The sequence below is a fragment of the Sorex fumeus genome, unplaced genomic scaffold (assembly GCF_029834395.1).
Source record: "Sorex fumeus unplaced genomic scaffold, SorFum_2.1 ptg000012l, whole genome shotgun sequence".
NCBI lineage: Eukaryota > Metazoa > Chordata > Mammalia > Eulipotyphla > Soricidae > Sorex > Sorex fumeus.
This window is the reverse complement of record NW_026606069.1, coordinates 518,340-589,688: the sequence shown is the minus strand read 5'-3', so window position 1 is coordinate 589,688 and position 71,349 is coordinate 518,340. Positions and strand designations below refer to the sequence as shown.

General features: G+C 45.2%; 4 protein-coding genes across 4 annotated transcripts; 1 reads left to right on the top strand and 3 right to left on the bottom strand.

Annotated features, from left to right (window-relative positions):
* Positions 1-12,969: 12,969 nt before the first annotated feature.
* LOC130020452 (tripartite motif-containing protein 75-like) lies at positions 12,970-14,376 on the bottom strand. Its single transcript, XM_056111065.1, has one exon. It carries the CDS (start codon positions 14,374-14,376, stop codon positions 12,970-12,972), a length of 1,407 nt encoding a protein of 468 aa, XP_055967040.1.
* Positions 14,377-26,302: 11,926 nt separating this feature from the next.
* Positions 26,303-38,555, bottom strand: LOC130020451 (exosome component 10-like). Its single transcript, XM_056111064.1, is given in 4 exon segments — positions 26,303-28,068; positions 28,071-28,568; positions 28,571-29,044; positions 38,543-38,555. Coding segments are annotated over 4 exon segments (2,751 nt in total).
* A 5,285-nt stretch (positions 38,556-43,840) lies between these two features.
* LOC130020450 (tripartite motif-containing protein 60-like) lies at positions 43,841-63,164 on the bottom strand. Its single transcript, XM_056111063.1, has 4 exons — positions 63,081-63,164; positions 62,824-62,985; positions 47,340-47,445; positions 43,841-45,297 (listed from the first exon to the last, which is right to left on the bottom strand). Exons 1-4 carry the CDS (start codon positions 63,162-63,164, stop codon positions 43,841-43,843), a joined length of 1,809 nt encoding a protein of 602 aa, XP_055967038.1.
* Positions 63,165-65,066: 1,902 nt separating this feature from the next.
* LOC130020449 (tripartite motif-containing protein 75-like) lies at positions 65,067-66,465 on the top strand. Its single transcript, XM_056111062.1, has 2 exons — positions 65,067-65,525; positions 65,629-66,465. Exons 1-2 carry the CDS (start codon positions 65,067-65,069, stop codon positions 66,463-66,465), a joined length of 1,296 nt encoding a protein of 431 aa, XP_055967037.1.
* The last annotated feature ends 4,884 nt before the right edge of the window (positions 66,466-71,349 follow it).

The window sequence follows — 71,349 nt, the reverse complement described above, 5'->3', positions numbered from 1 at the left end:
TCAGATTCTGTAAGCTACCCATCCCGTGTCTTGCATGAACTGGGAAGCACCCCTCACCCCACAAGCCACAGTCAGTCCCTATTCTCCTCTCCAGTTGTTCTAGACAAGCCCGCAAACCAGAGTCTCCTATCTGCAGCTCCTCTGGTCTTCAGGAGGGCAAGAAATGTGACAGGGAAGAGGCCAAGTTCATAGGAGCCAAAAGCAGGAGAAGCCCCCTACCCCACTTACTTATGGGATATTTAAGGTGTAGCAGGTGTTGATAATCATTCAACAGCCCCAGAAGAAAGATATGGCCCCAGAATCGGAAATCTAGTCTCAAGATGAATGGCCAGTCCTAGGTTTTACTGCCATGAGGAGGAAAATATGAAATGGGGCAAAATAAAGAGAGGTTCTCTATCTCTATCATGGCACTAGTCCTTGTATTACACGCTCTCCCCTGGGTTCTTTCTGTGTGACCTGTTGTGTGTTTTTTTAAAAGACTTTATTATTTTTGAAAGACTGCTGCATCTGACCTACAGTTTTCCTTTGGGTGGTAAACAGGGGTCAAGGAATCACTTCATTATTTTGCTTCAGTTAAGCAACTATAACATATTAACACTAATGCTTTCTCAGTAAGTTTGAACACAAAAATGGATGCTATCACACCCACCCAAAATCTTTGATATCCAAGCAACCAAACCATACACAGATAAATAAAGATTTTTGTCCTTCAATGGAGGGAGGGAAATGTACCTGCCACAGAAGCAGGCTGGGGATGGGAGGAAAATCAGAGAGATTGGTGGAAGTTAGCGAGCACTGGTGAAGGAATTGTTGGAACAATGTATGCCTGAAACTCAATCACAAATGGCTGTCGTTTTGTAAGTTTTGGTAATTCAATTTTAAAAAAAGAAAAGAAAAAATATTTTTTACTTTCCCTCACTGCACCCCAATCCTCCAAAAAAGATAGGTGACTTCATCATCATTGATGCTTCAAAATAATTTGGGCATAGATTCCCCCTGACTGGCTTGACGAAAGCTGGCACCATGCAGAAAGGCTGAGCTGTGGAGGACCAGCACTGGGACCTTGAAGGCATATGTGTGTCCAGGCAGTTGGCACTTTCAACTGTGCTGATTGTGTTTCTTTGGCCAACTTCTATCAATGCTGGTTTAGGCCCATCTGATTTCTATAACACAAGTACTCATGACAGTGATTCTTGTTTAAGAATAAAGGTCTCCTTTGAAGTCTTTCTTCAAGTGTTTCTCTCATGGTCTTCTACACACCTGTTTGTACTCCACACCAGATTTAGAGGTCTCAAGGCATTGTGCTCTTTTCTCTGACTGTGTCATCATCTTCCGCTCAACCATGACTAAAGATGAGATCTCAGGATATTAAAATCCCGAAGGTTTGAGTTAGTGCCTATTAAAATCTTGAGGTAGAGACTCGAGAGATAGTGCAATGGGTAATGGCATTTGTGTTGAGAACAGCTGACCTTGATTTAATCCCTGGAACCCCCTATGGTCCCCTGAGACCCATCTGGAGTAATCCCTGAACATAGAACCAGGAATAAATCCTGAGCACTTCCGGTGAGGCCCAGAAACTAAACAACGCAGAGGCACCAGATTCAAAGTGTCTGGGCAAGCAACTGCCCATCAGTGCTGACCAGGGCTGCATGCACCACCATACAATCTGCCTGCTGGGCCCTCCGTGAGTCACATCTCTCTGTGCCCTGCCACAGAATGGGGGTAGTAGAGCAGGGTGTCCCAGGCACTGACCAGTTGCACAAGCCAATGCCCAGTGATGACTTCAGACATGGCCTGCGTCGAGAGCTGGAACCACGACTGCATGAAGTTCTTAGACAAATGACCATGTTTCCAGCTCTTCTTCAAAGCAGGTGAGCCACCGAGTTCCACGAGTGTAGGAAAAGGGCAAACTCAGACATCAATATGGACATTTGCCCTACTTCAGGATGAAAGGACAAACTGGGATCTATCTCTGCAGAAAATAGTTTTGACTGGATACATGCTCACAAGTTTTGCCCACATGAGACCTGAGTTTGATCCCTGGCATTGCATGGTATCCTGAGCGTTGCCTGGTGTGACCTCTCTCAACAGGGATGGATTAACAAATGAACCCAAAACCTAGCACTCATGATTCTTTTGTCATTCTGGAGGTCAGAAGTTTAAAATGGTTCTCACTGGCTGACCACCAGCATGCTAGCAGACCTCAGTTCTGGGGAAGAACAGACACTCTTCCCTCGCCTGCCTCCTCATCCTGGGGCTGCCATCCTAGACCATGTGCCTTTTCTGTAGTCAGAGTCAAGAACATCGCACCTTCACATCTCTCTTAGCTCCCAGCACCTACTACCTTACTGATTCCTGCTTCCTTACTAATAAGACCCTTGCAATACCATGGAACCCACTTGCATCGTCCAGGATTCTCCAGTTTTCCTCAGAGATTTTAGCCTGAAGACCCAATAGTTTCTTTGGCTTCTCTCAATATCTTTTCTGGGAATAGCCATGAAGTTAGGATGTTTACAGAGTGGCACATGTCCCCCTCCTTATTTAAATGGAATCTCCTCACTCCTTCTGTAACAACTAACCCAGCCTCTGAAACAAGCACTGTTACTACCCTTAGTAGAATCAACTATCGGCTTAGCCATAACATGGGCTATTCCCCCTCAGGGAAGAGCCAAAACCTGAACGTTCGTATGCTGGTTCAGATCCATTGCTCCCTCACCAGAACTTTGTGAAGAGAAATTTGAATATATTTTGAACAATTTTTTTAAGTTTAGTAATGGATTTGTTATGTTAAGTGTAACCTTCTCTTTCATCTGGCAAGTTGTGACCACAGTCTTGACTCACTCGTGCACACTGGATGAGAAAGAGGATCCTTTATTGTTCAGTGGGAGAGTGGCGGGGGCAATAGTTGGGGAGGGGATGGAGTGTCAGGGAATAATCTGGGGGCATGGAGCTATTTCCAGCAATACTTGTCCAACCAGGCTAAATGTTCGGAAGGTTGTTTTTTGACCTCTGTGGTGTATGGGGTTTGGCAGATTGTCAAAAGCAGATTGGGGGCAAGGACGTGTGATGCTCTTCAGAGGAAGTGATCCCAGAGGGAGAGGCCAGATTATGCATCATCTCACACACCCTAACTTACATATGCAACCTGATTAGTCAGTGGGTAGGTTTATTTCTATAAAAAATGCAGATGAGATCATTTATATGCTCAGATGAAGGGATTAGTTATCTGGTAGTCTTCTAGATTTACTTGCATCAATGTGTTTATGTGAGATCATCTTTTCTTCTCGTTTTTTTTGGGATTTACAGTGCTGTTAATTAAACTTTGCATTTTTATTGAGATTTACAGTACTGTTAATTAAACTATACAACTAATCCAGGTTCAATTCCCAGCATCTCATATAGTACCCATGGAGAATTGCTAAGAGTAATCCTGAGTTCAGAACCAGAAGAATACACCGAGGATTGCTGGGTGTGGCCCCAAAACAAAACAAAACAAAACAAAAAAGTCTTAGGATAGTTCTGAGATAACAAACCATGAATTGGAGTTCATAAATGATGTTTGTCATATTGTTTGTGTAGAGCTCATATGATAAATGTTAGTTAGTCTCAGAAATGTTTCCACACGTCTGTACTTTGTCATTGATGGACTTGGTGTTCCATTTGTTTAAGTTTCTCTGGAGATTCCACCTGACTGGGAACAAGAATCTGTAAACATATTAGTCCAAAACGCTGCCCTCTCGTTGATAATCAATTTGCTCGAGTGGGCCCAATAACGTCTCCATTTTGAGAGCTCTTGTTACTGTGTTTAGCATATTGAATACATCATGGGTAGCATGCAAGGCTTTGCCATGCGGGCGAGATACTCTGGATAGCTTACCTGGCTCTTCCAGGTGGACAGAGGAATCGAACCTGGCTTGGCTGGGCTGGCTGTGAAGAGAACAGTGCAGAGTCTTCTGACCCTTTGTCTGGCTGTCCTTGCTGGGGCCCCTTGGAGGGGGACAGGTTGAGTTTTCCTCACCACGCGGAGTGTATACCTGGCAGCCGAAGACCTCCAGAACCAACCACAACCATGCTGAGCCCACTCTCCACACACATGAAGGAACCGGTCGAGGAACACAGGTAAGAGGGTCCCGGGGCTGAGATCTCCAAGCCTGCTCGGATCGGGGCTGAGCATCCTCCACCCAGATCCTCCATCTTCCAGTAGGCAGAGGTCACACCCACCAACTGCCCCCTGGCGCTGTGTAATCCCATCAATGGCCAAGACCCAGAGACTATAAAATCCAGCTCCTGGAAGCACATGGCCGCGAATGCGAATGCGGGACATCTTATTATCTCATTTTTGCTTTGAACAACCTGGCAAGCTACCGAATGTAACCTGCCCACACAGCAGAGTCTGGCAAATTCCCCGTGGTGTACCCAATGTGCCAAATACCAGTAACAATGATGGGTCTCATTCTCCTAACCCTGAAAGAGCCTTGAATATGGCACTTTTTAAAATCTCAGGGCTAGGATGAAGGAGACGTTACTGGTGCCTGCTCAAGGCAATCCACGAGCAACAGGATGATCGTGATGGTGAGCATGATCAACTGGGCTGGCTGCGAGCAAGGCAAATACCCTTCTGCTGTGCTATCACTTCAGCCCCCATTAGTCCGAGCAGAAAGAAATAACAAGTTACCTGAGAATTGGGCAAAAATATAGGCACACAAACACCAGTGGGTAGAAAACTTGAGATGTTTCTCTAGGCTGTTTGAGAACAGGATGGTATAGCGGAGAGAGAGCTGCACAGAATGAAGTGTTGTGAGGCATCTGACAGCTCTGTCCATACCTTGCTTTAAGAAGTGCAGTTCAATTCAGCTGAAGAGAAGAACAACATGGAGGGCGGGATCCACAGATCCCGAAGAAAGAAAAAAAAAAAAAACAGGTTCCAAAAAGAGCCGAGATCATTGGGAAGCCCCAGATGGGGTAGGTACCGCATCCCACCTCCCCCAGATGGAACCCCGGTGACCAGAAGCCTCTACAACCACAGCTCGAGTATGCGGGAACTTGGACTTTTCCTCAAAACTGCGCAACATCTCTCTATATACAAAGTGATCCATGGGAAGTAAACCACCCAACGTTTCTCTCTGAAAATCATAGTTAAGTTTGGAGCACGGCCACAGCCCCAGAAACACAAGGACATAATGCATAACCCAGCAGCTTGGAGCAGAAAAGTGAACGGACTATGCGTTAATCCAGGCCATCATGACTGTCCGGAGGGGAAAGGGTGTTGCCCCATTCGCCCTCTCCTCTCTGGAAAGAAAGATGGCGGCCACATGGGAGCCTTGTGGACAGCAGGTATGAGCCGGGGGTGTGGGGGCAACTAAAACCTCATGGGAAGGGGGGCGTTCCGGTCCGTCCTTCACGCCCTACCGAGGTCACCAGTTGCCCCCCACTAGCGGCTCTCCAGCACGGCCACGGCCCCAGAAGCACAAGGACTTAATGCAGAACCCGGAAGCTTGGAGCAGAAAAGTGAACGGACCATGCGTTAATCCAGGCCATCAAGTCTGCCGGAGGAGAAAGGGTGTTGCCCCATTCGCCCTCTCTTCTCTGGAAAGAAGGATGGCGGCTGCATGGGAGCCTTGTGGACAGCAGGTATGAGCCGGGGGAGTGGGGGCGACTAAAACCTCATGGGAAGGGGGGCGTTCCGGTCCGTCCTTCACGCCCTACCGAGGTCACCAGTTGCCCCCCGCGAGCGGCTCTCCAGCATGGCCACGGCCCCAGAAGCACAAGGACTTAATGCAGAACCCAGCAGCTTGGAGCAGAAAAGTGAACGGACTATGCGTTGATCCAGGCCATCAGGTCTGTCCGGAGGGGAAAGGGTGTTGCCCCAGTCGCCTTCTCCTCTCTGGAAAGAAAGATGGCGGCCGCATGGGAGCCTTGTGGACAGCAGGTATGAGCCGGGGGACTGGGGGCGACTAAAACCTCATGGGAAGGGGGGCGTTTCGGTCCGCCCTTCGCGTCCTACCGAGGCCACCAGTTGCCCCCCAATAGCGGCTCTCCAGCACGGCCACGACTCCAGAGCACAGAAACCAATTTCTTAACTATCTGACTTTCAGTAGAAATACTTCCAGGGTCAATAAGTAAAATAGCAGAAATCCAAAACCAACATATAATTCTTGAACCCAGCTGTAGAAAGCAAATCACTTCACAATGCTTTGTCAGCATGTCTGATTCGGGGGGGGAGGGGGTAAACTCTAAATAATAGTGGTGAATCTTTTATTGAAACAATGAATCTAATCAAAGCAGATAGAGTGTTAACTTGAATTCATCTGCCCCACAGGGACCGGGAGGGGTGGGGGGTGGGGTTTTATTGGGGTTCTTCATGGTAAAAAATAAGTTTTGGTAAAGGGAAATGTGCTTGATATTTGCATGACTGAGACCTAAACCTGAAAGCTTTGTAACCTTTCCCATGGTGATTCAATAAATAAATAAATTAATTAAAAAAAAAACAATAAAAAAAAAGTGCAGTTCTTTTTTTTAAAAAACTTCACTTAAGTCCTATGATTTACCAAGGTGTTGGGCTGGGGCGATAGCACAGTGAGTAGGGGATTTGCCTTGCACTCCGGTGACCGGGGATCAATTGCTCCTCCCCTCTCAGAGAGCCCAGCAAGCTACCGAGAGTATCTGCCCGCACGGCAAAGCCTGGCAAGCTCCCCATGTCATATTCAATATGCCAAAAATAGTAACAAGTCTCACAGTGGAGACGTGACTGGTGCCCACTCGAGCAAATTGATGAATAATGGTAGGACAGACCTACAGTGCTACCAAGATGTTCATAATACATTTGTTATGGGCATTCAATGTTCCTACACCAAACCCACCACCATGTGACCTTCCCTTCACCTTTGTCCCCATTTTCCCCATTTTCCTAACCACTCCCTAAATTGCCTCATTAGTGTAGGCCTGAAAAAATTTACTTTTATTGCCTGTTTCAATTAGTTATACACTAATGGGATTTCCATTAGTCTAAATGACTAAAGGAATTATAAAAAAAAATTACAAAAAGAAAATTTGTGAAGGGTCTTATATCTTGCCATGGGGTTATTAAGTCCTTTTGTTGCTAGTTGAGCCTTGTATTTGTTTTTGTTTATTGAGTTTTGTTGGCTTTTCTGTTACTTTCCCATATAATTTGGTGTGCTTCTACTGGAATGTCAGTACTGTACAATTTGGAAGTTTTACAGGACAACACATGCCCTCCTACGCCCAGGCCCCCCTCCCCCACCCCCGAACTCCAGAAATTGTATTTCCTGAGCTAATGGATGAGTTTACATGGCAGAGACTCTGGGATGTGGGTATTAATGACTTCCAGGGCTTCCTAAAGTTCAGGATCAGGAAGGGGGAGCATGGGAGGTTGCCCACCGCCACTCTGAAAAGACCCCGAGTTTTCAGCCTGAAAACCAGTGGACTTGCAATTTGTGTCTGTTTGGTGTCTCTGCAGAGATTAGTCATGAAGCAGTGGAGTTTGGCTTTTGGCAGCTCTAGGATGCAGCTACAAAGACTTTGGGAGGGTGAGGACTTAGCATCTCCCCCCAAAGACACCCCCAGAGATTTTAGCTGGGAAGTTGCTGTATCCATGAATTTTAGTGGGTTGACTTGCATCTCTTTGGAGATTTAGTTATGACTCTGAGACTCGGGAGAATACTGTTCTTTTAACATGTGTTCCCTACATCTTGCAAAGGATAACATGGACCTTTCTGGAAGTTCACCTAAACATCTGTGTTCATGACTCAATCACAACAGGAAATATCACTTAATCACTTAACTTCCCGTTAGTCGTCGATTTGCTCGAGCGGGCGCCAGTAACGTCTCCATTTGTCCCTGTCGTGTGCTAGTGTAGCCCAATGGCATCTCTTCGCTCCGGGAACATGGAGGGCCTCAAACCGATCGTTCATGATCTTGACAAAGAAGTCTGACCATCTGGTAGGTGGGCGGCAACGCGGTCTCTTGACATCCCGAGGAATCCAGTCGGTAACAGCTCTAGTCCAGCGGTCGTCTTTAAATCTCATTACGTGACCAGCCCATCTGATTTTTGACACCTTGGCAAATGAGACAGCGTCCCTGATCCTTGATCGTCGACGGATGTCAGAACTCCGGATTCGTTCTCTCATTTGAGCGAAACGTGATATTCCAAGCATAGCTCTTTCTATTCTTCTTTGGGAGACCTGAATGGCGTTCTCATCTTGTTTGCATAGGGCCCAGGTCTCTGAGGCATATGTTAATGCAGGAAGAACAGTGGAATCAAAGAGATGTGCCCGGAGCCGGAGGTTCTTCGTCCTCTTAGCTATTTCTTCGACGTTCTTGAAGGCGTTCCAAGCCGCTCTCTTCCTCCTGCGCAGCTCGGGTGCCAGGTCATTTGTCATGTTGACCTCTCGACCTAGGTACACATAGCTGTTGCATTAGGAGATGGTCATTCCATTGAGAGCGAATGGGGCGTCAGGAACGAGGCTGTTTCTCATAAACATTGTCTTCGTAAGATTCAGCTGTAGTCCTACCTTTCCACACTCACGGTCAAAGTCGGCCAGCATTTGTGCCGCTTGGCTGATGTTTGGTGTTATTAAAACAATGTCATCAGCAAAGCGTAGGTGGTGTAGTTGCCGACCATCTATCTTCACTCCCATTCCTTCCCACTACACTACTTCCACTACCCAGCCGTCGCCACACTCCAGGACACTTTCCGGACCCGCGCGGCCGCTTGCGGCCGCGCGACACATCATAAGACACTAAATACCCGTCTTCTGGAATTATCGTACCATATTTGATAGGGTTCAAATATGGTAACACCTACAAGGGTGATTAGAGGTCACCCCAAAAGCCTCTATACCTCTCGGAAAGACTGGCAAGCTACCGAGAGTATTCAGCCCGCCCGGAAGAGCCTGGCAAGCTATCCGCTGTGTATTCGATATGCCAAAACCAGTAACTACAACTGGTCTCATTCACCTGACCCTGAAGGCTTCACCGACATGGCAGCACTGAGAAGGATGAGAAAGGAGAGGCCGACAAAATCTCAAGGCCGACCTAGGCTGCCACAACGAAGGAAGACAAAAATGATCGTCTGTACTCTCAATGCACGTACGCTAGCATCAGATGCATCCATCAAGGACCTGATGGTACAAGCGCGAATGATCAAGTACGACATCATTGGTCTGACCGAGACAAGAAGGCACGAATCTCACCATGCCGTTTTCGACACTGGAGAAGAATTGTTCCTCGGAACATGCGATAAAAGAGGCGTCGGTGTCCTTGTCAACACAAACTTGGCCAAGAGCATTGATTCATTCGAATGCCTAACAACCCGAATCGGACGTTTACATTTGAATAGATGTGTCTCACTGCCTGCAGTTTCTATCTTCGTTGTCTATGCACCGACATCTCATTATGATGAAAGAGAAATCGAGAAGTTCTACATGGAGCTAGAGAAGTTCTATAAAGAAGACCACACCTTCTACAAGATCATTGTGGGTGATTTTAATGCCAAGATAGGACCGAGAAGATCAGCTGAAGAACTTCACATCGGGACCCATGGCCTAGAATGGAACGAACAGGGTGAGAGACTGTCTGAGTTCATCATGTCGACCAAGACCATTCATGGTAACTCACAGTTCCAGAAGGCAGAATCTAAACGATGGACATGGGAGTCTCCTGGTGGACGATTCCACAACGAAATAGACCACATCATATTCAATCGACGGTTTTGCCTGACTGATGTTGCTGTTGTCCCAAAATTTCGAACGGGATCGGACCACCGTCTCCTTCGTGCAAAATTCTACTTCACAGAGCGGGGAGAAAGGGCTGCAAAGTTCAAAAAGAGAACTCCCAGAATGACCACCAACTGGGAACTCTTTGGTACTATTGCGGCAACATGGGAAGATGCCATTGTTGACAACATTGACGAGGAATACGATCGACTGGTTCAGCACCTCCATGAATGTGCGAGGAACGCCAAGAGAGAGATAGCCACAAAAAGTCGCCTATCTTCGAAAACTCTTGAGCTAATTCGCCAGCGTGGTTTGGCGCATGCCTCAGGCAACCGCAAGCTAACGTCCGAGCTTGCAAAGCAGTGCAGAGATGCGATCAAGGAAGACCTCAAAGAGAGAAGAGCAGAAGTACTGGTAGATGCGACAGAAGCCGGGAAAAGTATTCGTAACGCCCGCCTGTCTTTCGCCAACTATAAGACCAAGATGACTGCCCTCTGACGTCCTGATGGATCCATCACATCCTCCAGAACGGCAATGGAGAAGATTATCCATGACTTCTACTCAAATCTCTTCGATAGCCATGTCCACTTGCCGACATACCAAATTCCACAGGACGGATATGTCGTTCCCAACGTTCTCCCTTCCGAAATCCGACACGCCATTTCGTCGGTAAAGAAGCAAACAGCACCCGGCCCAGACAAGGTCAGACCTGAACACCTGAAAAACCTGCCGTCAATACTCATCAATACACTGGCTCGGCTCTTCACTCGCTACCTGTCTGAATGCAAGGTTCCGTCTCAGTGGAAAACCAGCAGGACCGTACTACTGTTCAAGAAGGGAGACATCCATGACATTGGCAACTATCGCCCGATCTGCCTATTGTCTGTCATCTACAAGTTGTTCACTCGAGTCATCCTGAATAGGATTGGCAGAACACTAGATGAAGGACAACCATGTGAGCAAGCAGGGTTCCGCAAAGGATTCAGCACCATCGACCATATCCACACGATAACCAAGCTCATTGAGGTTTCTCGGGAGTTCAAGATGCCGCTCTGCTTAACGTTCATTGATTTAAAGAAGGCCTTTGATTCTGTTGAGACGGGAGCGGTCATTGAAGCCCTAGCCAATCAGGGCATTCAAGCCCAATACATCAGGATCCTCCGTGAGCTGTATTGCGGATTCACTACCAGGATCTCACCATTCTACAAAGAAGTGATCGTTGATGTCAAGAGAGGGGTGTGGCAGGGTGATACCATTTCACCGAAACTCTTCAGTGCCACCCTCGAGAACATCATGCGACGACTGGAATGGGAACAGGAAATATAATTTTTGCAGAAGGGGACCCTCCTGAAGAGACACGTCTCAATCCAGTCAAGAGTCAGGGTTCCCACTGACTAGACCGTAAAGGCACAGCACCTCGGGGCAAGCTCTGATGATGGACACCTAGTACCACAGGCTGAGCTCGGTGCCCACAACTAGAGCTGGTTGCTGTGTGAATGCTGAAAAGCACAAAATGTGTTTGGGACCCAGAAAACAGGAGGCAAAGACAAAACCTGGAAATACCTCTCTTACTGACAGGGGAAGTAAAACTGCTTGATCAGAAGTTAATCACTGAGTCAGCCCCTGTCCCCTGGGGAAATGCAGCTGAGGTCTGCTTCAAAGGCCATACTCATGGCAATGCCAACAGACATTCCTCTTTGTGTCCAGGAAACTCAAGTTTACAAAGACCCTTGAGCTGGATAAACTTACTTTAATCTTGTGTTAAATGGAATCTAGGAATCACGTTTCCCTTAAAAAGTGAACCTTGGGGCTGGAGTGATAGCATAGCAGGTAGGGAGTTTGCCTAGCATGGGGCCAACCAAGGTTCGAATTCAAGCATCCAATATGGTCCCCTGAGCACTGCCAGGAGTAATTCCTGAGAGTATAGCCAGGAGTAACCCCAGAGCATCGCTGGGTGTGACCCCAAAAAGGAAAAATAAATAAATAAAAAGTGAATCTCCCTAACATTTGCTTTGGAAGGAGACAGGAAACCAAACTGCCCTTTCCTCAGTGTGGAGAGATCATCCCCACCTATCATTGCCCCCCCACCCCCCGCCTCCCGTAAATGCATAGTTTCTCTTAAGGGCTCAATGGCTCTATCCCAATTCATGGGAAAATATGGGCCACTAATCACCCTTCTTGTTCCCACCTGAAACACTTTGAAAGAGGTCATCCAAAAAAAGGAGACTTTAAATTATTTCAGACACATATGTGAAAACTATTGGAACTCAGACAGGAAATTTTATATACTAGTCTAAGAACTGAGGCATTGAAAGAGCTATGCTTGGAGTATCATGTTTCACTCGAATGAGAGAGAGAATCTGGAGTTCTGACCTCCATTGACGATCAAGAATCCGGGATGCTGTCTCATTTGCCAAGGCGTCAAAAATCAGAAGGGCTGGACACTTAATGAGATTTGGAGATGACCGCTGGACTAGAGCCAGGGTACCGACTGAATTCCACGGGACTTCTTTGTTAAGACCCTAAACGATCGGTTTGAGGCTCTTTGTGTTCCTAGAAGGAACAGACGCCGTTGGGCTACACTAGCACACGACAGGGAGAAATGGAGACGTTACTGGCACCCGCTCGAGCAAATTGATGATTAATAACGGGAAGTCAAGTGATCAAGTCTAAGAAAGAAACAACAGAAAACACAAGCAACTAAACACAAAAATAACCGCCTTTATTGGAAAAGTGGTACACAAAGGAGAAGCCTATCTGCCATTCCAGGCAGTAGGGAAGGGCATGTGCTTCAAGCCCAGTGTAATCAGGACAATGTATTTCGACAGTGAGGAATTTCTTGAAAAGTCACCGGGTTTTTGTGAGGGTGAGTGGTGAGCACGAATGGTTGAGCCACAGAAAAATAAATTTATATAATCCTGCATGGGACATAACAAAAGAAGCCTTAAGACCATCTCCAGGTAGTACATCTGAACACTCATGGCTGGGATCTACCACCCAACCATACCACCATCCCACCGAAAAAAAAAAAAAGAAAGAAAGAAAGAAAGAAACAAGAGGCAATATACAGAGAAAAACAATGCTCTTCTTCCCTGAAAGTGAAATAAATACTTTTCAAAATATTGTGCCAGATTCGATGACAAGTGAATTAAATAAAACACAGTGATCACTGAATAATCCACAACCTACTCTATAAATTAATTACAGGAAGAAAGCAGAAATAGGGATCAACCCCCTAAGCCCTGCCCGCCCCCACAGAGAGAGGGGCACAGTCGCGCCCCACGCGGAAGTACGGCTTGAGCTCTTGAGCAAAGGGCTCGTTGAACAAGTGCAGGTGAGACCTGTCGGCGGCGTTGTAGAAGGAAAGCTGGCCCAGCTCCCAGTCCAGGTAAATGCCGATGGCCGCGGGCTGGTCCCTGAGAGCCAGAGGCACGGCCCCCGCACTCATGCTCACGGCCAGGTAGTCGCCGTCCTGCAGCTGCAGCGTCCAGCATCTCTTGGGAGCCGCCAGGGAACGCGAGGCCTGGGCCGAAGGGGCCATGCTGCACACGCCCACGGCCCACTCGGACTTGGCGCCCACTTGCACCTCCCAGTAGTGGCGGCCAGACGCGAAGCCCTCCCGGCCCAGGACCACCAGCTCGGCAGCATCTTCCAATGGCCCGGGATTTCCAGCACGGTTGAGATTTTTCCTCACCCAGGTCACAGACTTTTTATCTTTAGACACACGCAGGCTGGGATGGGCTGTGTGGGGGTCCAGGCTGATGCTCTCTCGGAATCTCCGGATGATGCTGCTGAGCGCCGAGCACAGAGGAGGGAGGCTGTAGGCCGCTGGCCTGAAGTGCAGGGGCTGCACGGCCAGGGGCTGCAGGCCTGCCCAGCGCTGCTGCAGGCCCCTCACCCCCCTCAGCACCATCTCCTCGGACATCACGCTCCGCTCCGCCACCTCCCGTCTGAGGTCTTTCAGCGCCCAGATGTGGTCTGAGTAGGCCTCCAGGTTGGCCCTGAGCTGTTGCTGCAGGCGTTTCTCCTCTTCTGCCAGCCTGCGGAGAGCTGCCTCTTGCTCATGCTCCACAAACTGGGTGAGCAGCTCAAATTCTGAGGCCAGCTGACTCTTAAGCATTCTGGCCTCCTCGGTCAGTTGAAGGATCTTTCTATCATGGGTGACTTTTAGCTTCTGCACCTTTGCCAACCGCTTCTTCAGGGACTTGATGTACCTGTTGAGCCTCTGTCTGTGATAGGATGCGGCCTCTTCCACAGAACTCTGAAGATCAAGACACCGGGCAAACAGGGGACATAGCAGCTCCTGATCATCCTCGCAGAAGAGGCTCATCCCCTGCCTGTGGTCTTCATGCCTGTGCTCCTCTCCCCATGCCATCTTGCTGCTCCTGGAGCTGTACAGGCGTTTGGCCAGGCCCACCAGCCTGCCCAGCTGGGCGTTGGCACTGACACGCATCTCCTGGCGGACCAGCTGGCACACGGGACAAGGGAATGTGTCCTGCAGGTCCTTCCATGACATGCGGATGCAGGAGTCGCAGAAGTTGTGGCCGCAGTCGATGGTGACAGGGTCCTTGAGGTAGTCCAGGCAGACGGGACAGAAGCATTTTGGCTGGATTTTGGCCAGGACTGCTGACACCTCTTCCATCCTCAGGTGTGGGAAGGGCAGGATTGGGTTAGCGTGGGCACTGTCTGAATTTGGGAGTCCTCAGGCGGTTTCCTGTCAAAACAAGTTACACCTTCAGAACTGTATCGTATACCCAATGTCTTTCTCAGTGAGGGTCCCTCTCTGATGATTTATCATACTGCCTGATCCACTGTTGTCCAGTGACTCAAGTCACAAGGAGCAGCCCGTCATGAATAAATGTGGATATGAAGGGAAGTCGAGCTCAACAACTCTCTTGGCCAGCAATATCTACAGCTTTAAAAGAGTTGATGTGTTCTGAGGAAGATAAGACCCTCCCAAGGAAGTAGGAGAACGAGCTTTCCAGTGCCCTGTTCACCGTCTTCAACGCAACCAGATTCTCCTTCTCCATAATCACTCATAGATAGCCAACTCTGTAAGGCTTCATGGAATAGAACCCTGATTATTTAGTGACAATCCCCAGCTGTGACCAAAGTCCTGGAGATGGGGAAACGACTCAACGTAATCCAGGAAGATAGGTGCTAAGGTATAGTACTTCATATAAGGAAACAGATATCAGATCCTCTATGAAGTATTTCCTCCAATAAAAATAGTGTTCTCCATAGAACAGACACTAGGAATGGAAATTATGCTCTCCCTCTGCCTCCCGTAAACCTACAGTCCTTATTGGTTATTACCTGGATCGGTGACCCTGGTCTGGTTGAGTCCTTGGTGCTGGTGTTGAGCTGACTCTCCCCGAAGGACTGGAAGTCGGCCTGCCGCTCTGTCCTGTGTTTGACCTGTTTTTATATTCTGTTGGATGGGTGGGGCTTTAAAGAAAAGACCAGTCAGAAGGAAGGGAGGTGAATTAACCCTGATAGGATACTCTGAAAGTAGGGATTAAGTAGTATTTAGCCAGGGGGCAAGAGGTAGGCCACTAATCCTGAAAATCCAATCTCCACAGTGAATTTCCTACCTTTATCCTTCTCATATTTCTTTCTTTCTTTCTTTCTTTCTTTCTTTCTTTCTTTCTTTCTTTCTTTCTTTTTTTTTTCTTTTTTGGGTCACACCTGGGTGTTTCACAGGGATTACTCCTGTCTCTGCACTCAGGAATTACCCCTGGCGGTGCTCTGTGCTCGGGGGACCATATGGAACGCTGGAAATCGAACCCGGGTTGGTGGCCCTGCAAGGCAAACGCCCAAAAAGGCAAAACAAACAAACAAACAAACAAAAAAACGCCCTACCAGCTGTGCTATCACTCCAGCCCCACCTTCACAATGTTTCTTAATCCCATCCTGGTTGAGAAAGAAATAGTAGTACCAGACTGTGTTTCAAGTTCAATCTTCCTTTCTGAAAGTGCAACTGAATTTATAAGTTTCTACTTCTCCACTGAGATTCAATTCCACTGCATATGGTCCCCCAAGCACTGCTAGGAGTGTCCCTTGAGCACAGAGCGTTGAGTAACCCCAGGTACAGCTAAACTCAGAACAAAAGTTGCTCATTCTCAGAATCTTTAGGCTCCCTGCAAGGCTTGGAATTATTTTTCCTCTAACAGGCAAACAAACAGATAAATAAAACATTCTGGCTTCCTTCAAGCTATGGGATGCATGGTGGTTGGCATGTCAAAGTTTTCTCCTACATCATCCACAGAACTGTGAATGTCTCTGTCTTGACCTCAAAATTTTCTTGATCTTTTCCTAATCACTGTGGATTGGTGGGGCGTTAAAGGAAATCCCCACCATGTTCTGGTTCTGTTATTATTTGCTTTTTTACAGGACATACCTGGGGAAAGAGAGGTCAAAAGAAGCAAGAGGAAATATCTTCCAGTGGTTTTATAACCTGTTAAAAAGCTTTTCTTCCAAGACGTGGAGCGATAGGACAGTGGGTAGGGCATTTGCCTTGCACGGGGCATACCCAAGTTCGATTCCCAGCATCCCATATGGTCCCCCGAGCACCGCCAGTAGTAATTCCTGAGTGCAGAGCCAGAAGTAACCCCTGTGCAACACCCAGGTGTGACCCCAAAAAGAAAAAAAAACATGAGAAGGCATATATTGTTCCAACAATGCCTTCACCAGTGCTCACTACCTTCCACCAATCTCTCTGATTTTCCTCCCACCCCCAGCCTGCTTCTGTGGCAGGTACATTTCCCTCCCTCCATTGAAGGACAAAAATTTATTCATCTGTGTATGGTGTGGTTGCATGGATATCAAAGATTTTGGGTGGAAGTGATAGCATCCATTTTTGTGTTCAAATTTATGAAGAAGGCATTAGAGTTAATATGTTACAGTTGCTTAACTGAAGCAAAATATTAAAGTGATCGCTTTACCCTGGTTTACCACCAAAAGGAAAACTGAAGGTCAGATGCAGTAGTCTTTTGAAAAATAATACAAAGTCTTTTAAAAAAAACACACAAAAGGTCACACAGAAAGAACCCAGGGGAGAGCGTGGAGTACAAGGACTAATGCCATGCTAGAGAACCTCTCTTTATTTTGCCCCATTTCATGTTTTCCTCCTCATGGCAGTAAAACCTAGGATTGTCCCTTCATCGTGAGGACTGGACTTCCGTTTCTAGGGGAGATCTTTCTTCTGGGGCTGTTGAATGATTATCAACACCTGCTACTCCTTAAACACCCCATAAGTAAGTGGGGGAGGGCGCTTCTCCTCCTTTGGGCTCCTATGAAATTGGCCTCTTCCCTGTCACATTTCTTGCCTTCCTGAAGACCAGAGGAGCTGCAGATAGGGGACTCTGGTTTGGGGGCTTGTCTAGAACAACTGGAGAGGAGAATAGGGACTGACTGTGGCTTGTGGGGTGGGGGGCGCTTACCAGTTCATGCAAGACGCGGGATGGGAAGCTTACAGAATCTGAGGTCAGGCCTACTAGGGCAGGAGATGAAATGAGTACATCCAGGTGTAATTCCTGAGCACAGAGCCAGGAGTAACTCCTGTGCATTGCCAGGTGTAACACAAAAAGGAAAAAAAAACACCACTCCAGCCTTATCTTCCTAATAAAAATACTGAATGTCCTGAACACAATGACCTCTTAGTACCTGTATTATAAATCATAATTCACGAAAGGAGAGAGAGTAAAAAGAAATGCTGAGCTACCTCTCCATCCTCACATTTTGTTTTCTTCCTATTGAGAGTTAATCTTTATATTTTAATACCATAGAGCATTTAGAAAAGTGTCTGCCTCAGCACTGTCTGATGCACCAAACAAAAATGAACAATGACCAAACCTTTTCCTTACTAGTCTCTTCCAATTCTGCACCACCAGTGTCAGAAGCTCCAGCTACCTGTCCCTATGGTCAGACACTGAAGTGGTCACCGTAAAGGTAAGTTGTGCTGGTGGCCGTGGGCACTTCTGGCATTCCCAGCTCCTCCACTTGTCTTGTGTGCCCAGAGTTCACTGAAACATCATTTCCCAAAGTTCTCCTCGTTGTTCCCTTTCCCCACAATATCAGGGAATAGAAACTTGATATCTAAATTATTTTATAGTTTATTGATCAGTTTTCTCTTTATTAAACTTTAGTTTGAATTATTATAGATTAATCTAGAATCTACAATAGAGATATTTATAGTTCCATTGTCTTGACATATATACAAAACTGGTAACCATTTGAGATGATCATCACAAGGAAAGAAAGCTATGACAGCCTTCAAAAAAATCAATGAAATAATTCCAGTAGAGTGGTGTTCAATCTCTTCAGTCTTATCTGAAACTAATGCTAGAAACTGTAGGGAAAACCACCATTATGAAAGGAATTTTTGTATTCATGAAAGTAAACACAATGGTTTTGTAATTTAATGCAAAGATATCTCTGTAATTTGCATCTTTATATCTATACAGCATCAAATTCTTGATTATCTTCACAAATAAAGTACACAAGACATAAAGGATGTCACATATGTAATGCTTAAAACACTCAGATGCATTTTATTTTATTTTATTTTGCTTTTTCTGTCACACCCAGCGATGCTCAGGGGCTATTCCTGGCTCTGAACTCAGGAATTACTCCTGGTGTTGCTCGGGGGACCGTGTGGGATGCTAGGGATTGAACGTGGGTTGGCTGAGTGCAATGCAAATGCCCCCTCCCTCCCAGTGTGCTAGGAGGGCCCTCCAGGTCCTCTGATGCATTTTTCATCTATATTTTGTCTCTGAATTTAGAAGACAAAGAACATTAGGCTAATTCTGCAAAGAGTTTCTATCACTAAAACTAATGCCAGCATCAAATCCCATTATCAACCTGAGATTGTAAGCTCCTGAATATTTCTGAAAATGGCACAACACTTATGTATCACCAGTCTATCAGGCAGAATCTAACATCTCATTGTCTTTGATATTCTAAGACATTTTCAGAAAACATGACGATATTTTTTTCTGGAGACAGATTTTTTTTTCCTCCTCATTTTCACTACATTCTTCTGTCTAGTTCTTGTGTTCTTTGGATGACTCCATTGTTGTGAAATCACTCCTAGATCTCTTGCAAGCAACTATATGCACTTAGTCCCATTCATTGAGGTATCTCTTCAATCCATGAAATAACTATTTAAAGTAACGTGGGTTTCAGACTTAAAGAGAGGCATGAATACTTTAGAAAGACAGCCCTGTGGTCTGGCACTAGCACTCACCATTCCTACAGAGTTCGCACAGCACCCTGCCCTAAGGTTTAGAATGGGTCCAGGTCCCTCCCAGCCGTTCACCAGTATGAAATCATCTGTCTCTCTTATTTTTTTTTTTTTTTTGCTTTTTGGGTCACACCCAACACATGCTCAGGGGTTACTCCTGGTTCTGCACTCAGCACTCAGGAATTACTCCTGGCGGTGCTTGGGGAACCATATGGGATGCTGGGAATCGAACCCGGGTCGGCCAAGTGCAAGGCAAACGCCCTACCCGCTGTGCTATTGCTCCAGCCCCAAATCATCTATCTCTTTATCCTGCATCAAACCCACCATAGACTGCTCAGTGTCAGTTCTACATTCACTTTCTCAGTTTGACATCTATCAAACATCATGATATTTGAATGCAGTTTTAAATTTTTTTTAATTGAATCACTATGAGATGCAGTTACAAAGTTGTTCATGATTGATTGGGTTTCAGTCATACAAAGTTCCAACATCTCTCCCTTCACCATTGTACATTTCCCACCAGCAAGGTCCCAGTTTCCCTCCTGCCCCTCCCTGCCCTGCCTCTATGTTGTTTTTTCTATAATTTCAAACAAACTCCCTCTGACATTCATCTCCTTCCTTAGGTCTTTCTCTTCTTTCTTATCTTAGACATTCCATCACCATAATCTCTCTAAATTCAGACTTTCTCCCCTCTGTGCACATCTGTGGGCTGGAGCGATAGCATGGTGGGCAGGGCGTTTGCCTTGCACGCAGCCAACATGACCAACCCAAGTTCGATTCCTCCGCCACTCTTGGAGATCCCGGCAAGCTACCTGTGATGTATTCAATATGCCAAACACAGTAACAAGTGTCACAATGTTACTGGGCCCGCTGGAGCAAATTCATGAACAATGGGAGAACAGTGACAGTGACATTTTGAAGGGGCGGAGGAATTGAAGGTGGAGGAATCGAACTCATAAAACTAATTGTGCAAAGGTCCTACCCACTGAGCTATCGATCCAGCCCTGTACACATCATCACAGTGAAAATTTTCTTTCATATCAATCTCTTTCTGTACATTGAATTACAAACCAGGAGGGTAGATTTATATATATATATACATATATATATACACATATATATATGGAACACCTAATTTTAACCTGAAATAAAACTGCATGGTATTGAAGTATGGCCAGATGTTTTCTCATGAGGTGGGAAAATTAGAGGCAGGACTTCTAGGTTGTAAATCACACAGGTACAACAAGAACAGAGCGAGAGCAAGTTTCATCAGGTTGCTGGAGCAGTAATAGTATAGGGTCATACAAGCAATTAGTAAATAACAATACGTAACATTTTAAAAAATGCATTAACCACTGATTATACTAATCAATATATCTTTTAGAAGAAAAATATTTGTATCGAATCTATATATCCTGTATCTGGCCTATTCTTTGTGAACTGTTTGCTGTCCACCAGGCCATGGAGAAGATGGGGAGATTGTGCAGAGGTCAGGGAGGGACCTTCTGTGCTGTGCTGTATGTCTGTCGTGCTGAAGGACACTATGGACCACCTGTGGTCTAGAGACCACTCAGGCTTTCTGTTCTCTTCGCTTCAAGAGCATCTTCCATACTGCTACATGAACCGGCACATCTGTCCTCTCTTGCTTGGTTTTCTGCCATTTCTCTATGCTCACTCTTACACCATCCTTTTCCATTCGGGGGAAGTCTCAGACGTACCTACAAGCTGGTTTATCCAGATATTTCCTACTGACGCTGAAAAATTATTAGACCTAGATAGAGGTTACTTCTGCTGCTCCCCCCAGATCTGGCTCCTCTCCCCCTCCAGCGTCTGGGTCCTGAGAATTCCTGTCTTTTTCATGGCACAGTGGAACCAATTTCTCAATTCTGAGCATACTGGAACACATAGTCTCCCAAGCACTGCTCTGCTCTGAGCATAGAAAAACTAGGAGGAGGAGGAGGAGGAGGAGGAGGAGGAGGAGGAGGAGGAGGAGGAGGAGGAGGAGGAGGAGGAGGAGGAGGAAAGAAGAAAACTTCATGGCTATTGTTAGATAATGATGTAACAGTAAGATCAAAGTAGGAATAAAATCAAATAAAACAACCAGTAGAGGGCAGCCTTGTGTTAAAATATGATAATGTGCTTGGGACTAGAGAAATTGTACAGCGGGTAAGGCGCTTGCTCTGCATGTTGGGAACCTGAATTTTGATCCAAGGCATCTCATAAGGTTCCAGGAGCAATTCCTGAGTGCTGAGTCAGAAATAGCCCCTGAACATCACCAGGTGTCCTCCCTGCCCCTCAAACTGATGATAATGTACTTAAGCTGAGAAGAGAAACTCAATAAACTATTTCAAAGTTCCCGGTTCCCATACTCCTACAATTTCACTTCATTATAAAGGTAAAGGTAAAGGCCCTGCTGTTGTTCATCGATTTGCTCGAGCGGGCCCAGTAACGTCTCCATTGTAGACTTTGTTGTTACTGTGTTTGGCATATCGAATACATCACGGGTAGCTTGCCAGGCTCTGCCGTGCGGGCGATATACTCTCGGTACCTTGCCGGGCTCTCTGAGAGGGGCAGAAGAATCGAACGAGGGTCAGCCATGTTGGCTGCGTGCAAGGCAAACGCCCTACTGCTATGCTATCGCTCCAGCCCCTCACCTGAAAAATTATATTTTCAGGGATCATTTGTATAGTTTCTTACTCACTTCATTATACTTTCTCATCTTCAAAACTACTATCCGGGCATAGTAGTTTTCAAAACTACTATATTTCAAAACTAGTATTTTTCAAACTACTATATTTCAAAACTACTATACAGGCATACTATAAGGGCTGGAGCGATAGCACAGCGGTAGGGCGTTTGCCTTGCACGAAGCCAGCATGGCCGACCCGAGTTCGATTAATCTGCCCCTCTCGGAGAGCCCGGCAATCTACCGAGAGTATATCGCCCGCACGGCAGAGCCTGGCAAGCTACCCATGATGTATTCGATATGCCAAACACAGTAACAACAAAGTCTCCAATGGAGACATTACTGGGGCCGCTCGAGCAAATCGACGATCAACGGGAGGGCCTATACGGGCATGTGAAAAAGGAAAGGCACATATTTTATATGCTCTTTCCATCATGTGGTTCCAGAAACACCAACGATGTCCCCCCTTTCCCCGAACATCACCACTGGATGTGCATTAAAACCCTGTGTCGGGGCTGGAGCGATAGCACAGCAGGTAGGGCATTTGCCTTGCACGCAGCCAACATGGACAACACAAGTTCAATTCCCAGCATCACATATGGTCCCCCGAGCACCACCAGGAGCAATTCCTGAGTGCATGAGCCAGCAGTAACCCCTAAGCATTGCTGGGTGTGACCCAAAAAGAAAAAAAAAGCCTGTGTCATATTGTACATAGCTGTGACTTTTTCCTTAACCCAAGATTTCCCTTCATATTTTTAAGTTATGTAAAAGAGTCTGCACACATATTTCCCTAGAAAGTGTGCATCTGTTCTCACAATCCTTTCTAAATAGATCTGAGGAGACTCTTTAATTTTTATTATTATTAGGAAGGAAATTTGTGATGAGTTAGTGATATCACCGGATTACTGCTGAGGGTAGTCACTATATGTCTGCTGAGAAATTTGTATTTCTGTTGTGTGGAGAGCCTCGTGGTATATCATTAGCTTTTTTCAATCTATTAAATTGGGGGACAGAGGGGTGCTCTGGAATGCCATCTCACCATTGAAGACTGGCCATAGGAAACATTGCTTAGTGTTAGGAGCAGTGGTATTTGTTAAAATAGCTGGAACTTCAAAACAGTTCAACTCTTTTATAAAATTTCTGTCCAGGCTCAATGAAATTGGAACTGTGTGTACATAGCACCCATCAGAGTTTTACACAGAAAATGAAAATAATCCGATTTGCTTCTGAAACTGATGATTCAGGAACCAGGAGAAGGGGCTCTGCAGGTGGTCAGGGTTTCTACCCTAAACCAGACTCCTCCATCACTACAGCAGAGACTTTTGAGGAACTCCAAGTCCCCCAAGTAAACAAAGCAAAGAAAAATTAAAATAAGGGTTGGGATGTAGTTCATTTGGAAGAGCATTTGCTCTGCATGTGTGAGGTCTGCGTTTGATTCCAGGCTTGCTATCCCTAGGGCTGAGCCGAACGCGGCTCAAAAACAGAACACATATACACAAACACACACACGTGTAAATACACACATATACATATATATGTATATATGATTATACTGTGTACTGAGATGAGAAATAATGGAAAGGTGGCATGAAATGAGGAGCGACCTCTAATGAAGATGTTCAAAAACAATCAGAGAATGTATGTGGTTAGAAGAAGAGATAGAACCACATAAACTGTATGTGTTTTTTTATTCTATACTTTATTACAGTGTTTTATTTCTGTATTCCTGAACCAATAAGAACATGCAGTTCAGCTGAAGCAGTTGTAAGATGTTTGTTTTATATGTAAATGACCCTGGTTTACTCACTGGCGTTACATATGGTCTCTGGAACACCACCAGGAGTATCCCTGAATACAGTCAGGAGTAAACCCTGAGCACGCTGGGAGTAACCACCCCCACTGCACCCCAAAATGCAATAACCAATCTTCGTACCGCTCTGGTAAGGAAAACACATCTTGTCTGTATATTCTTATTAAAAGGGATCCTAATGGTGCTTGTACAATTATTTTTACCCAGAATTAGTTTTTTTTACAGAACCTCTATTTTTATACAAAAATGTTTGTAACGTGCTCAGACTTCTTAACATCTCTTAGAAATACATCAAATTTATAAATTTATTTGGAGAAACCCAATCCCCTTCATTTAAGTTTCCCTTTGCTGGGCAGTAAATGACCTGATTCCGTGCTTCTAGGCCTACCGTAGGCTGCTGAGAGCAGCCATCTCCCAGCCCAGCTCCTGTGAGCAACAGTCAGCGCTGTGGGTCCAAAGAGCAAGCTGGACTGAGCACTGGCCCCATCTGAAGAACATGTTCTTCTGTAAAGTTTCTGAATTTTCTCGAAGAGTCACTGTGCATTAAGTAAGTCTATCAGGGGATAAGACTACCAGGGGATACCAGCAATGCAAAGGATGGAGAAAGTTACTGGATTCTCACCCCCATGTTTTCAACTAAATGCTGAGTGAAATGCAGACCCTGAATAACGATTGTGTGGCTAGAGGAACAGTGCCTCACAGGGAGAGACAGGAGGGAGGTGATAGAGAGGGTTGGGCCCAATGTTAACAAGATCCTCTGGGGGCCCTACAGTGGGTAAGAGCATTTGCCTTGCACAAGGCACACCTGGGTTTGATTCCCAGCATCCCATATGTTCCCCAAAGCACCTCCGGGAGGAATTCCTGTGTACACAGTCAGGAGTAACCCCTGGCTTGTGCAAAAAACAGGAGCTTTTCCTCTAGAGAAGAGTGGACAGGGTTATATGGCCAAATGTTGGAGAAGCAGATGAGAGGTGGATGCTGGGTGTGTATCAAACAACTGGCTGTGTATCAAATTGAGAAGGGAAAAGTCTGTACCTGGTTCTTTCAGTCACCAGATACCCTGTGGCTGGCTAAGGGGAGGACTGGCCGCTGAACCTCTTGGCTCTGGAGTTCTAGCCTAAGGAGCTGGAATGTGGGACATGATGGTAACCGAACATGCACTACTTGTGCCAGAGTTTCCTCTCTGTGTTGCGGGGAATCCAGGGGATGTGTGTTCGACCCACACCTGAAAACATCCCTGGGATTCTGGAAACATCTGGAAATAATCACTGTATTCTGGCTGCCTCTAGTCAGAGCTATAGCAGGTTCCTTAAAATTTTTCTTCTGATAACTCCCCTCCCCATTTTCTTCTCTTTTTATTTTTTTTAATTTTTATTTATTTATTAAATTTTTTTTGGATTCTTGGGGTCAGTCCAGCAATGCTCAGGGGTTACTCCTGGCTCTGCACTCAGGAATTACTTCTGGCAGTACTCAGGGAACCATAGGGGATGCCAGGGATCAAATCCAGGTCGGCCACGTGCAAGGCAAATGCCCAAGCTATGGCTCCAGCCTTCCTTTTTTCCTTTTCTGTTTTGAGTTATACCCAGCTTTGCTCAGGGCTTAATCCTCTCGGTCTCAGAGATCATTCCTTGAAGTGCTGGAGGACCACAAATAGTGCTGGGGATTGAATCTAGTTCAGCCGTGGGCAAAGTAGATGCCTTACCTGCTGTACCAGTTGTCTGGCCTTCACCACCACCTTCACTCAATATGTTTTGGGGTATTTTGTTTTTACTCTTTGGCCACACTTGGCAGTGTTACTCTTGGTTCTGTGATCAGGGGTCACTCCTGCAGTGCTTGGGCACCATGGGGTGCCAGAAATTGAACCACCCAGGTCTGACTTAGGCAAGGCAAGCTTTTCCAAAAAAACTTATTTTATAAAGTAGTTCACAATTTCTTATTACATTTAATATTCAAACACCAGTCCCATCATCATTACATCTTCCCATCATCATATTTTGATGATCTTCCCATCATCCCATCCTGAACCCCAATCCCTGCCCCAAAGCAGAACAAAAATAATCTAATATTTCACTCTAAGGTTTTTAAGGCAAGCTTCAACTACCACTCTAGTCCCTCTATCCGATAAGTTTTTATGCAACTTGAGTAATATGTATATACAATTCAAGTATAGAGGTGTACATGAATATGCATATGTATACAATTCAAACATTTCCAGATAATAATCACAAATAATTTGGAATGGGTACATCCAGTGGTGCTCAGGGATTATTCCTAGATCTGTGCTGGGCACTAATCTAACAGTGCTCAGGAACCATACGGTGCCACGGATCAACACTCAATTTTCCTCCATGTAAAGCATCAATACACTAATCTCGAGAACTAAGAAATGTATTTTAAAACAGTTTTTTATTAAATTTGCTGTAGGAAGGAGAGTTGAGCCGTACCTGGCTATGCTTAGGGCTTGCTCCTGTCTTTGTGCTTGGGAATCACTCCTTAAGGTATTCGTGGAACCAAAATACAAGAACTGTCCCTGATGTACCGACTCTCTGATCCTAAAACAATTTTTTTTAAAGATTTTTGGAGTGAAGCAATAGTACAGCAACTAAGGGATTTGCCTTGTCCCCACAGCCAGCCCCAGTTTGATCCACAGCACGCCACATGGTCCCTCAAGCGTGCCCGGTGAAATTCCTGAGTACAGACCCAGGCATAAATGCTGAGTACCGCTGGATATAACCCAAAAACAAACAAGAAAAACAAATGCAAAAAGATTCTTTACCACCACCTATTCAAATATGTGACCGCACATGGGGTCACAAGCTCCAGTTTAGTTATTCTTTTTCCCAGTAACAATTATTTCTAACAGTGTTAAAATTGGGATGGTATACAAAACCATCCCAAGGCCCTTGTCTCCCGGTCCCGGGAAGACCCCAGAAGTCTGGCGGACGCGGTCTCCTGGGCCAGTTGCATCTGAACCCTCTGTCCAACTCCCGGGGCACGAAGGACATGCTATTGTTTCCCGCGGTCTGTTTGAGTACTTTGGCTGCGAAGCATTTCTTGCCAGCCAGGATCTGCTTACCGGGGTCAAACTGGGAGGCCGCTTGGGACTTGCTGTTTCCAGCAAACGCCTGGACGTTTGGCTTGCGGTAGTCAAAGGAAGTAGAAGCTTTCTCCTGCGCCTCCCTGGGTTCCTTGGGCTTCTCAGCCAGTTTGGACCATTTCTTCTCTTTTTTCTGTTCAGGGGCTCTGGGGTCACTTGTTCTCTCTCTCTTCTTGGCAGCGTTTTCCAGGGCGATCTGCTGGCAGAGCGACAGAACCGGCTGGGCGGGGGTCTGCGACCCTTCCTTGGACTCGTCTTGGGCAGCTGTCGCCTGGGCTGCCCTCTTCCTGGCAGTGTCCTTAGAGTCCTTCTGTCCCTGCGCCTGGCTGGCCATCTCCCAGCGCTCGCTGATTTCATTGATGTTTGAGGAAGGGTCGGCCTTGGCTGCCTGGGAAATGTGGGCGTGGTGTTGGAGCGCCTGCGGAAGCATCCCGAATGGGTTCTCCAAGGACTGCATCACTGGCTGGACTTTCTTCTGGGCGTTGTCCTTTCCCTCTGCACTTGCCTCGTTAAACAAGGTGTCCGCGGCCGTGGCAACGAAGCAGCTGGTGGCCACCAGGGTCTTCTCTTCGTGCTGGGCTGGGAAGAGGCCAGCCTGCGTCTGGCCCGGGACGGGCTCATTGGTGGGGACGGCAGGGCAGTCACCAGACCAAGCGTGGGAGTGTTCTTGAGGTCCAACGAGAACATTTTCCAGGCTCTCGGGATGGGGCAGCAGTGCTCTCCTCCTCACTCCGGTGGCAACTTCCGACTGGCACAGAGGGGTTCCTCGCGCCTTCTGGATGAGAAGATGCAGCTCATGAAGTTGTTGCCATACCAGAGGCGGGACGGGGGTGCAGCAGGCAATGATGCCCTGGGGCTCCTCGGGCAGCTCTTCTGAGATCTTCAGCATCATGCGGTTGGGCAAGACATAGCAGCAGCTCTCATCCTCCCTCCTTGCCAGGTGATCCCTCCAGGCGAACAGCAGCCGGAAGGCTGTCAGCTGCTGTGCGTTAAGAGGCGTCTTCAGCTTCTCATACAGCTTCAGGTAGGACTCATCCGTGAAGAGCGGTTTGGCGAACTTCCGGAGGCAGATGTCCCTACTGCGCTGCCACACAACCCGGGCCTTCGAGGGCTGCTCGCTGGCAGCAGCCCACAGCTCCAGCCTCATGCAGTCGTAGATGTAGAGCAGGTAGTGGGTGTCCTCGCGGGCATAGTGGAGCATTTCCTCCAGCAAAGGGCGCACCCTCCAGTCGGCCAGCTGATACTGCTTGTTCGCCTGCACGTTGCAGTAGCGTTTCAGCAAGTGGTCCAGGGAGTGCCGGCCCAGCCGAAGAAGGCGCGCTGCCTGCTGCGTGTCGAACATGTTCACCACGTACAGCCCGAAGTCCTTCTGCAGCCATTCTATGTCGGAGTTAGCGCCGTGGAAGACCTTCACGATGGCAGGGTCTGTGAAGCTCTCGTTGAGGAGGTGCATGTCGCTGCGCAGCTCCAGCGTGTCGATGATGAAGTCTTCGGTGTGCTGGAAATCTGCATCAGGCAGGTCAGGCCCAGGAAGCTGCGGTAAAAGTGATGCTCCAAGTCCACCGCAAATTCCCAACAGGCCAGGAGCGTCGCGTTGAGTTGCACGAGTTGGTCCAGCGAGGTCACCAAGTGGCAGGCAGTGTCCTCCAGGGGCTTGTAGGCTTGGGGCTGCGGTTTCTGAAGCGCCCACTCTGGGGGCGTAAAGTGATCCAGTTCGTACTGATAGGGGTGTGCGAACAAGTCCTGCTCTACCTGCTGGGTCCGCTGCTGGTGGAGGAAGTGGACCAGGGCCGGTGGCACATCCGGGTCCTCTGATTGGTTCTTGGTGTGCTCCCGACTCTCCTTAGACAGCCCCCGAGGGAGAGGTTTCAGGGCGTTGGGCTTGATGAAGATCTTTGGAACAAATGGAGTGTTGGAATTGTTGATCTTCTCTCGGAATTTAAGCTGCGGTCAGATGATGTTCTTCACGTGAAGCAGCCGGAAGGGTTCCGATTTTGTTTTTTGCCCGATTCTCCTACCTTCCGGTTCCAGCTGGAAATGATCATTTGGCGGGCTTGTGATCCTATGGGGAGGACGGGCTGCTGATGCTTCTTCATGCCTGAAGCTTCATCCAGTAAAATGTCCACTCCGTCCAGAATAGCATCATTGGCGTCAACCAATAAATCAAATTTGTCTTCCAAGTCCGTCACTTTCCTGCAGTCCTTGATGTCGCTCTGACACACGTAGTACTGCATCATTCTGCTCATGCCCTCAAGTATTCTGTCTCCTTGAGTCTCACACAATGCTTGGAAGCCAGGAAAACTTTGGTAAAAATCATATTCTGGGCCAGACTGTGGCAGGCTCCCAGATGCCTTAATGACTGCCTCCACTGACCTGAGAGCAAACTTCATGAAGCTTTCGATGTCCGGGAAGCCAGGCAGCACAATCTCCTCCTCAGGCTGAGGAACGCTTGCAGCTGATGAGCCCTTGAGGCCTGGGAACTCGGAAATGGCCTGGGAGGTGCCATTTTTCCAGCCAGGATGGTCTCTTCTCCAAGATAGAATCCCAAGATAGAAGCCAAGAGTTAGAGCACTTGAAGTTAAGGCTGCTTATATAGGAGAGGTCAATTTGTGTTTGTTTTTGTTTCAGGGCCACACCCTACTGTGCCTCAGCATCTGCCAGGGGTAATCCTAGACACACAGGGTAGGGTGTGGCCGAACACACCCACACTACAGCAGCTGCTGTACCAATTGTGTGGTACCAATCTGGATGTGACGCTCTGTCACACATTTGGCTTCCTGATCAGGATGACTGCCCTCCAACGTCCTGATGGATCCATCACATCCTCCAGAACGGCAATGGAGAAGATTATCCATGACTTCTACTCAAATCTCTTCGATAGCCATGTCCACTTGCCGACATACCAAATTCCACAGGATGGATATGTCGTTCCCAACATTCTCCCTTCCGAAATCCAACACGCCATTTTTTCGGTAAAGAAAGAACCAGCACCCGGCCCAGACAAGGTCAGACCTGAACACCTGAAGAACCTGCCGTCAGTACTCATCAATACACTGGCTCGGCTCTTCACTCGCTACCTGTCTGAATGCAAGGTTCCGTCCCAATGGAAAACCAGCAGGACCGTACTACTGTTCAAGAAGGGAGACATCCATGACATTGGCAACTCTCGCCCGATCTGCCTATTCTCTCTCATCTACAAGTTGTTCACTCGAGTCATCCTAAATAGGATTGGCAGAACACTAGATGAAGGACAACCATGCGAGCAAGCCGGGTCCCACAAAGGATTCAGCACAATCGACCATATCCACACGGTAACCAAGCTCACTGAGGTTTCTCAGGAGTTCAAGATGCCGCTCTGTTTAACGTTCATTGATTTAAAGAAGGCCTTTGAGACGGGAGCGGTCATTGAAGCCCTAGCCAATCAGGGCATTCAAGCCCAATACATCAGGATCCTCTGTGAGCTGTATTGCGGATTCACTACCAGGATCTCACCATTCTACAAAGAAGTGATCATTGATGTCAAGAGAGGGGTGCGGCAGGGTGATACCATTTCACCAAAACTCTTCAGTGCCACCCTCGAGAACATCATGCGACGACTGGAATGGGAAGGAATGGGAGTGAAGATAGATGGTCAGCAACTACACCACCTCCGTTTTGCTGATGACATTGTTTTAATAACACCAAACATCAGCCAAGCGGCACAAATGCTGGCCGACTTTGACCGTGAGTGTGGAAAAGTAGGACTACAGCTGAATCTTACGAAGACAATGTTTATGAGAAACAGCCTCGTTCCTGACGCCCCATTCGCTCTCAATGGAATGACCATCTCCGAATGCAACAGCTATGTGTACCTAGGTCGAGAGGTCAACATGACAAATGACCTGGCACCAGAACTGCCCAGGAGGAAGAGCGGCTTGGAACGCCTTCAAGAACGTTGAAGAAATAGCTAAGAGGACGAAGAACCTCCGGTCTCCGGGCACATCTCTTTGATTCCACTGTTCTTCCTGCATTAACATATGCCTCAGAGACCTGGGCCCAATGCAAACAAGATAAGAACGCTATTCAGGTCTCCCAAAGAAGAATAGAAAGAGCTATGCTTGGAATATCACGTTTCACTCAAATGAGAGAACGAATCCAGAGTTCTGACATCCATCGACGATCAAGGATCAGGGACGCTGTCTCATTTACCAAGGTGTAGAAAATAAGATGGGCTGGTCACGTAATGAGATTTAAAGATGACCGTTGGACTAGAGCTGTTACTGATTGGATTCCACGGGATGTCAAAAGACCGCGTGGCCGCCCACCTACCAGATGGTCAGACATCTTTGTCAAGATCATGAACGATCGGTTTGAGGCCCTTCATGTTCCTGGAGCGAACAGATGCCATTGGGCTACACTAGCACGCGACAGGGACAAATGGAGACGTTACTGGCGCCCGCTCGAGCAAATCGACGACTAACGGGAAGTTAATTGATTAAGTGATTAAGTGATCATCAACAGGAGTGATCCCAGAGCACAGAACTAGGAGCATGCCCTAAGAACCTCTGGGTGTGATCCAAAGCAAAAAAAAAAAAAAAAATCAAACATGAGCAGAGTGATAGTATAGTGAATAGCATGTTTTGTGGTACGAGGCTGACATGGTTTACCTGGTATAATCTCTGGCACCACAGATAGTCCCTCGATCACAGCAAGGAATGGCTTCTGAACACAAAGCCAGGAGAAGGTACTGAGCACTGCCAGTGTAGTCCAAAATCAAAACCAGAAACAGAAACCTAAACAAACAAAAAATAATTGTAAAATGTGAAAGCACTCTAAGAGCCCTGATATATATATATATTTACATATATATATATATTCAAGAAAAGAATATCTGTCATATCTTTTATGATAAGGATACCCAGGAATGACTCAGGGATGATGCAGGGTAGCAGGGATAGAATCCAGATTGGCACCATGCAAGGCAAGTACCCTACCCACTCTACTATCGCATTGGTCCCATCTTTGATTTTCTTTTTACATTTCAGTTGCATAAATTCTTCATATACCTTGGGTATTAAACTGTGGTATATATGCAAATATTTTTCCCAACCAGTACAAAAGCAATAGTAAGAAAGCCTTTTTGCTTTCTTACTATTCTCTTTTGTTGTGGGCTGGAGCAATAGCACAGTAGGTAGGGCATTAGGCTTGAACACGGCCAACCCGGGTTCAATTCCTCCACCCCTCTCGGAGAGCACGGCAAGCTACCGAGAGTATCTCGCCCGCACAGCAAAGCCTGGTAAGCTACCTGTGATATATTCGATATGCCCAAAACTATAACAACAAATCTCACAATTTGTTTTGAGACGTTACTGGTGCCCACTCGAGCAACTCGATAAACAACAGGAGGACAGTGCTACCGTGCTACAGTGCTCTTTTGTTGTGTAAAGTCTTTAAAATTTGATGTAGAGGCAATTATTTGCTTTTTCTTTTATTTCCTTTTCTTCTTTTGGCTTTTAGGTCACATCCAGTGGTGTTCAGGGGCTACCCCTGAATCTGCACTCAGGAATTACTCCTGGCAGGCTTGGAATGCCAGGAATCAAACCTGAGTCAGTTTTATGCAAGGCAAACACCCTACCCACTGTTCTATTTCTCTGGCCCTCTTTCATTTTTCTTGCTATTGGGGTGAAGTCCTCCAAGACTTGGATGTCAAGAAATAAATAACTAAGATGTTTTCTATTTATTTTATGGCCACTGGTTCTTCGGATTCTGAAAATAGAGTTGAATTTGCCATGGGTAGTTGGTGTGGGCTAAGGTTCAATGGGCTCTGGTGGAGGATATTAGCATTTTTGTGATTGACAGGGTATGGTAACATTATGCTCCTAAAGTATATAAACATTTGCATTGTGCAAACCAGTGTTTCAGCTGTGACTTAAAAACAAAAACAAAAATCAAAGAAACCAATGAGGGGCTGGACCAGTAATACAGTGGGTCGGGCTTTTGCCTTGCACAATGCTGACCTGGGTTTGATTCCCAACATCCCATATGTCCCCTGATCCAATAGTAATTCCTCAGAGCACGAGCCAGGAGTAACCCCTATACATTGCCGGATGTGACCCAAAAGGGGGAAAAAAAGAAAAGAAAAAAGAACAATGAAATGAAAATATCATCAGTAAATCTGAATAAACATTTCCCAAATAAGATATACAGAATGACCAACAGGCCCCTGAAATATATACTCCTCATCATTTATTATGACAAAAACATAAACCAAGATAGGTATAAGTCAGCACCTCAAACCTGTTAGAGCTACTGCTTATAGTAGATCCAATAACACAATTTTGATATCTCCCCGATGAACAAAAATGTTATTATCCATCAGTATTTACTGTTGCATTCATTATTCACTATAGTTAACAGATGAAAGAAAATGGCATGCCCTTCCAGTGATCACTGTATGAAGAAAATGTGGCAGACTTTTGTAACTGTTAGACAAACCAGTTAGCACTGTAGCACTGTCCTCCCATTGTTCATCGATTTGCTTGAGGGGGCACAAGTAATGTCTACATTGTGAGACTTGTTGTGACTGTTTTTGGCATATCGAATATGCCACAGGGAGCTTGTCAAACTCTGCTGTGCAGGGGGGATACCCTCAGTAGCTTTCCGGGCTCTCTGAGAGGGGCAGAAAAATCAAACCCAGGTCAGCTGCATGCAAGGCAAATGCTCTACACCCTGTGGTATCACTCCAGCTCCTAATCTGTTGGGGGGGTGTGGAAGTGAAGGGGAAGGAGAGATAACTCAATGCACTGAGCTCAAGCTTTGCCTGTAGGAGACCCAGATAATTTTGTTTGTTCATTATGGGGCTACACCTCGATTCATTTATTTTGAAACCGAAGGTAAAAGTTTGTAATCCCCAACAAAACTGAAGAAATTGAAAGTAAATATGTGAAGTGACCTAACTAAAAAGAAAAATACATATATGGATGATATATATATATATATATTATACGTAGATACATGTGTGTACATATATGCAATATAGCACTGTAGCACTGTCCTCCCATTGTTCATTGATTTGCGCAAGCAGACCCAGTAACATCTCACAACAAATTGTGAGACTTGTTGTTACTGTTTTTGTCATATTGAATACGTCAGGGGGAGCTTGACAGTCTTTGCCGAGTGGGCGAGATACTCTTGATAGCTTCCTGGTCTCTCCGAGAAGGGTGAAGGAATCAAACCCAGGTTGGCCATGTCAGCCGCGTGCAAGGCAAATGCCTTACCCACTGTGTTATCGCTCCTAAGGATGTAAAATTGAAGAACAACTGAAGCAAGCTGAAAGAACTGGACAATCAGGGGTCAAAGAGATAGTGCAGCAGATAAGGGCTTTTGTCTTGCACATGGCCCACCTGGGCCAATTGAATTGAATTGAGTTCAATTCTCAGCATCCCTTATGGTATCTGAGTACAACCAGGAGTAATTTTTGAGTGCAGAGAGAGGAATAATACTTGCATATCACCCGCATGGCCCAAAAACAATCAAACAAAAACTGTGGACAATCTTAATAGAGCTAAGTTCCCAGGAATGGAGAGATAGCTCAAAGGACTGAACTTATATCTTGCATGTGGAAGCTTGATCTCAATCTCAGGCATGACATGGTTCCCAGAGCATGGCCAAGAGAGAACCCCTATTATCTAGTGGTCTATGAGCATTGCTAAGTGTACCTCCCCTGAAAATAAAACCAAGAAACAACAGTGCAAAAACCCATTTCTTAGTAATTTATAGATCATAGCAAAGAATAAAATAGTTTAAGATTTGCACTATACAGGACTGTTAATCTTGTCACGTGTCCCTTTCATTTTTTGGGCACAATGATTCAGGGAACCGGAACTACACAATTGTCTCAGTGGCTCCGACTCTCTGATTAACCTACCTGAATGAAAAGCAGGTCCAGAGTAATTTCTAGGAACCGTGCCTCTCCAGTGAGAAATTCTATGATCACGGGGAATTTTACAGCCAGATGTAAACTTGCAGGGAACCAAGAATTTTTTTTTTAAATCTTTGGGTCACACCCAGCCATGCACAGGGGTTACTCCTGGCTCAACACTCAGGATTTAACCCTTGAGGTTCTCAGGGGACCATATGGGGTGCTGGGAATCGAACCCGGGTCGGCCGTGTGCAAGGCAAATGCCCTACCCGCTGTGCTATTTCCCCAGCCCCCCAGTTTCTCTTTCCTTCTGCACAGTACTGGAGACTAGAGACCACTGACCCGTTTGAAACCGGGTCCAAAGCCAGCATCACCGAGGAGAGATGACACCGCCCCAACCCATGCCCATATTCAGATTTGTTTCTTCCTCTGACAAAAATGGTATTAAGTGGCATTCAGAAATACAAGGGAGGATGATTAAGGTGCAAATGCATGTGAACATTGTTCCTAGTCTGCGTAGCTGGACTCGGGTTGGACCCTCTCCTTCTAAACCAGATAATCTCAGCATCCTCTTGACTCCTCCCTAGTTCCGCTCATCTTCTCCCTCCCAGCACCTCCCTGTCCCTTCCTGCCCCCTCCCTGCCCCTCCCCACCCCTCCCCACCCTTCCCTGCCTGCCCCTGCCCCCACTTCCTGCCTAGTGAAGAAGTCAGTAGTCTCTGCTGGGCGGGGCCTAATAGCCACAACCATCTAAGGTATATTATTTCACATTAGAGCTCTGCTGCTAGTTGACTTCGGCTACACTTGGCAGAGATCCTAATGCACAGACACAGACACACCTAGAGTCAACGGGCCAGGTAAACAGAGAGACAGCAAGATGTGGGTAAAGGAGGTTGGAGCCTGGAAGAGCCTCAGTTTCATTCACGGCTCCGGATTGCTGCTCCAAAGAGTATCTACTCTCAAATGGCTGGTGAGCCATGTCGGAGCACTGAGCTCCATCCTTGGTAATCCAGACTTAACCAGGGATGCTCTGGGAGTGTCCTGGATTAGAACTTGGTATACTTCTCTGAAAAAAAGGGGAAGTGACTTTTATTATAATTCCCAGTCCCTAAAGGAGTTTGTCCTACTAATTTACTTGAATTATTTCCTCTTCCTTTTGTGCGGGTCCACACCTGGTGGTGCTAAAGGGACCATACAGTGCTGGTATTCCCTATGCATGGAATCAATCAAGTCTTCTCTCCCACTCAACATTTGAGAGGCAGGGGATATTGGACCACATATGGTAGTACTCCAAGCTCTGCAGAGGATCAACCAGTCAGCTGCACACCAAATATGTACCGTTCCCTTGGTTCCTTTACTATCACAGGACTTTTCTAGTCTTGATAAAATGCCAGTTCCTACTCTCCCCTATGGACAGAAAAAATGGGTATTAGAGACTAGAGAAATAGTACCTTACCAGACGTAAGAGCTTGCTCACAGATGACCCTTGATCAATCTAAAATACTGCATGTGGTCCCTTAAACTCTACCAGGTGTGCTCCCTGAGCACAGAGCCAGGTGGGTTAGCCCTGAACAACATCTATTATGGCCAGCCCCTCCACTGCCCAACAATAAGAATGGGCTTTGGGATGGTGACGATAAAACCTGAAAGGTTCAAATTTTCCAGATGTGCTATTCTGAATGCACATGTGAACAGGTTTCACAATGTCTGCATGAGAAGTGGTTGTAGACAAGTAAGGAGAACTAGTTAATTCAAACTATTGGCTAGGTGTTCCTGTTTCCTCAGAATAACAAATTTGATCTTGGCCTAATCCAAGCATCTACCTGCTTACAGACACAGCTTAAATATGTTGTCCAAGGGAACCCAATCTTTATAGGGCACATTTTATATTACTGGGGTCTGGGGTGGTGTGAGGAGCAGTCACTCACAGCCAGTGAAACTCAACTCTGATGTGCCAGTTCACTGCTTGGGTCATACCCAGCAGTATAAGGAGTGTAGTCACCAGGGCTACACTGGCAATGTGGTTGAGATTTATTGAGAGGTAGGAATGGAGTCAGCTTGTCAACTTATTGGCCTGGTCACAGTAATTTTTTTTTTTTTGAGAAATGGGCAGTTCTTGGGGCTTCTGGCTTTGTAGTCGCGGAATCATATGCAGTGCTGGGAATAAGACCTGAGTCTGCCACTAGTTAACCTCTGTATTATCTTTGACTGTTCACTCCACTCCATCCAAAGAAACTTAGTTTCAAGGGATAAAAACAGAAATCAAGCCAATATTTTAGATAATAAATGAGGAGATACATGAGGATATATTTATATCAGGGATCATAAGGAGGTTAAACTTCTGTAGGATTTTCAGCACAATCTTTGTATAAATTTATAAGCACACAAATGAATAGATGGGGCCAGGAAGACACTCAAAGGGCTGGAGCATATGCTGTACCCTAAGAAGCCTAAGGCTTTGACTCTAGTACCAATGGCCAATGTACACCAGAGCAACATTCAGGGAGCAGTGCCAAACCCTGCACAATGACCAAATTCAAAGAAGAGTTAAAATAATAATGCTGGCTTTATTGCTTATTGAGGACAAGATGGAGCCAGGGCAAGGACTTAATATCCCCAGTGTGAGATACAATAATTTTTCAGAAATTTTCTTCTATGAATTTTTTTTTATCATTCCATTAGCCATTTAATGGTAACAAGCAAAATAGCACCCTAGCACTGTCCTCCAGTTGTTCATTGATTTGCTCGAGTGGGTACCAGTAATGTCTCCATTGTGAGATTTGTTGTTACTGTTTTTGGCATATCAAATATGCCACAGGGAGCTTGCCAGGCTCTGCTGTGTGGGTGGGATACTCTCAGTAGCTTGAGGGGCTCTCTGAGAGGGACAGAGGAATCGAACCTGGGTCGGCCATATGAAAGCTAAACACCCTACCTGCTGTGCTATCACCAATCACACAACAAACTATATAAAATCAATAATTATGAGCCTGCTACTGGGAGTGGCTTCAGTGGTGGGTAGGACAATGGAGACAAAGGTGAACAGAAGGTGACAGTGGTGGAGGGACTGGTATTGGAATAGTGAATGCCTCTAATAAATCTTCACAAACAACTTTATGAACTATCGTGTTTAAATAAAGTGGAGAGCCTGGGAGGAAATTGAGTTAGGGACCGTTTAGATCTGGAGAAAATGACAACCAGAGAATCCGTAGCAACAGGAAAGACAATGAAGAAATCTGCTTGTACAAAGATGTTGGAGCAAAGGGTGCTCCATCTGCTAGAAAATGGACAGAAAGGAGAGCTGCTAGCTGAGATGCTAAGCCATCCCAGAGCTGAAGGAAGGTCCCAGAAAAGGAGTAGGAGTTGTACTAGAGAGGATCAAGAAGAGACCAGAGATGTAGAGGGTGTGTGAGAACAGACAGATAGATCAGAGGGCTGGATGGCATGCTTTGCATGAGGAGGCCCAGGGCACAGCTTGGTCACCTGAGCACTGCTTGGCGTGATTCCCATGCACAGAGATGAGAATAGCCCCTAACACCTCCGGGTGGCCCAAAAGAAAAAGGAAAAACTTGAAAGCTTAAGGGCATCGGAGAGGAGATGCAAGGTTGGAAGTAGGAGAATATTCAAGTGTCCTAAAAAGGAGTTGGAAGGCTTGGCTTGAGTCAGTGTTGGTGACTACAAATGACGTGTTCTTTTGGAACGAGGATGTACCAAGTTCTGAACTTAATCCCTAGCACAGCATGTTGTGCTCCTTGAAGAAAATTTTAGAATCTTTAGAAAATATTGAGAGAAGAGAGAAATTGAGCAAGCTCTCTTATGCAGAATAAAGGTTAGAAATAAGATCCTTAACTTGATCTCATCAGAAACCAAAAACTTCATTAAATTATAGAACACAAAGTATGAGGGCGAGGTTCTATTTTATGTTTCTATAACCTAGAGACACATTCAGAGGCATCATGCCTTATAATGTTCAGTTACTGACATAGAATAAACCTGAAGAAAGTGTGCTTTATCTTAACCATCAGAAGAATGTGTGCTATAACCGTGGAGAAATTCAGGTAATTTGTTACCTTACCTAAATTGCCCATGGTCATAGAACACATTGTTTTTAAATGTCTGAGAAGGAAGGCATGGATATTTTTACTCAATGGGTAATAAAATTAAATCACTGGCACTTAAAAATTGTTTTTTGAAAATAGAACCCCTTCCCAAGGATACTTCCCTCCCCAGAAGAAGCATGATATGATTAATTTTTCAGTAACTATAATATTCAAGAATTAAAATCCATTTTGCATTATGGGGCGGTCATCCCCATTGTTTCTTTGGCTAACCTAAAGTGTGTTTTTCACTAGAAAAGATTGGGTGACATTTCAGGGTAAATTTCTATAACCTTTAATATTATTGTCCTTTGCATTGGTAACACAGTCAATGATTCTATCCATTCAGGCACTGCAAGATATCTGACTATCAAAAATCTGACTAACATCTTTCAATGTATTCTCAATATATTTTTTCTTTACCTCAAAAGAAAGCAAGGATGGAAGGAAGAAAAAGAAGGTATCATTGCAAGAAGCAAAATCAGAAGAATCAGGGAGACAAACGAAGAGTCTATTGAATAATTCCGGTGTGATGATTGATCCCTGAACAAGTGGTGGGAGGTGATAAAAGTGTGTAAGTTCTATGGACCAGAGAGAGAGTGCAGCTAGGAAGGCTTTTGCTTTGCAGGTGGTCTACTGCAGGTACCCCATGTGATGCCCTGAGCCTACCAGGAGTGATCCTTGAGTACAGAACCATGAGTGAGCCCTAAGTACTGCCAGTGTGGCATGAAAAAACAGGAATAAATTAATCTTTAAAAAGTGTGCAAAAAATGAATAAAATATACTTAAATTTTAATCTTAAGAGGAAAAATAAAAAACTGCCACTATTTGTGTTTCACTACACCTCACAAGTGCCATCTTTTGGGAAAGTACTAGAGAGAAACCTGTAGATCACATGAAAATAATGCCCTCCAGACTCTTGAGATAACTTCCGCAATCCCATAACTAGCACGATTACAGTGAGCAATTGGAAAAGTCCAGAGTTTCAAATTAGAGCTAACCCCTCTCCCTTGTCTCCTATCTAAAATCCAACTCACTGGCTTCCTTAGCAAGAATACAATCATAGACTCATTTTTGTTAGAAGCGTTTCCTGATTGAAAAATCGATGGTGTATTTCCAGCAGTCCTCTCCTACTCTTGCCAGTTTCCTGCTACTTAATATTCCTCCCCCGAACCTCCCTTTCTCTAATGAAGTCTCACCAAACTAGGCCACTGGGATAGTGGAACCAGCCTATATTTTAAAATCTGAATTGAGTTGATTTGTTTATACCAGTCACCAGTTTATTACCTCCATGTTATCTGGGTAAAGATTCAGTTTCAGTTTTGTTGATTTTCTTAATTATTTCTTTGCTGGTAATGGCTTTCTTTGGGGGGAAGGCTGTAAATCCAAACTCTTGCCTGCACAGGCAAGGCAAATTCTGCTACAGCTGCTACATCCCAAGCCCTCCACTCATTTCTGATTTTCAATTTTACTGATTCTACTACAATTTTGATTTTCTTCTTCTACTTTTAGGTTTATCTGCTCTTATCTTTAGTTTCCTTTATTTAAAAAAAATTGTTTGGGAATGCACAACAGTGGTCGGGTGCTACTCCTGAGTCAGTGCTCAGAGGTCGTTACTGATTTTGCTGGGGAACCTTATGCAGTGTTAGAAATCAAACAGAGACCTCCTACTTACATAGTATGCACTCTAGTCCATAAAGCTATCTCTTCAGCCCCTTGTTTCCCCCATGTTTTTCACTCCATAAGGGAGGATCTTATATTATTAAATCCAGAACTCTTATCCCTTTGCACATTTAATACTTCCAATTTTCTTTTCTTTTTCTTATTTTTTTTTCTTTTTGGATCAGACTCAGTGATGCTCAGAGGTTACTCCTGGCTCATGCACTCAGGAATTACTCCTAGCAGCGCTTGGGGAATCATGTGGAATACCGAGGATTGAACCCAGATTTGCCATCTGCTAAGCAAACACCGTCCCCACTGTACTATAACTCCGGCACCTTTAATTTTTTTTAGAATACTGTGTCCTCCTAATACCCAAGGACAATAGAAATGAGGACTAAGAGGACTGGTTCATAGTTGGAAACTTTCCGCAGGTTAGGAGTAGGTGCGGGTGGATAGAGAAGTGATCACTGTGACAATGATAGCTGGAAATTCCAACACTCTGAACAAGAACTGAGTGCTGAAAGGAAAAAAGAATGCGGGAGTGATAGGGAGAGAGAGAGATAGAGAAAGAGGGAGAGACAGAGACAGAGACAGAGACAGGACAAAGAAAATGAGAGAGACCTATAGAGAAAAAGAAAAGTGTCTGCCATTGAGGAAAGTTGGATGGGAAAGAGGGTGGTGTCAGGGAAACTAGGTAGTGGGAAATGTACACTGGTGAAAGGATTGGTGTTGGAACACTGTATGTCTGAAACCCAATAATGAGCAAATTTGTAACTGTATCTTGTGTTCTCCTGTTGTTCATTATTTTTGCTCAAGTGGGCCCAGTAACATCTCCATATTTTTGAGACCTGTTGTTACAGTGTTTGGCATATTGAATACATCACGGGTAGCTTACCAGGCTTTGCTGCTTGCCAGGCTTTGCGGCGTGCGGGCGAGATACTCTCGGCAGCTTGTCGGGCTCTCCGAGAGGGGCGGAGGAATAGAACCCGGCTCGGCCAGTCTGGCTGTGAGCATGGCAAATGCCCTACAACTGTGTATCTTGTGATGATTCAATAAATATATTAATTAGTTAATTGGATTTCCATATATATCACATAGGATACTCTGGGACTTGACGCTAAAAAATGAATAGTGGGAATGTGAGAGAATATAAATTTAGAAACATATGAGTATAATAAAATTATAAAATAATAAAAAAATTAAAAAATAACCTGTGTCCTTTTTGGAAATTTCATTTTCATTTTAAAAGTACTTAAAGATTTCCAGATACAGGGACTGGCGACATGATACATGAAGGAAGGTTTCATACTCAATGGATTTGAATCCCCAGCACTACAAATGGTCACCCAAGTACCTCCGGATGTCGCTACAAAACCAGGACTATTAAGCACTACCCTCTTTCCCAAATAGTTTTCTGGAATATTTGACCCATGGGTTGTTTGAAAGGATATAATTTTAAAATATTTACGGATTCAAAAACAATTTACAGATTCTACAATATTATTCTTTTGTTGATTTCTATTTTTAATTCCACAAGGTATATGAACATTATTTACATGGCATCTATCTATGCCACAGTGATTCCATAAGATATTTAAAAAAAATAACAACAACAAAAGAACTGAAAAGGAAAGAAAGCAAAAGGGAATGCCCTGCCACAGAGGCAGTGTAGGGTAGAAGGGATGGGGTGGGGGTAGTGGGAGGGATGCTGAGACCATTGGTGGTGGAAAACAGGCACTGGTGGAGGGATGGGTACTCAGTCAGTGTATGACTGAAACGCAAACACAGAAGTTTGTAAGTCTATAACTGTACCTCCCGGTGATTCACTAATTAAAAAAAAAAAAAAAAGAACTGACCCCTGACATGAGGCCTGCTTGGGCCCCTCCATATTGGCCTTGATAGAGGTGAATTCCGAGCATGGAGGCCTAGAGACACTGCAGGTATCATCACAATTCATGGTATGGAGGTCCTGGTGGTCCTGGATGTAGTGGGTAATGCAGCCCAGCTTCCTCTGGACACGGGATTCTCTGAGTTCATCTGGACTTCTATCCGAACATGCCCTCTTTTACATTGTAAAGGGGGTAAATGGGTTTCTGGCTGGAAATGATTTGCCCCCAGCCCTCCAGTGTCTCTAGACCAATACCTGCACTCCCTCTCCTTTTTCCCACGCCACAGGGACCATGTTAACCTTCTGCAAGTATCTATTGATGGCCTTATCTGAGATCCAGCCTCCAATAATAGAAAACTAGGAGCTATTGGAAAAGGGGTTAAACTGCGGTTATGGAGTGTGGGCATTCCAGGAAAGGCCTTAATGGTTACTACCCCAACCCCAGTTGTCATCCAACTAAGCAAAACTTGTGGAAACTTTCCAGCACTGCCTCCATAGCAGCCATGGAAGCTGCACCTTCTAGCCCTTAGGCTATTCCCAATTATCCCTACCAGTTGTGAAAGTTGCCAGCTCCCTCCCTCAGTGTGAGGCAAAAGTGGAAATGGTAAGTATCACTGTCCTGGGTTTACAATTATCCATCTTTATTGTAACCAGCTGTCTGGATACTAATAGACTTCTTCTGGACATATTGCCAGGCCAGATGTGTCAGGTGTGGAGTTCAGCGTAGGGCTTGGCAAACATGGGTGATGTTCTATCGGCTTATAGGACCTCTTTGCCCTGGGGGGAGGTACATCTGGTTGTGCTCAGGAGTCACTCCTGGCAGGACTTAGGGAACCATATGGAGTGCCAAGGATCAAACCTGAGTTGTCCATATGCAACACAGGAGTCCTACATGCTCTGGCCCCCTAATCTGTCTTTATGCCTTTGGGAGAATCAGGCCTGGTCTCTATCCCAGCATCCAATCTCCCAACCCCCACCAGCAGTGATACCTGAGCACAGAGCATGAAGGAAGCCCTGAGCACTGCCAGGTATGGTTCCCAAATGTAAAAGGAACAGAGGAAAGGTTAAGTAAAAGTAAAGTAAAGGCCCTCCCGTTGATCATCGATTTGCTCGAGCAGGCCCAGTAACGTCTCCATTGGAGACTTTGTTGTTACTGTGTCTGGCATATCGAATACTCTCGGTAGCTTGCCGGGCTCTCCGAGAGAGGCGGAGGAATCGAACTCGGGTCGGCCATATTGGCTGTGTGCAAGACAAACACCCTACCCACTGTGCTAGGTATCAGTAGATAACAGTAGATATCACACATGTACACACACACACACACACACACACACACACACACACTCACACACACACTCAAACAGAATGTGTATATGCATTTACCAACTTGAGACTGAGGAAGACACACAGTGTATTACTGAAAATTGAGGTAACCTTGATAAAAATTAAAATTCATGGCCTCTAGAGCATACGCACTGTCCACTACAGAAAAAAAGTTTCAAATTACAAGTCTTACAATAGTTTCTTTTTTAAGCAAGATAGCTTTTATTGAATGAAACTTGCTTAGAAAGAGGTGAGAGGAGAGAAAGAGGGGAAATGTGCTCGAGATAGAACACAAGCTGCTCCAGAGTGGAAGAAGCAAGCAAAGAGACACACAAGCAAGCAAGCAGGATACTTGTTCAAGGGAGAACATGGGCTTGAAGAGCAAGCCTACAAATCATTTTTATTATTCAGAATCTCTTGCTGGACATATCCTCAGAGGTTGGGGGTCAGTTCCAGTATAGAAATAAGGCCAAACTGCATCCAGAAAACAAACTTTAAAGGTATACAGATGAGATTTGTCACTCAAATTGTAAAAGGAAACTTCACCCAAATCACAGTCTAAAAAAATACCAATCTTTGTAGGCATTACGACTGGGAAGAGATCGATTTTTTGAGGCCCTAACGCAACATAATCATCCACATCCCGTCGTCCAATACCCCATAATCCATCTTGTACTGAAAAAGCTTGATTCGGTGCTTGATTCCTCCCGAGAAAAGTCTCTTTACAGACACCCACAATCCACCCAACTTTGTCCTTCACTTCCACCTGCCAGTAGTGCCTGCCAGCATTATAACCCTTGGAACCCAGAACAGCTGGGAAGAGGTAGAATCTCCATGGGCTATGAGTTGACTTTTGCCGTGTTCTTCCATATCGAACCGTTTTCCTATCTTCTGAGACAGTCAGATCATGATGTGCTGTTTCTGGATCTAGAAACACATCTACCTCAAATCGCTCAATGACTCTGTTTAGACCAGAATACTGGGGTGGCAAATGGTAACTGTATTCCTTTAACTGGAGTGAAAAAGGCTCAGGGGACTTTAAGTTTTGATAGGCATGATAGATCCAGTTAACGTCTGTCAGTAATGCCAGGGCTGATTTGCTCTTTATGCCCTGTAACAGACGTTTTAATGTCGAGGTATACTCGGAACACTGTGTTCGGGTTTCACGCAGTTTGGTCTCAAAAGCCATTTCCTCCTCTTCTAACTGCTGAAGAAGAGTTTCTCGCTCATTTTGAAGACAGAATTTAAGCCGCTCACATTCAGACTCTATTTCGTCTCTTGCATGTTCTACCTGTTTTTTCAACTCCAAGGCTCTTCTGGTTTGTATAATCCTGACTTTTTCTAGTCGTCTCACTTTTTTCTTCCATGACTCAATGCACTGCTCCAATCTTTTCTTATAATAGGGAGCAGCCCTCTCGACAGGCCAGATGTGATGTTTCTTGTGGTCGGAGGAGAAGCTGCACTGTGAGCATAAAACCTCCAGGTCTTGCTGGCAGAAAAAGGCCAACACTAGATTATGCTTTTTACAAACAACCTTTTCTTTCTGCTTCCTCCTCTTGCTTCTTCTTTTCTGGAGCAGCTTAGCAGCTTCAGTCAAATTACCCAGTTGGGTGTTCCTCCTGAATTTCTTTCCTGGAAAGCACATTCGACAAATAGGGCAGGGAAAAATATCCTTTAGGTCCTCCCAGAACTTGTTGATGCAAGAGAAACAGAAGTTGTGGCCACAGTTAATGGTCACTGGGTTCTTCAAGTAGTCGTTACAGAGGAAACAGCTAGCTCCGGCTTGGAGGTCTTCCAGGGCCGTCTCCATCTCCACTGATATAAAGACCAAAGTGGGAAGGTGGTATGACCTTTTGCTCTCTAGAAGACAAAACCCAGTGAACAGTGAATATCCTCCTATAGATATCGCGAAATGACCAGTTTTCAGTTTAACTGGCTTGACATGTTAATGGCAGCCTCTACACATCTGTTTATCCTTTAGCCCGTTACCTTTAGAACGTTTGTTGTCAAAAATACTCCCACAGGCTATATATAGTCGATGGAATACTGGACAGTGTCAGCTGAGCTGCTGGCCTTAGCACTGGATGATGTGAATGATGGCTTTCTTATTCAGGAAAATAGCCTCAAGTCCAAGACTAAATCCTCCTAAATCCTCCTAAAGAGTAAGAAAAACATTATGTTAAAATACCATTCAATAAGTACTGAAGTATTAAAATGTTCACATAAGAATCGAATACAAACACTAAGATTGTTGAGTGGAAATTCTTTTTAAAAATACATAAGATATTCATGATTGTAGCAATTTACTTCACACATTTTTGATAGTTTGAGGGTCACAATTTGTGGTGTGGAGCCAGAGAGACAATACAGCGAGTAGGGTGCTTGCCTTGTATGCAGCAAACCTGACCAGATTCTATCTCCAGCATCCCATAGGGTCCCCAGAGCCCTACGAGAAATGATGCCTGAGCACAGAACTAGGAGTCAGACCCAAAGACTTCCAGGTGTGGTCCAAAACCATGCAAAATTAGAAAAACAAAAAAGAAAACCTAAACAATTGGTGGTGCTCTGAAGGTCATACCCACCCTGGGGTCAGCTGCCCTGCCCACTGTACTATCACCTCCTGCATTTTCTCTGCCTAGGATCTAGGGATGGACAGTGCAGGACTCCTAGCTGTGCTGGGGCTGGGAGAACCCCGAACACCAGGTCTAACTATGTGGGTCTGACAGTTCTGAGCTCGCCTAGTACCACCAGTGCAGATCATTTGGGTCCAGCTCCTGACATAGTCCACCAACCCCGCCCTTAGAATATCTAGCTGTTGGTCCCTCCAGTGCTGTATGTAAGAGCCGGCTTGCAGAACTCGGAAAATGACCATTTTTGAGAAAATGTAAACTTAAATATTTTCTGTAAACATAAAACACCGAGACCTTTTTTAACCTCACACAACTGTCCATCTAATACGCGGAGCCTGCGATGTGACTTTGCCCTTATTACAATATTTTGGTGGGACCTTCCCATACCCATAATAGATTGTCAAATGCCTGAAGTGGAAATGGCCTCCATCTTGCTTATTTTTTTTCACCCGGGCAAATGATTAAAAAGCATTTCAGCAAAGAATTAAGGAAAGAAAGAGAGCCTGGGGTAGAGAACTTACACCCCAAAGGACCCACCACAGACTGCTCATCTATCAAGCTGAAACCATCACTCAGATTTTTGTGAGCATTAATAATAGCATAAACTGACCCTGGACATAGCCAACATGCGAGATTGGGGGGAGGGGTATCTCAAAGGTCCACATGGGGGCTACTTTGTGTGCCACACTCTTCCTTCTTACCTATCACCACAGGCCCATGCCCTATCTCCTACCCCCACCCCCCACCCCTGTCTCCCGCCCCGCCTCCCCGCCCCGCCTCCCTGCCTCATTGAGTCTAATCTTTTCAAGCCCATGTGTACCAATATCTCCAGACTGTCTTGTTTTGGGGACACTTCCTGCTCTGTCCAGGGCTTACTCTTGACCATATAATCAGAGATGGGAGGCCATAAGAGGTTCGGGGTATAGAACCCATGTTGACTGTGTGCTCTGTTCACTGATAGTACTCAGTTCACTGTATTATTACTCCAGACATGGGCTCACATTGGCTCTCTCTTCATCCTTAACACGCCTACCCTCAGATCTGTCCAACTCAAAATCATGTTCCAGTTTGCACCTCTACCATCTCTTCAAGAGACCTCACTAAGCCTGAGTTTCGTTTCAATAACAACTCCCCACATTCTGGATCAGATCAAAATCTTGCTTAATTAAGGTACCCAGCACCCCGACCTAATGCTCCCAAGAGCCACCCCTGACACAAGAGACCCAGCGGGATCAACGTGAAGCTAGCTCCAGCACACCCAAGAACACTCACCACAGTGGACCTGCAAGAAGGGTCGGTGCAGCCCCTGTCCGGCAAGAAGCAGCAGGAACCTCAGATCCAGGTCCAGAGGTGGATCTGAAATCAAAATCCCAGGAGACTAAATATGCGAGAGCTATAAGCCCATGACACAGTCTGGACCACGATTGGCTGTAACTCCGGAAAAGGGTGAGTCAATGACCCACCCTAGAGCTATAAGCCCATGACACAGTCTGGACCACGATTGGCTGTAACTCCAGAAAGGGGTGAGTCAATGACCCACCCTACCAGCCAGTGAGGGAGGGAAGGGATCCTGGCACACCTAGAGGCATTTTCCCCTCTGCTATCATTTTGTTGTTAATTGCATTCAATCTCTTGAGGTGCAGTTTTTAGGTTTCTTCCTATTTTTCAGCCCCGTGAGCAATTTGGGATTAAAAGGAAGGTTGAAGGTTGGGTTGGATCTTTCTCTTCCTTCCTTCCTTCCTTCCTTCCTTCCTTCCTTCCTTCCTTCCTTCCTTCCTTCCTCTGTCTGTGTCTCTCTTTTTTTTTCTGTTTATTTCTTTTGTTTGTTTTTCTTTGAATCCCCTGAAGGTGAATTTTTCAAAATTACATTGCCACACCCTCATTTCATACACTGAAGGATTACATTTTGGAATGAAAGAGGTACATTTCCAGCAAGGAACTCTTCACATCTTAATAGACAGAACTGCCAGACCCAGTAAATTCTGCCCCGCTCTGGCTCTCTGAAATCTTCTGAGAAACTGTCACAGTAAAATTTTACTTAGTTGAATAAACCAGAGGTTAAAACATCTTTAAGACTCAAGAAATCAGCACAGGTCGAACTTAAAAGTTATTGGTTTGGTTTGCATCTCAACGGGGAGGGTCTGGATGTATAAAAGATGAAAAACTCTTTGTTGAGACTGATCAGTAGGCAATAATCTTGCTGCCCCAAGGACTTGCAACCTTGAGAATTTCGGTTTAGACTTGTTCTGTTTTGTTTGGGGGTCACACCCCTCTGTGCTTTTTTACCCTCCACTTGCTAGGATAGAACCAAATAGTCTCCCAAATGAAAGCATCTCTGCAGCCCTTTGAGCCACCTCCTGACCCAGGAGTTTTTAATAGGGATAAAAGCCAATGAACAAGATATGATAACCTTTGTGGCTGGAGCAGTAGCATAAAGGTTAGGGCGTTTGACTTGCACGGGGCAGACTCAGATTGGATTCCCAGCATCCCATATGGTCCCCTGAGCACCACCATGGGTAATTCCTGAGTGCAAGCCAGGAGTAGCCCCTGTGCATCGCTGGGTGTGACCCAAAAAGAAAAAAAAAGATATGATAAGCTTGAGTTTTGCATGGATGACAGGATACATCAGGAAATAGACCTTTATTGCCATTAAGAGATCTAGGATGAGCGGTTGAACACGAGTGTAAGTGAGCGTACACTCAAATATTAAAGACGTGACTTCCAAAGTAAAATATGGCCATGGCCACATAACAGATTAGTGAAATATCTGACATTTTTCTCAAAATTCAATCTGGAAATCCGAAGATACCCTAATTCAGTCGGGCAACTACCATCTACCATAAAGTAGTGGTCCAAGCTAGGACTACTAGGAAGAGAATCTATGAAACTGAGTCACCAACCTTCCCATTGTGCTCTCTCTGATGGCCCTCCCATTCAAGCATCCTTCCTGTCTCTACTCTCAATAAACTGTTACTTCTTGGCAACTTTTCTTTCTTGTATTCAATTTTTTGTGGGCCTGGAAAATCCAGGATTACTGGATATCTCATTTACACCAAACTTTATGGGCAACAATGTTCTTAAAATAGCTCTTTTGCCTGAAAGGTTAAAACAAGAGATTTTTATTTATTTATTTATTTGGGAATTTGGACCACACCAACTGGTGCTCAAAAGAGTGTCACTTCTAGCTTTGTGCTCAGTGTTTGAGGAAGCATGGGGTACCTGTGGTTGAACCTTGACCTCCTGCATGCAAAGCATGTGCTCAATGCTTTGAGCTGTCTTTTCAGATCCTCAAAAGAAAATTGTATTGAAGTGATGCATGCTGAAAGCAGACTATAGCCTGAACACAATGGCTGCTCAATACCTCTATTGCAAACTACAACACCCTTGAGGAAAGTGAGCAAAAGGGAATGCCCTACCACAGAGGCAGGGTGGGGTTCGGGGGAGGGGGGTGGGCTACTGGGATCATTGGTGGTGGAGAATGGGCACTGGTGGAAGGATGGGTACTGATCATTGTATAACTGAAACCCAAGCAGGAAAGTTTGTAAGTCTACAGCTGTAGTTCATGGTGTTTCACTAATTAAAAAAAAAAAGAAAGAAAAATGTGTGTAGGGTTGAGGAGGGTCAATAAAAAAATAGTGTATCAGATAAAATTTCTTGTTTCGAACACTGTCAGCAGAGGTTCAATCTCTATTTACACATAGGGTCCCTCAACACTGCCAGGCAATTACTGAGCACAGCTGGGTGTGGTCCAAAAACCAAAAAGAAAAGGGAACAGGGAGCACAGTTTTAGAAAGGGTGGGTTGCAGGCTGTGTGCCTGGGGTGATCAGTTAATTCTTTAAAGTGATGATTTCCCAAGGGAATTTCTTTTTTAACTTTTTTAAATTGATTGTAAATTACAATATGTTAAAGATGGATTCTCATGCACATAATTCCGATACAGTGTACCCACCCCCTCCTCCAAAGAACCCCAGCACCCTTCCATTTCAAACCCCCACCAACACTGAACTTTGTGGATTAATTTTTTAGTTGTGTTGCCTTAGGCCCTTTTTTACCACTTTTCTGTATATCTTTAAGCCCCACACCTGAGATCTATCTGTATCAATTCTTTTTCCCTCTGATTGACTTCACTCAGCATGAAATCCTCTATTTCTATCCATGTTGTTGCAAATTGTATGATTTTGTTCTTTCTTTGAGCTATGTAGTATTCCATTGTGTAAATATACCACAATTTCTTAATCCAGTCATCTGTAGTTGAACATTTTTGTTGTTTCCAACAACAACAGAAGCTCACTGCAAAATTTTCAGGTGGGGTGGTCTTACTTTTTTTTTTTTTTTTTGCGGCAGGGAGGGTGCACACCTGGTTGTGCTCATGGCTTACTCCTGGCTCCATGCTCGGGGATCATTCCTGGTGGTATAGTGCAAGAGATACAACCACGGTTGGCCACATGCAGGACAAATGCCTTAACCCCTCTCCTGTCTCTCAGGCTATAAGCAGTGTTTTGGTTGGAAAGGGACAGTGAGAAGGAAAGGAAATGCTGGAGGCAGAGAGAAGTCTTCTGATAGATAGCAGGAAGCTAGCCTAGCACTTGGGGTGGAATGATCCTGGTTAGATGTAGCTAACCATCTAGGCACTCCCCTGCCCTAGAGAAGGGCCTGGAGCAGTATGTAAATGCTGGGGATTTCTGAACAAGAGTGAAGGACTGACAGGAAGGAAAGCAAGTAGTGGTTTTGATTCCCTTTACTAGGAGGTAAGACAGGAGAAAGGGTTTTTCCCTGACTCTTCAATTATCAGTTTAACAGGAAGATCTTATATATATATATATATATATATATAGTGGACAATAATACCTCAGAAGTAGAGTAGACATAAAAATCTTGCTTGCTCTTTTGATCTCTAAAAAAAAAAGGTGCTGGGGATTAAACATGCAAAGCATATGCTTTCCCATTGAGTCACAGTGCCCAATCCCGTTAAGAATTGGTTTATTCTAATAAAATAGGAGACTAACACCCAGGAGTGGCCAGGATTAGTACTAGGATGTTTGCGCCATGGCTTGGAGGCCAGCTACACATACTAGGGGGAGAGGGAGCTCAGATAGAGAAGGGAGCATCAAATAAAGGGTGTTGAGAGGATCCTCCCAGGATGGGAGATGCATGCTGAAAGTAGACTATAGACCCGACATGATTGCCACTCAATGCCTCTTTTGCAAACCACAGCACCCAGAAGGAAAGAGAGAACAAAAGGGAATACCCTGCCACAGAGGAAGGGTGGGATGGGGGGATGGGGGGGTGGGAGGGATACTGGGACCCGTTGTGGTGGAAAATAGGCACTGATGGAGGAATGGGTATTTGACCATCGTATAATTGAAATCCAAGCACAAAACTTTGTAAGTCTACAGCTGTACCACATGGTGTTTCACTAATAAAAATTAAAAAAAAAAAGAAAATGTCATGAGATAACGTAATAAAATGATCCCAATGAAATAATTGAAATAGGACGTTATCACCTATGGACAAAATGCATGTGTATGAAGTATTTGAAGACTACATTTCACCTAGCCTATTTTCTAACCTCTATGTATTAAAGCTACTATAAAACCAGGATAAGAAATATAAATTCTTATATACAATACCAAATTATTTTTTAACTAGTATATAGGGAAAATATCCCTCAGAAGTAGGCCAATTATTTTCTTTCTCTCTGGATTTTTAATTAAATAATATTAGGAAACCAAAAGATACATTATGGTTACATTATAAAAGATTATAAATTTACTCAAAAATTTAAAATAAGCAATTAGTGTTCATTTTAAAACATTCATACCAATTTAACACTTATTGGGTTTTTTACTTTTAAAGTTTGTGAATCTTACAGTGTTTTAAGGTCTCTATTACCTATATGGTGAAAAATAAAAAACTATTTGAAGTTTAAAAAAAAATAATTGGCTTATTCTGGGACTGGAGAGAAAAATGTAATAATGGGCTAAAGCACAAGCTTTGCGTGCAAGTATGCTTCCCTTCCCCCCCCAAAAAAAACCCGAAACAAATAATCATCTTAATTCAGAAACCTAATCCAAGTTGCCAGCATTAGGTGGTTAAATTGGGTTTTATGTGCTCCTAAATTAGAAATTGGAGGGGTGGGGGATGGGGGTACCGTAGAGCTTCGTGCTTGACTTGCATGAAGTTTGGTTTGGTGCTTGGCTTGCCTGGGTTGATCCCTGACACCCTGTATGGTTCCCCAATCCTGCCATGTGTATTGATCCCACAGCGCAGAGCCTGGAATAAGCCCTGAGCATAGCCAGCTGTGATTCAAAAACAACAACAAAATTTCTGGTTTAAGGTAAAGTTAAAATATACACAAAAGTAGAATGACCCTCATGTAAATGGTTACAAATGTTTCCATCTCAAACACAGTCTTCTCCCTCTTCTAATGTCAGTCACATTTCTGAGTACCTCAGTATGTAACTCTAAAGCATAAAAAGAGCACCGGTTCCACAAAGATAGGTTAAGTGTGTAATAAATCCCTAATTAGCTAGTGTCCACAGTTCAAATTCTCCCTTTTCCTTTCAGCTGATTTTCTTGAATCATAGAGAGAATGACAAATTTGTGACTGTCCACAAATTAGGATTTATAAAGTCTAGCATAGAATTTCGGGCCGGATCGATAGCACAGCAGGTAGGGCATTTGCCTTGCACGCAGCTGACCCGGTTTTGAGTCCTACGCTGCTCTCGGAGAGCCAGGCAAGCTACCAAGAGTATCCCACCCACATGGCAGTGGCTGGCAAGCTCCCCTGTGGCGTATTCTGTATGCCAAGAACAGTAACAAAAAGTCCCAAAATGGAGACATTACTGGTGCCTGCTCGAGCAATTCAATGAACAATTGGAGGACAGTACTACAGTGCTACAAGTGTCAATGAACTGGGTTCTGGGGAGCATGTAAACTTGCTGCTCTTCCTTTGACTCTTTGGGTGAAAATGTCAAGTGACCATTATAGATCTAGAGTTTAAGACCAGATTTCTAAGCAGGAAGTAGAAAAACACATAAATGTGGGCCTCGGAAGTAATACAGTGGTACCATACATGTCTGGACTATGTGAAGACTTAGGATCTAAGGTGACTAGAAAGAATATTTGGAATGTAGTGTTGGGGTCATTACTGGTGGCATCACTGTCACTGTCCTACCGTTGTTCCTCAATTTTCCGAGCGGGCCCAGTAACGTCTCCATTTTGAGACTTTGTTGTTACTGTGTTTGGCATATTGAATAAGTTATGGGTAGCTTTCCAGGCTTTGCTGTGAGAGCGAGATACTTTTGGTAGCTTGCCAGGCTCTCCGAAAGGGGCAGAGGAATCGAACCGGGGTCAGTCAGGCCAGCTGCGCATAAGGCAAATGCCCTACCGCTGTGCTATCGCTCCAGCCCACTGGTGGTGGTAAGTGTTTTATTTTTTACTTATTTATTTTTAAATCCAGATGCAGCTGTGCTCAGGGCTTACTTCTGGCTTATACTCAAACGTGACTTCCAGACCCTTTGTGATGCTGGGGATCAAACCCCATTAGGCTGTAGTACTACAGCACTGTCCTCCTGTTGTTCATAGATTTGCTCGAGCGGGCACCAGTAACATCTCACAACAAGTCGTGAGACTTGCTGTTACTGTTTTTGGCATATCGAATACGTCACAGGTAGCTTGCCAGGCTTGCCGTGCAGGCCAGATACTCTCAGTAGCTTGCCAGGCTCTCCGAGAGAGGCGGAGGAATCAAACTTGGGTTGACCATGTTAGCTGCATGCAAGGCAAACACCCTACCTGCTGTGCTATCACTCCAGCCCTAATTGGCTGTATTAAAACAAATTCCTTACTATGTAGCTTAGTCCTGGATCTGCACTCAGGGATTATTCCTTGCAGGCTCAGGCAGGAGACCATAGTGGGTGACAGGATCAAACTTGGGTCAGCAACATGGAAGGCAAGCACCTTACCACCACTCCAGCCCGTTACATAGATTTGAAAGGAAACTACTGTTACAGTTCTTGAATCTAAGTATTAATAAATATATACATATATATATATACTTATCAGTGCTGGATATAATCATTTAGCATAGATATTGATAACCATTTTTTCTTAGCTTTATAGCAGCTGGAGGAAAGCTGTGAATATTGATTGAGGGAAGTTGACATTGGTGATGGGATTGGTTGTTGGAACACTGTATTCCTGAAACTCAACTAAGAATGACTTTTTTAAATCACGGTAAAAGGTAAAGGTAAAGGCCCTCCCGTTGGCCGCTTGTAAGGCGAACGCCCTACCCGCTGTGCTACCAACATGGCCGACCCGAGTTCGATTCCTCTGCCCCTCTCGGAGAGACCGGCAAGCTACCGAGAGTATTTGATATGCCAAACACAGTAACAACAAAGTCTCCAATGGAGACGTTACTGGGCCCGCTCGAGCAAATCGACGATCAACGGGAGGGCCTTTACCTTTATTTGTTGTAAATAAAACAAAAAATTTTTAAAATGTAAAAGATAATTCAGGTCTTCTGTGCAACAGTAAAGTATTCTGAAAGCATTGCAAAAGTTCACAATTGTTATTATATAATACATTATCTGTGAGGTTGGAAGATTTGACTTTCATCAATTTTGATGTTACAGAATCAATGTTGACTAATTTTAATGATACCAAAAACATTTCTTTTATGAAAGGAAGAATGATAAAAGATTTCCAATTTTTTGGAAGAATATGTAAGTATGATATTTAACTAGTGGCTGACATTTCCACATAGACAAAAAATCTGAATAGACAGTACACCCTATCTTTAATTCTGTGTGGTGGAACTGTGATTGCCTATTTTGTATGTTTTGAGGGTTTTATATCTAATATTATTTTATTCATATTGCATATACATGCATATAATGAGGTTAGTTAGAAAACACTTTTTTTTTTCTTTCCATTATGCTTTCTGTTTTTTTGTTTTGTTTTGTTTTGGTTTGTTTTTTCACAAGCAGGTTAGGGCTGACTTCCAACTTCATGCCTAAGCAAGGATCACTCAGGGGACCAAATTAGTTTCAAATAGTGTATTCCTCATCTCCTTCTGAGCCCACACTATAGGCACCTTTAACGTTCATGTTTATACTAACATCATCCTGAGTACAATATCACTGTCACTGTTCTTCCATTGTTCATCGATTTGCTCGAGTGGGCCCAGCAACGTCTCCATTGTGAGACTTGTTACTGTATATAGGTAAAGGTAAAGGTAAAGGCCCTCCAGTTGTTCCTCGATTTGCTTGAGCAGGCCCAACGTCTCCATTGGAGACTTTGTTGTTACTGTGCGCGTGCAGCTTGCCAGGCTCTGCTGTGCGGGCGAGATACTCTCGGGAGCTTGCTAGGCTCTCTGAGAGGGAGAGAGGAATCGAACTCAGGTCAGTGATGTTGGCTGCATGCAAGGCAAACGTGCTACCCGCTATGCTATTGCTCCATCCAAATATTCAAAGTATAAATTTTAATTCTCTCCTATGTTACTGTGTGCAGAAACTGACATAGCATTTTTTTTTTTTTTTTATGAAACAATGGAGCCACCATGCGGAAGCTGAATAGGCGGAAGCAGAGAGAAATGTTAGGCAAAAAGGGCCAAGGGACTCTTGCTGACATAGAAATGAAAACTGAGGGGCTGGAGATACAGTACAGTGTTCCAACACACTTCTCTTGAACATGGATCCCAAGGCTTCTCCAGAAGTGATTCCTGAGCCCAAGAGCCAGTAGTAACGCCTGAGCTTTGCTGGGTGTGGCCTCCCAAAAATTCAAACTGATTCCTGGTCTTGCCGTTGGATTCATTTCTTAAACTTTATAAAAGAGAGAACTCAAAAAGTCTTCCAGAGATTTCTAAATTTGCTCTTCAGCAAAATGGCTATCAAAGATGTAGAGACTAGAAAATCAGGATTTTTAGTATAGCAGCTGAAGTTCTTTAATTTATTAATCTATTTATTCTGGTTTTGGGGCCACACCCAGTGATGTTCAGAGTTTAATCCTGTCTCTGCACTCATGAATTACTCCTGGTAGTGTTTGGCAACCATACGGGATGCCAGGAACAAAACCTGGGTGGCAGTGTGCAAGGTAAGCTCCCTACCCATTGTACTATTTCCTCAGCCCTTGGTGAGATTATTTTTAAATCAACTAATATCTTTCACCTATTAGATGGAAAGCAATTTTTCAAAGACCTCTAGGCAACAGGAAACTGCTGATTATGAAGAGAGATAAAAGCTGTGTCCAATTAATAATTCAATGGGGGCAAAATGAACATCCTGACATAGACTTTCAGATTTCACTTTCTTCCTTAGCAATGGAATTCAGTGCAAATGAAAACATGCATTTTAGCACAGCACAACGACACCCGGTACTGGTTCAATCCTGAGAGATTCCTCTGTGCCTCACCACTAATCAGAAACACAGAATATCCTTTTAGCTCCTGTTGGTTCTGTCCTCCTACCTGGGGGAGGATCCGCCACACCTTAAAGAGTGTCAACAATGTCCTAGACCCACCTAGTTGCCTATAAATGCCCTGCTCACAACAGAAGAGCACAAACTGCTATCAGCCTGGTGTCCTATTGTCTTCGAAGAGATCTGTCAGAGACCAGCCCTGAAGAAACGCAGAGCAAAGATCCTTGAACTGTTCAAGGTAAGCAGGAAGACGTGATCACCTTGGAAGTGGATTGATCAAGGGATTATAGTTATGGGAGATGGTCTGTATGGATTCACAGATGGGTCTTGTACAATAAGGTTGGGTGGTACGGGTGGGGGTGCTAATCTGGTCAGAAGAGACTGAAAGTAATGTTAAGTTGTCACAGGTCAGGAACCAAAAAGGGATTGGAAGTGGAACAATAATAACAATAATAATAATAACCTTTCCATAGGACCCACAAGAAATTGGAGTTAGCTCAGAAGTGTTCATAGAATGCTTTTAAAAAACATCTTTGAGTGTCTGGAGCGATAGCACAACGGGTAGGGTGTTTGCCTTGCATGCAGCCAACATGGCCGACCCGAGTTCAATTCCTCCGCCCCTCTCAGAGAGCCCGGCAAGCTACCGAGAGTATTCGATATGCCAGACACAGTAACAACAAAGTCTCCAATGGAGACGTTACTGGGCCCGCTCGAGCAAATCGATGTTCAACGGAGGGCCTTTACTTTTACTTTTACTTTATTATGATTTATTGACATTAAAACGGGTTCTATCCATTAATTATCAAAAAAATTAGAATTTACGCATGAACTAATGTGTGGTCTGAGTTTTGCTTGAAAAGGCTGAGAAATAGAAAGCTGGAGTTACATTTGTATTGGAGGATTTGTTGTGGTTATCATAATAGTTTTGTTTCATCTGCCTAAAATGCTGTCTAGTAATATATTAGAGCTCACCATTATTGTGTTGCCCCTCTTCTCATTTCATTTTTCATTTCATCATCCTGTTAATCGTCGATTGCCTCGAGCAGGCCCCAGTAACGTCTCTTTCATCCTAGCCCTGAGATTATATTCACGGCTCTTTAGGAGAATGAGACCCATCATTGTTACTGGTATTTGGCATATTTGGTAGGCCACGGGGAGTTTGCCAGACTCTGCCCTGTGGGCAGGCTACATTCGATAGCCTGCAAGTTTGTACAAAGTAGGAATGAGGTAATAAGAAATAATAAGGAAATATTTGCCCCCGCGCCTGGGTGTCCCTTGCCGGGACCCCTTGGAGGGAAGCGGGTCGAGCTTTCCTCCCCGCCCCGACCGGGGCTCCAGCAGCCGAAGACCTCCAGGACCAGCCACCACCATGCTGAGACCACTCTCCGCACACATGAAGGTACTGGCAGAGGGACAAAGCCACGCGGGTTCCGGGGCCGAGACCTCCAAGCCTACTTGAATTGGAGTCGAGTCGAGCCCCTCTTCTAACCAAATCAAATTTTATCTTACTCTTTTCTGTCTTTTCCCCTACATTTCAAATGTCTGAGATTTCTTATCTTTTTCTTCCCTACATTTCAAATACCTGAGTTATCAAAATTTCTGAGTCTACAATGTTACTTCAGGGATTAATCCAAATATCTCTAACCTCCTATTATTGTTTTCACTCTACGTTCTTTCCACTCATGGTTCCTGCTTCTTAGACCCCATATCAAACTTCAAATGGAGAGGAATTCATTTTGGTTAGGGCCATAGGGTGACAGTCAGGGCTAGACCTCTCTCTTACACATCACTGACTGCATTCTCCCCAGAATCTGCCTACATTCACCAATCTCTAAGGTCCAAGATGCTTTTTATATTTTTTTAATTTTTAATTTTTTGCTTTTTGGGTCACACCAGGCAATGCACAGGGGTTACTCCTGGCTCATGTACTCAGGACTTGCTCTTGGCAGTGCTCGGGGGACCATATGGGATGCTGGGAATTGAACCCACGTCGGCTATATGCAAGGCAAACACCCTACCCGCTGTGCTATTGCTCCAGACACTCAAAGATGCTTTTTAAAAGCATTCTATGAACACTTCTGAGCTAACTCCAATTTCTTGTGGGTCCTATGTAAAGGTTATTAAAGGTAAAAGGTAAAGGCCCTCCCGTTGATCATCGATTTGCTCGAGCGGGCCCAGTAACGTCTCCATTGGAGACTTTGTTGTTACTGTGTCTGGCATATTGAATACTCTCGGTAGCTTGCCGGGCTCTCCGAGAGGGGCGGAGGAATCGAACTCGGGTCGGCCATGTTGGCTGCGTGCAAGGCAGACGCCCTACCTGCTGTGCTATCGCTCCAGGTTATTATTATTATTATTATTGTTATTATTAAAAGGAAGTCTCGTAGCAATTAGATGCTCAAAGCTAAATTGTCTTATGTTACTTTTTCTGTCAGAATAAGTGCATTTGTATGAGAAAAATGAATTAAATGTGTATTTGTTAGAGCTTGCAAGAAAATTGGAAAAAGTGTTCAGTTTACTTAGGGAAAGTGAGTAATTGAGCATATATTTTCTTCTTACAGCTCGGTTACTGTAGGATTGAACTATATTCTGAGAGACTTATCTTCAGAAGACTTATATTCCAGGGCCAGAGTGATAGTACAGCGGATAGAGCATTTACCTTGCATACAGCCGACCCCCAGCATCCCATGTGGTCCCCCAGCACTGCCAGGAGTAATTCCTGAGTGCAGAGCCAAAAGTAACCCCTGAGCATTGCTGGGTTTGCCCAAAACAAACAAAAAGAAAAAGTCAAAAAGAAAAGAAAAAAAATCATTCTAAAAGATCTATCTTCAGAATACTTATATTTTAAAAGACTTATTTCCAGACATCCTTCTTCCAAGAATGGCTTTTTCCGCTTCCCTGGCCGAACGCCAATCAGAAGCCAGCTGCCCTCTCTGTCTAGATTACCTGAGAGACCCAGTGACTCTAGCCTGTGGCCACAACTTCTGTGTCTCCTGCATTCAACAGCGCTGGGTTGACCTACAGGACATCTTCCCCTGTCCTGTCTGCCTCCACCACTGCCCTGACAGGAACTTGAAGAGAAACAACCAATTGTGTCACATCACTGACATCGTTAATCAGCTCCCCATCAGAGGGAATAAAAGGAAACGGCAGGAACAGAAACTATGTGAGAAGCACCAGGAGGTCTTGGACATGTTCTGTGAGGAGGATTCTGAGCTCTTGTGTCCCCAGTGCAGGACCACCCATGACCACCAGGATCACTACCTCCTCCCTGCTGAGAGAGCTGCAGCAAGTCAAAGAAAGAAGCTCAGAAGCTACATGGAGCTTCTGAAGAGGAAGATTGAAACCACTGAAATGGATTGTAAGAAACAAATTTCAAAATTTCTTGAAGAGAGTCTTGAAGAGAGTCAGAAGACAGAATTAGATTCTGAATTTAAAGAATTCATTTTTTTCTTGAGAAGGGAACATTTTGCAAGTGATGCCAGATTAATTAAGGAAGAGAACAAAGAGAAGGATAAATTCACCGAAAACAAAAGCTATATTTCAAGTCACATGGACACACATAAAAATCTTCTAAGTGACGCAAGAAAAAAGTATTTGCTGCCCAACCTAGAGTTGCTATCCAGCATCAAAAGTATTCAAAGTCGGCACAAAGACTTAACCCTCCCAGCAGTCTTTTTGTATAAACTCAAGACAGAGAGTTTAGCCCTCCCTCCACATTATTTTGGTCTGCACACAATGATCAGCAAGTTCCAGGTAGATTTGACACTTGATCCTGAAACTGCACATCCAAGTCTGATTATCTCCAAAGACAGGAAAAGTATATCTACAACAAGTCTACCGCAATTTCTTGACAACTCCCAGACATTTACTCCTTACCCAGCTGTGCTCAGCTGTGAGGGCTTTGATGGGGGCAGGCATTTTTGGCAAGTAGAAGTCACAGGGGTTGGTGAATGGTCCATAGGTGTTTGTAAAAAATCATTCTGCGGAAATTCTGGGATACTACCAACCCCTGAAAATGGCTATTGGGCATTTTTACAGACTGCAAAGAACACAGAACAGGACATGGACATTAAACAAGCAGACCCAGGTATGCAATTTGGTGTATTTCTAGACTATGAACTGGGAGAACTTTCCATTTATCGTTTGAATAACAGATTATATTTGTGTAAAATCACTGATAAATTCACAGGGAAACTGATGCCATATTTTGCTATTGGACCCTCTTCAAAATCAATTTCAATATGTTTGACCACAAAGGAATGGTGAACTACTATGAAAATTATTTGTGTTTGAGTGTGTTTGAGTGATTATTTTTAGAAAGACTGTTTATAAGGTTTATAAATAAAGTTTAGAAGATTTATAAGTTCCTGGTTCATATTTGTTGTCTGCCTACTGAAATTCTATAGGGCTCACATTTTTTTCTTCCCCTTGAGCCAAACCTTCCTGGACTACTTAGCAGGATTTTTGGAGAGGAGAAAAGCTTCACGTCACTCTTCTCCCATTTTCCATCGATTTGCTCCAGCGGGCCCAGTAATGTCTCAATTTTGACACTTGTTACTGTGTTTGCCATACTGGATACATCACAGGTAGCTTGCCAGGCTTTGCCTTGAGCACAAGATACTCTTGGTAGCTTCCCAGGCTCTCCGACAGGGGTGGAGGAATTGAACTTGGGTCGGCCAGGTCGGCCTCATGCAAGGCAAACACCCTACCTGCTTAGGGATAGAAAATCTTGAGTTGTGCTACCCCCTTCTCAAAGGCTGGAGCGATAGCACAGCGGTAGGGCATTTTCCTTGTGTGCAGCTGGCCTGGCTGAGCCAAGTTTGATTCCTCTGCCCCTCCCCGAGAACCTGGCAGGCTACCAATAATATCTCACTGGCACCGCAAAGCCTGGCAAGCTACCCGTGACGTATTCAATATGACAAACAAAATAACAGCAAAGTCTCAAGATTGAGACGTTACTGAGCCTGCTCGAGAAAATCGATGAACAATGGTAGGACAGTGACAGTGACCCTCCTCTCATATAAACCAGTAACCACCAACATCTTAGCTACTTGCTTTTCGATGAACTCATTTACTTGGGGATACCTATTCTGATCATTCCTGCACTCACAAAGGAACAAGATAGGGAACTAGAGAAACCTGCGGACACAGATAGGAATGACTTCCTACTCAAGGCCCTGTATCAGATTTCTCTCCAGGATCCTCCACGGCCCAGTAGCCCCCATCTCCACCCACCCCAACCTGTGCCAGGCTCCAGTTTGCTTTCTCTCTTTCCCAATGGTTGGGGACCCAGACAACCTGGATGTGCTCATTTCATCTCCTGCCCTAGTAGGCCTGACCTAAGATTCTGTAAGCTACGCATCCGGGACTTGCATGAACTGGTAAGCGCCCCTCACCCCCACAAGCCAGAGTCAGTCCCTATTCTGCTCTCCAGTTGTTCTAGACAAGCCCCCAAACCAGAGTCCCCTATCTGCAGCTCCTCTAGTTTGCAGGAGGGCAAGAAATGTGACAGGGAAGAGGCCAGTTTCATAGGAGCAAAAAGCAGGAAAAGCCCCCTCCCCCACTTACTTATGGGGTGTTTAAGGAGTAGCAGGTGTTGATAATCATTTAACAGCCCCAGAAGAAAGATCTGTCCCCAGAATCGTAAGTCCAGTCCTCAAGATGAAGGGCCAGCCCTGGGTCTTACTGCCATGAGGAGGAAAACATGAAATGGGGCAAAATAAAGAGAGGTTCTCTAGCATGGCATTAGTCCTTGTACTACACACTAACCCCGGGTTCTTTCTGTGTGATCTGTTGTGTGTTTTTTTAAAAGACTTTGTATTAATTTTCAAAAGACTGCTGCATCTGACCTTCAGTTTTCCTTTTGGTGGTTAACAGTTGTAAAGGAATCACTTTATAATTTTGCTTCAGTTAAGCAACTGTAACATATTAACACTAATGCCTTCCTAATAATTTTGAACACAAAAATGGAGGCTATCACTTCCACCCAAAATCTTTGATATCCAAGCAACCACACCATACACAGATGAATAAAGATTTTTGTCCTTCAATGGAGGGAGGGAAATGTACCTGACACAGAAGCAGGCTGGGGGTGGGAGGAAAATCAGAGAGATTGGTGGAAGGTAGTGAGCACTGGTGAAGGCATTGTTGGAACAATATATGCCTGAAACTCAATCTCAAATGACTGTCATTTTGTAAGTTTTGGTAATTCAATTTTAAAAAAATAAAAGAAAAAATATTTTTTTACTTTCTTTCACTGCACCCCATTCCTCCAAAAAAGATAGGTGACTTCATCATCATTGATGCTTCAAAATAATTTGGGCATAGATTCCCCCTGACTGGCTTGACGAAAGCTGGCACCACGCAGAAAGGCTGAACTCTGGAGGACCAGCACTGGGACCTTGAAGGCATATGTGTGTCCAGGCAGTTGGCACGTTCAACTGTGCTGATTGTGCTTCTTTGGCCAACTTCTACCAATTCTGGTGTAGGCCCATCTGATTTCTATAACACAAGTACTCATGACAGTGATTCTTGCTTAAGAATAAAGGCCTCCTTTGAAGTCTCTTTAAGTGTTTCTCTCATGGTCTTCTACATACCTGCTTGTACTCCACACCAATTTTGGAGGTCTCCAGGCATTGTGCTCTTATGTCAGACTTTATCATCATCTTCCGGCCAACCATGACTAAAGATGAGTTCTCAGGATATTAAAAGCCCAAGCGTTTGAGTTAGTGCCTATTAAAATCTTGAAGTAGAGACTTGAGAGATATGGGCACATATGGGATGCTGGGAATCGAACTTGGGTCGGCCCCGTGCAAGGCAAATGCCCTACCCACTGTCCTATCGCTCCAGGTTTTATAAGAAAAGCTTTTTAACAGGTTATCAAACCACTGAAAGATATTTTCTCTTGCTTCTTTTGACCTCTCTTTCCCCAGGTATGTCCTGTAAAAAAGCAAATAATAACAGAACCAGAACATGGTGGGGATTTCCTTTAACGCCCCACCAATCCACAGTGATTAGGAAAAGATCAAGAAAATTTTGAGGTCAAGACAGAGACATTCACAGTTCTGTGGATGATATAGGAGAAAACTTTGACATGCCAACCATCATGCATCCCGTAGCTTGAACAAAGCCAGAAAGTTTTATTTATTTGTTTGCCTGTTAGAAGAAAAATAATTCCAAGCCTTCCAGGGAGCCTAAAGATTCTGAGAATGTGCAACATTTGTTCTGATTTTAGCTGTACCTGGTGTTACTCAACGCTCTGTGCTCAGGGGTCACTCGTAGCAGTGCTTGGGGGACCATATGCAATGGAATTGAATCTCAGTTGAGAAGTAGAAACTTAAAAATTCAGTTGCACTTTCAGAAAGGAAGATTGAACTTGAAACACAGCATGGTACTACTATTTCTTTCTCAACCAGTATGGGATTAAGAAACATGAGAAGGTGGAGCTGCAGTGATAGCATGGCAGGAAGGGCGTTTGCCTTGCACGCGGCTGACCCGGGTTCAATTTCCAGAATCCTATATGGTCCCCTGAGCACAGCCAGGGGTAATTCCTGAGGGCTGAGAGAGAGGAGTAACCCCTGTGCATCACCAGGTGTGACCCAAAAAGCAAAAAAAAAAAAAACATGAGAAGGATAAAGGTAGGAAATTCACTGTGGAGATTGGATTTTCAGGATTAGTGGCCTACCCCTTCCACCTGGCTAGTACTACTTAATCCCTTATTTCAGAGTATCCTATCAGGATTAATGCAGCTCCCTTCGTTCTGACTGGTCTTTTCTCTAAAGCCCCACCGATCCAACAGAATATAAAAACGCAGGTCAATCACAGGACAGCGCCAGGCCGACTTCCACAGTCCTTCAGGGAGAGTCAGCTCAACACTACCAAGGACTCAGCCAGACCCGGGTCACTGATCCAGGAAATAACCAATAAGGACTGTGGGTTTATGGGAGGCAGAGGGAGAGCATAATTTCCATTCCTAGTGTCTGTTCTATGAGAACACTATTTTTATTGGAGGAAATACTTCATAGACGATCTGATATCTGTTTGCTTATATGAAGTACTATACTTTAGCACCTATCTTCCTGGATTACGTTGAGTCATTTCCCCATCTCCAGGACTTTGGTCACAGCTGGGGATTATCACTAAATATTCAGGGTTCTATTCCATGAAGCCTTACAGAGTTGGCATCTTTGAGTGATTATGAAGAAGGAGAATCTGGTTGCCTTGAGGACGGTGAGCAGGGCCCTGGAAAGCTCATTCTCCTACTTCCTTGGGAGGGTCTTCTCTTCCTCAGAACATATCAGCTGTTTTAAAGCTGGAGATATTGCTGGCCAAGAGAGTTGGTGAGCTCGACTTCTCTTCATATCCACATTTATTCATGACGGGCTGCTCCTTGTGACTTGAGTCACTGGACAACAGTGGATCAGGCAGTATGATAAGTCATCAGAGAAGGATCCTCACTGAGAAAGACATTGAGTATACGATAGAGGTCTGAAGGTGTAACTTATTTTGACAGGAAACCACCTGAGGAGTCCCACATTCAGACAGCCCACGCTATCCCAGTCCTGCCCTTCCCACACCTGAGGATGGTGGAGGTGTCAGCAATCCTGGCCAAAATGCAGTCAAAATGCTTCTGTCCAGTCTGCCTGGACTACCTCAATGACCCCGTCACCACCGACTGTGGCCACAACTTCTGCGACTCCTGCATCCGCATGTCATGGAAGGACCTGCAGGACACATTCCCTTGTCCTGTGTGCCAGCTGGCCCGCCAGGAGATGCGTATCAGTGCCAACGCCCAGCTGGGCAGGCTGGTGGACCTGGCCAAGCGCCTGCACAGCTCCGGGAGCAGCAAGATGGCACGGGGAGAGGAGCACAGGCATGAAGACCACAGGCAGGGGATGAGCCTCTTCTGCGAGGACGACCAGGCGCTGCTGTGTCCCCTGTGTGCCCGGTGTCTTGATCTTCAGTGTTCTGTGGAGGAGGCCACATCCTATCACAGACAAAGGCTCAAGTACATCAAGTCACTGGAAAAGCGGTTGGCAAAGGTGCAGAAGCTAGAAGTCACCCATGATAGAAAGATCCTTCAACTGACCGAGGAGGCCAGAATGCTTGAGTCAGCTGGCCTCGGAGTTTGAGCAACTCACCCAGTTTGTGGAGAGTGAGCAAGAGGCAGCTCTCCGAAGGCTGTCAGAAGAGGAGAAACGCCTGCAGCAGCAGCTCAGGGCCAACCTGGAGGCCTACTCGGACCACATCTGGGCGCTGAAAGACCTCAGACGGGAGGTGGCGGAGCGGAGTGTGATGTCCGAGGAGGTGGTGCTGAGGGGCGTGAGGGGCCTGCAGCAGCGCTGGGCGGGCCTGCAGGCCCCGGCAGTGCAGCCCCTGTGCTTCAGGCCGGTGGCCTACAGCCTCCCTCCTCTGTGCTCAGCGCTCAAAAGCATCATCCGGAGATTCCGAGAGAGCATCAGCCTGGACCCCGACACGTCCCACCCCAGCCTGCGCGTGTCTAAAGATAAAAAGTCTGTGACCTGGGTGAGGAAAAATCCCAACCTTGCTGGGGATCCTGGGCCACCGGAAGATGCCGCCGAGCTGGTGGTCCTGGGCCGGGAGGGCTTCGCCTCTGGACGCCACTACTGGGAGATGCAGGTGGGCGCCAAGCCCGAGTGGGCCGTGGGCGTGTGCAGTGTCGCCCCTTCGGTCCAGGCCTCGCGTCCCCTGGCGGCTCCCAAGAGATGCTGGACGCTGCAGCCGCAGGACCGCGTCTACCTGGCCGTGGGCGCGTGGGCTGTGCCTCTGGCTCTCAGGGACCAGCCCCCGGCCATCGGCGTTTACCTGGACTGGGAGCTGGGCCAGCTTTCCTTCTACAACGCCGCCTCCGACAGGTCTCACCTGCACTCGTTCACCGAGCCCTTTGCTCAAGAGTTCAAGCCCTATTTCCGCGTGGGGCGTGACTGCACCCCTCTCTCCGTGGGCGTGGGGAGGACGTAGGAGCTTGATCCCTGTTTCTGTTTTCCTCCTGTAATTACTTTATAGAGTAGGTTGTGGATTTTGCAATGATCACTGTGTCTTATTTAATTCAGTTGTCATCGAATCTGGCATGATTTTTTTGAAAAGTATTCATTTCACTTTCAGGGAAGAATAGCATTGTTTTTTTCTCTGTATATTGCCTCTTGTTCCTTTTTTTTTTTTTTTTTGGTGGGATGGTGGTATGGGTGGGCTGTAGATCCCAGCCCTGAGTGTTCAGATGTACTACCTGGAGATGGTCTTAAGACTTCTTTTGTTATGTCCCATGCAGGATTATATAAATTTATTTTTCTGTAGCTCAACCATGTGTGCTCACCTCTCACCCTCACAAAAACCGGTGACTTTTCAGGAAATTCCTCACTGTGGAAATAAGTTGTCCTGGTTACACTGGGCTTGAAGCACATGCCCTTCCCTGCTGCCTGGGATGGCAGACAGGCTTCTACTTTGTATACCACATTTCCAATAAAGGCGTTTTTTATTCAGTTGCTTGTGTTTTCTGTTGTTTCTTTCTTAGACTTGATCACTTGACTTCCGATTAATGGTCGATTTGCTCCAGCGGGTGCCAGTAACGTCTCCATTTCTCCCTGTCACGTGCTAGCGTAGCCCAATGGTGTCTGTTCGTTCTAGGAACACAAAGAGCCTCAAACCAATCATTTAGGGTCTTAATGAAGAAGTCCCGTAGAATCCAGTCAGTAAACCGGCTCTAGTCCAGCGGTCATCTCCAAATCTCATTACGTGCGTGCCCAGACCTTCTGATTTTTGACGCCTTGGCAAATGAGACAGTGTCCTTTATTCTTGATCATCAAAGGAGGTCGGAACTCCAGATTCTTTCTCTCATTTGAGTGAAACATGATATTCCAAGCATAACTCTTTCAATGCCTCCTTTCTTATACTCGATTTGCTTGAGCGGGCCCAGTAACGTCTCCATTGGAGACTTTGTTGTTACTGTGTCTGGCATATCGAATACTCTCAGTAGCTTGCCGGGCTCTCCGAGAGGGGCAGAGGAATCGAACTCGGGTCGGCCATGTTGGCCGCTTGTAAGGCGAACGCCCTACCCGCTGTGCTATCGCTCCAGCCCTTCTAGTCTATAAAATTTCCTGTCTGAGTTCCAATAGTTTTCATATATGTATTTGAAATCCTTTAAAGTCTCCTTTTTTTGGATGACCTCTTTCAAAGTGTTTCAGGTGGGAACAAGAAGAGTGATTAGTGGCCCATATTTTCCCATGAATTAGGATAGAGCCATTGAGCCCTTTAGAGAAACTATGCATTTGCAGGAGGCGGGGGCGGAGGCAATGATAGGTGGGGATGATCTCTCCACACTGAGGAAAGGGCAGTTTGGTTTCCTGTCTCCTTCCAAAGCAAATGTCAGGGAGGTTCACTTTTTATTTCATTTATTTATTTATTTTTCCTTTTGGGGGTCACACACGGCGATGCTCAGGGGTTGCTCCTGGCTATACACTCAGGAATTACTCCTGGCATTGCTCAGGGGACCATATTGGATGCTGGGATTTGAACCCTGGTCGGCCGCATGCAAGGCAAACTCCCTACCTACTAGGCTATCACTCCAGCCCCAAGATTCACTTTTTAAGGGAAATGTGATTCCTAGGTTCCATTTCACACAAGACTAAAGAAAGTTTATCCAGCTCAATGATCTTTGTTAAACTTGAGTTTCCTGGACACAAAGAGGAATGTCTGTTGGCATTGCCATGAGTATGGCCTTTGAAGCAGACCTCAGCTGCATTTCCCCAGGGGGCAGGGGCTGACTCTGTGATTAACTTCTGATCAAGCAGTTTTACTTCCCCTGTCAGTAAGAGAGGTATTTCCAGCTTTAGTTTTTGCCTCTTGTTTTCTGGATCCCAAACACATTTTGTGCTTTTCAGCATTCACACAGTCACCAGCTCTAGTTGTGGGCACCGAGCTCAGCCTGTGGTACTAGGTGTCCATCATCAGAGCTTGCCCCGAGGTGCTGTGCCTTTACGGTCTTGTCAGTGGGAACCCTGACTCTAGACTGGATTGAGACGTGTCTCTTCAGGAGGGTCTCTTTCTTCAAAAATTATATTTCCTGTTGTGATTGAGTGATGAACACAGATGTTAAAGGAACTTCCAGAACGGTTCGTGTTATCCTTTGCAAGATGTAGGGAACACATGTTAAAAGAATAGTATTCTCCGGAGTCTCAGAGTCATAACTAAATCTCCAAGTAGATGTAAGCCAACCCACTAAAATTCATGGATACACCAAATTCCCAGCGAAAATCCCTGGGGGTGTCTTTGTGGGGAGATGCTAAGTCCTCACCCTCCCAAAGTCTTTGTAGCTGTATCCTAAAGCTGCCAAAGGCCCAACTCCACTGCTTCATGACAAATCTCTGCAGAGACACCAAACAGACACAAATTCAAGTACACTGGTTTTCAGGCTGAAAACTCTGGGTCTTTTCAGAGTGGCGGTGGGCAACCTCCCATTCTCCCCCTTCCTGACCCTGAACTTTAGGAAGCCCTGGAAGTCATTAATTCCCACATGCCAGAGTCTCTGCCATGTAAACTCATTCATTAGCTCAGGTCTACAATTTCTGGACTTCCTTGGGTGGGGGGGGCGGGGGTGTAGGAGGGCGTGTGTTGTCTGGTAACACCTCCAAATCGTACAATACTGACATTCCAGTAGAAGCACACCAAATTATATGGGAAAGTGACATAGAAGCCAACTAAACTCAATGAACAAAAACAAATACAAGGCTCAACTAGCAACAAAAGGACTTAATGACCCCATGGCGAGATATAAGACCCTTCACAAATTTTCTTTTAGTGATTATTTTTTATAATTCCTTTAGTCATTTAGATTAATGGATATTCCATTTGTCTATTACTCATTGAAACAGGCAATAAAAATAAATTATTTAGGGCCTACACTAATGAGGCAATTTAGGGAGTGGTTAGGAAAATGGGGGAAATGGGGACAATGGTGGAGGGAAGGTCACACTGGTGGTGGGTTTGGTGTAGGAACGTGGAATGCCCATAACAAATATATTATGAACATCTTGGTAGCACTGTAGCACTGTCCTACCATTATTCATCAATTTGCTCGAGTGGGCACCAGTCATGTCTCCACTGTGAGACTTGTTACTGTTTTTGGCATATCGAATATGTCACGGGGAGCTTGCCAGGCTTTGCCGTGCGGGCAGATAGTCTCGGTAGCTTGCTGGGCTCTCTGAGAGGGGAGGAGCAATTGATCCCGGGTCACTGGCATGCAAGACAAACCCCCTACTCACTGTGCTATCGCCCCAGCCCAACACCTTGGTAAACCATAGGACTTAAGTGAAGTTTCTTTAAAAAAAGAACTGCACTTCTTAAATCAAGGTATGGACAGAGCTGTCAGATGCCTCACAACACTTCAGACATTCTGTACAGTGAGTCAGCTCTCTCTCCTCTATACCATCCTGTTCTCAAAATGCCTAGAGAAACATCTCAAGTTTTCTACCCACTGGTGTTTGTGTGCCTATATTTTTGCCCAATTCTCAGGTAACTTGTTATTTCTTTCTGCTTGGACTAATGAGGGCTGGAGCGATAGCACAGTGGTAGGGCATTTGCCTTGCGCGCAACCAGCCCGGTCGATCACCCTCACCATCACGATCATCCTGTTGCTCATGGATTGCCTCGAGCAGGCACCAGTAACGTCTCCTTCGGTCCTAGCCCTGAGATTTTAAAAAGTGCCATGTTCAAGGCTCTTTCAGGGATAGGAGAATGAGACCCATCATTGTTACTGGTATTTGGCATATTGGGTACACCACGGGGTATTTGCCAGACTCTGCCGTGTGGGCAGGTTACATTCAGTAGCTTGCCAGGTTGTCCAAAGCAAAAATGAAATAATAAGATGTCCCACATTCGTGGCCATGCGCTTCAGGGAGCTGGCTTTTATAGTCTCTGGGTCTTCGCCATTGATGGGATTACACAGCACCAGGGGGCAGTTGGTGGGTGTGACCGCTGCCTACTGGAAGATGGAGGATCTGGGTGGAGGATACTTAGCCCCGATCCAAGCAGGCTTGGAGATCTCAGCCCCGGGACCCTCTTACCTGTGTTCCTCGACCGGTTCCTTCATGTGTGTGGAGAGTGGGCTCAGCATGGTTGTGGCTGGTTCTGGAGGTCTTCGGCTGCCAGATCTCTGCTCGGGGCGGGGAGGGGAACTCAAACTGTCCCCCTCCAAGGGGTGCCAGCAAGGACAGCCAGGCAAGGGGGCAGAAGACTCTGCGTTGCTCTCTTCACAGCCAGCCCAGCTGAGCCAGGTTCGATTCCTCTGCCCCTCTAGGAGAGCCAGGCAAGCTACCGAGAGTATCTCGCCTGCATAGCAAAGCCTGGCAAGCTACCCATGATGTCTTCAGTATGCTAAACACAGTAACAAGAAATCTCAAAATGGAGATGTTATTTGGCCTGCTGGAGCAAATCGATGATCAATGAGAGGGCAGTGTTTTGGACTAATATGTTTACAGATTCTTGTTCCCAGTCAGGTGAAATCTCCAGAGAAACTTAAACAAATGGAACACCAAGTCCATCATTGACAAAGTACAGATGTGTGGAAACATTTCTGAGACTAATTAACATTTATCATATAAACTGTACACGAATAATATGACAAACATCAGTTATGAACTCCAATTCATGGTTTGTTATCTCAGAACCATCCTAAAACTTCTTTTGTTTTGTTTTGTTTTGGGGCCACAGCCAGCAATGCTCAGTGCATTCTTCTGGTTCTGAACTCAGGATTACTCTTAGCAATTCTCCATGGAGACCATATGGGATGCCGGCAATGGAACCTGGATTAGTTGTTTAGTTTAACTAACAGTACTGTAAATTTCAATAAAA

What these genes read in the sequence shown, in the direction of transcription:
- LOC130020449 (XM_056111062.1), top strand. Translation starts at nt 65,067, where the DNA reads ATGGTGGAGGTGTCAGCAATCCTGGCCAAAATGCAGTCAAAATGCTTC. An exon ending in TGGAAAAGCGGTTGGCAAAG is followed by an intron (nt 65,526 to 65,628) that starts GTGCAGAAGCTA and finishes CAACTCACCCAG; the next exon opens with TTTGTGGAGAGTGAGCAAGA.
- LOC130020452 (XM_056111065.1), bottom strand. Translation starts at nt 14,376, where the DNA reads ATGGAAGAGGTGTCAGCAGTCCTGGCCAAAATCCAGCCAAAATGCTTC.
- LOC130020450 (XM_056111063.1), bottom strand. Translation starts at nt 63,164, where the DNA reads ATGGTTGGCCGGAAGATGATGATAAAGTCTGACATAAGAGCACAATGC. An exon ending in TGCCAGCTTTCGTCAAGCCA is followed by an intron (nt 47,446 to 62,823) that starts GTCAGGGGGAAT and finishes TCGCATATTTAG; the next exon opens with TCTCCTGGGATTTTGATTTC. An exon ending in CTTCTTGCAGGTCCACTGTG is followed by an intron (nt 45,298 to 47,339) that starts GTGAGTGTTCTT and finishes TTTGTCTTCTAG; the next exon opens with AGAGCAAAAGGTCATACCAC.